Source organism: Nuphar pumila, chromosome 12, assembly GCF_984573655.1.
Source record: "Nuphar pumila chromosome 12, dmNupPumi1.hap1.1, whole genome shotgun sequence".
In the NCBI taxonomy this organism is placed as follows: Eukaryota; Viridiplantae; Streptophyta; class Magnoliopsida; order Nymphaeales; family Nymphaeaceae; genus Nuphar; species Nuphar pumila.
In genome coordinates this window covers 21,025,060-21,097,148 of record NC_143260.1, presented here as the reverse complement: position 1 = coordinate 21,097,148, position 72,089 = coordinate 21,025,060, and the positions used below count along the sequence as shown (strand labels likewise).

Here is a 72,089-nt window from a genome sequence, read left to right as displayed (position 1 = left end):
ATCCTGTTCACAAGGATCCGTGATTCAAACACACCCTAAGTTCTTCAGCATAAAACCCTATGTCTTCTTTGCCATCAAGAGTAAAACACATACGCTCGAAAATTCTGAACTTATGATGTCTTCTAAAAAGGATGTCTTATGAACTTCGCAAATCACCGGACCACCGAGGTGGTATCCCATGTGGTAAGCGGGGCCTTCTGCCAAGTTTAAGGCCCAGGTTCGAATCCCTCCCCCACATCGGGCTTAAGAGATATCGGGTATGGGTCTGCCTAACCCCAGCTTGCCTATCAAAAAAAAATGCGTGAAATTCACGGGGGGCTTTAATATATATTTTATAGATAAAAATACAAAAAAAAAGCCAAAGAAAACCTCACAAAATAAGAGAAAAAAAAGGTTATATATGACATGTTTTTTTTTACTTGGAACGTATTAGACACAAAACCCTTTAGACATTTTATATGAAAATAACAAAAAGAGTGGGAGACCTAACACAGGTCACAGGTGCCTTTTAACTGGTGGACTCCCAAAAGGCTTGTTTGTCCGTGATCTCACTAGGACTTACCTTACGTAGGTGCGGCCCATTAAGGGACTCGTTCTCCCTAAGGGTCCTCAACAAAAGAAAAGAAAAAATAAATAAAAAGAATGAGAGATTCATGTTTTTTTATTCATGACGTAAACTTGAAATTTCTTTTGTATGATTTTTGCTCACCCTAAAAAAAATGAGACCTATGTGAGAAGAAAAATATACCTAGTGATTTTTTTTTTATCTATAATCACAAATATTGCTGATATTTTGAAAAAGTACAAATTAAAATAAAAAATTAATCGTATTGGATAATGAAAATTATGTGTTTCCTAAAATGCTCCACAATTTATCAAATCCACTGGATGAATAATATCACAGGTTTTTAATTTTTTTTGTTGATTTTACCCTTCATATGTGCAAACTTTTAAATTTATGTGCACACCCACAAAACTCATCAACAAAATCACATATAAAGTTGCGAAATTCAAAACAAAAATGCAAAAATGTAAACAATTTGCGAAACTCATCATGAGTTTCACGCAAAAAAAACTGCGAAAATCATAAAATTTGTGAAAGTCTGATAATTGCAAAATTATTGACGAGTATCGTGTGAAGTATTGCAAAATTTTAAAATATTTGCGAAAGTTCGATATTGTAAAATCTCTTATTTGAATCACACTCGTATTGAGAAATTAATTTTTCTTACAAAATTTTATCTCATATAAATGACACTTCATTTTGCAACCCCTTTTTTTTATCCGGATCACTATTTTCGCAACACCTAGGGCACGTTTGGAAGCGAGAAAGATGTATGAGAAGTGATGTAGAATGAAAATTCTGTATAGATTTTTCGAACCTTCCAAACGAGAGACTTTTTCATTAAGATATTTTTTTAAAAAGTACACTTTTTTATAGAAAACATTCTTCCATATGGGAGATGGAGGAATGTTTTCTACTGGTGTGAGTTTTATGAAAATGATTTTTTTAAACATATATTTTTTATAAAACATTTTGTAAAAGCTAGACACCAAATAATAAAAATCAGATAACACTAGGGTGAGATTCAGGTCGAACTCAGGGAATGAAGCGAACAACTTTGTATTTAACAGAAATGCAATCTTTATTGCCAAAAAAATAAATAAATAAATAAAAGTAACTAACTAATTACAATGAGGTATCCTCTTGCGGAGGGCTCAAAAATAATAAATGGCCTTATTACAAACCCAAATTAAAATTAAATAAACCTAAAGCTAAAAGAAAATAAAAAGATAGGATCTTCTTGCTTGAACTCGAGTCCCTTGATCTTCACTGCTTCACTTTAATCTAAGTGCTATTGGTATTTCTTCTTGATTTGCCTTACATTCATTGCTTACATTTCTCACATATCTTCTGAAGGGCCTTCTTAAGGGCTCTTTTAGGGGCGTTTAGGGACGCTTTTAGAGACATTTGAGGGCTCTTCGTGGGCAATTTTGAGGGTTTATCGCGCACGCAAATGCTTCCCTGCAACATAAAAAGAACAAAAGAAATTATACTAAAATCTAATGTTAGTTAAATCCAAAACAAGAAACAAGATTCTAACAAACTAATCTAACAAACTTGTAACCAATAACTAACATGTAACAAACCAAGTAACAATTCGATAACAAACTATGCAACAAACTAAACGTTTAACTATAACATTAACTAATTTTCATGATCAAATGAACTCTAATTATTTATGAACTAAACTAAACTAATTCTAAATAAATGAAAACGTCAATGAACTAACAAGAAATCTTAATCTGACTAACTTGAAATAAAAGCACACTAACATGTAACCATTAATTTAACAAACTAACTAATCTTAAAACAAGGAAAGTTGTGAATCTAAATTGACTAATTTTAATACTCTAATCTAACTAATTTGCAAAACAATCTAAACTAATTCCAAACAAAGAAAAACGTTAATTCCAGTATAGCTACTAAAAATTTTATTAACAATGAAATCTAATCATTAATTTAGCAATACTACTTAATTAATGTTGGATTATTGCAAAGAAAAAAAATGTAATCTAAACTATAAGCTACTTACTTAGACAATTAAAAATCTAAAAGAACTGATTGAAAGTCCTAATAGCATACAAGTGAACTAACCGAATTTAGACTAGATTGACTAATATAAAACATGCAAAACCAAATTAAATAATTTGTTACAGCAGTCATGCTGGTGCCAAAAAAAAATATTCTACGCAAATCGGTTCTTATGAATACTACAGTGTGCACACGTAAGCAATAGTGCACCTCACAGATTTGCTATTACTAGGTCTATTTTGGTCTGATCGAAACCCGATCAGACCAGAACAACGTCTACAGAGAAGTGTCCGACCAGATCTGCCAATAATCAACATGCCTGGTATGAAAATCCAGCAGATCCGTACGTGACCGTGTTCTCCTCAACCAAAACAAAAGAAAAGAAGACTACAAAAAAATTTATCAACAAACTATCTATAGACTGCGTAATCTAAATTTCGCTAGAACAAAATCAAATTTTAAGAAACTAACTAAATGATGCAATGACTTCAGTATATACTTAACCTAAATGCAAAAACAAAAATCAAAAGTGAACTATGCTAAATGCTATACAAATACAGAAAATAACATATGATGTATGCATTGCTAAAAAATGTATAACATATGCATTAAATGGATAAAAATAAAGAATCAAATTTATGCATATAAATGTAAAGAAAAGAGGGAGGAGAAGCAAACCTCGAAGTTCGCCTTCGATGGAAGGGTTGAGAAGAAGAATAGCCTTTCTCCAGACTGCACGTGCCTCCAACGATGGGGATAAGAAGAACCCATGATAGCAAAGGTTAGAAGTAGGATGAAATGAAGAAGAAAAAGGAAGAACCAAGGGAGAAACCGACAAAGAACGAAACATGAGAAAAATAGAAGAGCGGGAGAAAGGCAGAGGGGAGCATGAATCCCTAGAGGAAAAGACACCTCCTCCTTCTTGAAAATTGGATTTTATACTAAAAAATAGGTTACACGATTTTTCTAAAAAACACCACTAAATTCAAAAAATCCAAATGAACACTCTTCTAAAATTGTGTTTTAGAAAAGGACAGTTCTAAATGAAATAAAATATTAGTTGACACTCCTAAACTACTTAAACTATAAATTTTAAAAATGATAAAGTAACTAAAATGCTGTACAAATGCAGAAAAGGTTTGAAATTGGTGATTTTATCTTTATTTTGATTTTAAAGCAGTTTCTCGAAAACATTGACAATAATGGGTTCTTTAATGCATTTTTTATGTGGATCAAGTATAAAAAGATGTATATAAAACATAGAAATTATGCATGATCAAATTCTCCCATGCTTATCGTTTACTAGTCCTCGAGCAAACTGACCCTGAATAGCAAAAAGCAAAAGCAAACTAAGCAAAAAAAAACTAACTCACTTTCGTAGGAATCACGATTGCATTTAGCATATGCAACAAGCTCTTTAAACCCTTGGGTTACCCGAGTAGACGAGTAAGGTCTCGTGAGGGTTTGCAGTGATGGTACCCATAAACATCTTTGTCATGTATACATAAAGATTTAACTTAAAAAGCATTAGGCAGCTAAGAAGTTCGGTTAAACAAATATTTTATGTCATTACACGTTCACAATATATGTAGAGTCTTTATATGCCACTATAGAATAAAACTTTTTCCTTTACTTCTCTAAATATCGTAATCATTTATGTTTTATTCTCAGAAAATCAAATATATACATGTCATTGTTTATTTATCCTCACTTATATGTTTTTGGCACAGGTTTCTCAAAATTATTCCTAAGAAGTGAATTTTGTCATTATGCTCTTGATTTTTTTCTTTCTTTCTTTTTTCTATTTTTTCTATTTTTTTCTTTTAATTGAGTACTATATCAAATTTTTAGTTTTCGTGACCTGTGTAACGAGCTTTGGGTCAGTGGCTCACAGGCGAGACGACCTTAGAGCACCAGATATAAAGTATCCCTAAGGCTTAATTGCTCGAGTCACTAGACTTCTTATTTTTATAGTTTTACGTATAGCTTTCTTTTTGTCATGTGCAATGTCAACATCTCTTAGGCTATCTATAAAGTTTATGTAATGGGTTTTTGAGCCTGTTGCTCCCAAACAAGATGGCTTTAGGGCACCAGGTGTAAACACCCCTCAGGCTCTACTTGTTCAAACCAAATAGGTCACATATATCAACTTAGATAAAGAAGTAATTTCCTTCGTTATTCTTTTCGATATGGGAATCAAACACTTCAACTTGTGTCTGAGCTCTGCTACTATGGAATACGAAGACATCAAACAACTAAACATATGCTCTTTTTGGCTTTTTGAGCTCTTATTTTCAATATTTTTCATTTGCTTAGTTTTTCAAAAATAAACTATGCATGATTCAAAATAAAACTCAAACATGTATCTATTATCATTCCTTTGAAATCCACATAAATGACCACATTTTTCTATATTAGTGCCAGAAAAAAAATTCCGTGGGGCTTAAAAAATCCTCTAAAATGTTAGATTATATAAAGCATTCATATAGGTTAATTCATTCCTTAAAAGCCTAATTTTTATGAGTTTTTATCAGTACAATACATGAATAGAAAAAAAAATGGTGTGCAAACTACACTCTTCCCTATGCTTGAATGACACTGTCATCAGTGACACTCCCTCATGCTTACATGAAACTAGATAAATGCACACTATGAAACAAAAAACATGCAAGAGAAGGAGTAGAAGTCACCTGATATATGCTATGGAATATGTCATATTATCTATAACTCATAAATTATATAAAAAAAGAATGAAATGTATACATGAATTATCATACATGCTCAGAAAACAAAAAGAAGTAAAAACTATTGGATTACTAAAATTATAACAATAGTATGGGCTGCCTCCCATAAAGTGTTAAATTTTACATTTTCTGCCAGACGGATCTCTGGTTACCCTTCATCGTCCATGAGATTAATGGCCGAAGGTCATGCTCAATCAGGAGGTCTGAGGTATATAGTCTCATCTTTCGTCCTGTCCACTACATTTCCTAAAAGTCTACTCCTTAGGACCTTGAAATGACTCTTTTCTCTGCTAGGAATGAGATTAGCCCTCACACATATTTGAAAATCTTTTTGACACTTATGGGGACACTTCTCATATAATGAGCCATGAACCAAAATATCATCCATCCAACTATCTAACTGTGATGGATCATATTGCTTCCATTGAGGATGAGTGTCCTCCACATGGTAGCATTCGTCATTTCTTGTCGCTCTCATGGCAGTATCAAATATGTTTATCAGCACTCGCTTGTTGCCAAAAGACACATCCATCTCCCTAGTATGACACTTAATACATGCGTTGACAGGAACCAAGAATCGTCTGCCAAGAATAATAGGGGTCTGGTGAGCGACATTAGTGCCATCCATATCCAGAACAACAAAATTAACAGAAAAATAAAAGTTTTCGACCTTGACTAACACATCTTCTAAGATTCTTCTAGGAAGCTTGGAAGACCTGCCAACCAACTATAAGATGGTCATGGTGGGTTTCAAATCCTTAATCTCAAAAATGTCATAAAGGGAACCCAACAATATATTCACACTGACCTCAAGATCGAGCAAAGCACGCTTGATGGTCATGTTCTTGATGACATAAGAGATTATCGGTGTCCCTGAATCCTTAAGTTTAGGGGGGGCTTGGTGTTGAAACACCAAACTCACCTCCTTAGTCAGAAAGATCTTCTTGGGCAACAATCCTAATTTTCTTTTCTAGGTACAAAGTTCTTTAAGGAACTTTGCATAGGCAGTCACTTGTTGGATGGCGTCGAACAGGGGAAGGTTTATGTAAACATGCTTAAATATCTCAAGCATTTCTTGCATTTTTGCTCCCTACTTTCCAAAAAAAATTGGTCTCTCTAAAGCCCCAAGAAAGGGGGCCTTTGGTATATATGATCTGGAAGGCTCAAGTGGAGGAGTTCTCCCATTTTCCTTGGATGTCTCAATAGGGACTAACTGCCCAACAAACTGTCTCTCTATTTCTTCTGCAGTCTCCCTGGTTCTATGAAATTTCTTCCCACTCTTAAGGGTAATAATAAACTAGACCTGCAGTCAGTTATGTGCATACCAGAATGCATGAGTTCCTTGCATTTCAGGTTGACGACAGGCTGATTAAAAAGGCTCCCTTCATGATGCCTGCTCAAGGCATCAGCTAACTGTCTCATCTGAGTCCCTAGCTTGGCTATTGACTGAGTATGAGAATTGAGGTTGTCTTTTATGTCAGAAAAAGCCTTGAGGAGCTTTTTCTGAAAGGATTGACTCAATATAGGTTCTTGAGAAGGAGGAGACAAGCTAAGCTGGGAAGGGGCTTGTAGGAATATAGGCCTTGGGTAACTTTGTGGAAAGTTACTCGGTCTAACCTATGTCTAGGAAGAAATAAAGGATGGGTTGTGTGGATTTCTCCATGCAAAATTGGGGTAGTTTCGTCATCCCGGGTTATAGGTGGGTGCATATGGATCATGCACTGGTCTGCCGAAACTTTGGGCAGCATTCACCTGCTCTTGAATGAATTCAGGATAGAGCGGTGTTGTCGGACAATCAGAAACATAGCGTGCAGGGCTAGCGCATAGCTCACACACTTTACTCACTTGATTTATTAAAGTTGGGTTGGCTAGCAGTTGGTCAACTCTTCTAGTCAACTGATCCACTTTGATTTGCAATTATTGGTTTGACCCAACTAAAAAAATCTCTCCCTTTTTGGGGACACTAGGAGCAGATGTGGTCCTATCAAATCTCGAGGACAAGGCATGGTATATAGAGTTTTCACTCAACGTTTTGAATAGAGCTCATGCCTCATCCTTGCACTTGAGCATAAATGTACTCCCACATGAAGAATCAACTATTTGCATGTCTTCCTTAGTCAGGTCATCGTAGAAGTACTATACCAACTGCCATCGAGGCACCTGGTGGTGGGGCACTTCCTGAGTAGATATTTCAACTTATCCCAGGTCTCATGAAACTGTTATCCCTCAATCTGAGAGAAATCACTGATAGCCTTTCGAAACTGGTTCATCTTACCAATTGAAAAATACTTCTTGATAAACGATTTCTAAATATGTTCCCAAGCGGTAATCTGAATCGTATATAAAGACTTAAGTCAGTGCTTGGCTTTATCCTTGAGGGAGAACATAAACAAAGTTAACCTCAATGCATCATCTCTGAAATTATTGATCTGCACCATAGAATAGATCTCAAGAAACTCATTGAGAAAATGGTAGGGGTTCTCGTTACTAAGGCCATAAAATAAGGGTTTCATCTATATAACACTGGCCTTGATTTTGAACTAATTTGCTCCTACATCAAGTCTCGCGATATAGGCGGCGGGAGTATAAGCATTGAGAATGAAATACTTCCTCAGGGGACGGGTCAACTGTTGATCCTCAACCATGGGGTCGGATGTACGGGCTCTCCTAATGATGGACTTGGGGTCCTCTACTGACTCTATAAACTCAAGGTCAAGCGAGCGTCACCCTTGCATACACTTGAAGTAAAGATCGGTATAGCAACCATCCTAGGGATGGTTTTCTACCTACCTAGCATGCAATTGTGATCAAACCACACTACAAAAGCAAACAAAAATAAAATAAAGATTGAAAGCAGGAAATAAACAACTACACACTTGCACTCAAGCAGTTATTTTGCAGAAATCAAACTATGTGTAAGGTACCGATCATGCACAATCACCTATGAAAGGGTAACCTACTAGGTGGGTCATACAAGAAAAGTAAACTTGGCTCTAGGGATATCAAGCATCATGGTTCTATAAATTCTAAATACAAAGGCAAACTATCAATCCTAATTAATAAGCAAAAAGAATAAACTAGCAATCCTAAATACTTTATAGAAAAGAAACTAACAGTCCTAAATAAAACATGAACAACCAAGAGGCAATAAAGTGAATACTCATTTTTCAATCACTGTTCCTCAATAATGGCGCTAAAAAATTGATGCAAGTTTTATGAAATAGATTTTTTAAAGATATATTTTTGATAAAATGTTTTGTAAAAGCCAGACCCTAAATAATAAAAATTGGCTCACACTAGGGTGAGATCCGGGTCAAACTCAGGAAACGAAGCGAACAACTTTGTATTCCATAGAAATACATTCTTTATTGCCAAAAAAATAAATAAATAAATAAAAATAACTAACTAATTACAATGAGGTATCCTCTTCCAGAGGGCTCAAAAATAACAAATGACCTTATTACAAACCCAAATTAAAATTAAATAAACCTAAAGCTAAATGAAAATAAAAAGAGGTCTTCTTACTTGAGCTCTAGTCCCTTGATCTTCACTGCTTCGCTTGAATCCAAGTGCTATTGGTATTTCTTCTTGATTTGCCTTGCATTCATTGCTTACATTTCTCACACATCTTCTGAAGGGCCTTCTTAGAGGCCTTAGAGGACCTTTTAGGGACCATTGAGAGCTCTTCGTGGGCACTTTTGAGGGCTTATTGCACACGCAAACGCTTCCCTGCAACACAAAAAGACAAAAAAATAAAAAAGAAAAAAATTTATACTAAAATCTAATGTTAGTCAAATCCAAAACAAGAAACAAGATTCTAACAAACTAATCTAACAAACTTGTAACCAATAACTAACATGTAACAAACCAAGTAACAACTTGATAACAAACTATGCAACAAACTAAACGTTTAACTATAACATTAACTAATTTTCACGATCTAATGAACTCTAATTATTTATGAACTAAACTAAACTAATTCTAAATAAACGAAAACGTTAATGAACTAAAAAGAAATCTTAATCTGACTAACTTGAAATATAAATAAACTACCATGTAACCATTAATTTAACAAACTAACTAGTCTTAAAACAAGGAAAGTTGTGAATTTAAACTGACTAATTTTAATACTCTAATCTAACTAATTTGCAAAAAAAGCTAAACTAATTCCAAACAAAGAAAAATGTTAATTCCAGTATAGCTAATAAAAAAATTATTAACAACGAAATCTAATCTAAGCAATCTAATTATTAATTTAGCAATACTACTTAATTAATGCTGGATTATTGCAAAGAAAGAAAATGTAATCTAAACTATAAGCTACTTACTTAGACAGTTAAAAATCTAAAACAACTGATTGAAAGACCTAACAACATACAAATGAACTAACTAAATTTATACTAGATTGACTAATATAAAACATGCAAAATCAAATTAAATAATCTGTTACAGCAGTCATGCTGGTGCCAAAAAAAATATTTTGTGTAAATCGATTCTCATGATCCAATATGTGAATCGAGCTATGAAGACCCACTTGCGCTCAGGTACTACAATGTGCACATGTCAGCAATAGTGCACCTCACAAATTTGCTATTACTGGGCCTGTTATGGTTTGATCGAAACTCGATCAGGCTAGAACAATGTCTGCCGAGAAGTGTCCAACCAAATCTGCCAATAATCAAAAGGTCTGGTATGAAAATCTAGCAGATTTGTACGTGATCGTATTGTCCTCAACCAAAACAAAGCACACAAAAACAAAAGAAAAGAAGACTACAAAAAAATTGTCAACAAACTATCTATAGACTGCGTAGTCTAAAATTTGCTAGAACAAAACCGAATTTCAAGAAACTAACTAAATGATGCAATGACTTCAGTATATACTTAACCTAAATGCAGAAACAAAAATCAAAAGTGAACTATCCTAAATGCTATGCAACTGAAGAAAATAACATATGACGTGTGCATTGCTAAAAAAATTTATAATATATGCATTCAATGAATAAAAACAAAGAATCTAATCTATGCACATAAACGTAAAGAGAAGAAGGAAAAGAAGCAAACCTCGTAGTTTGCCTCTGATAGAGGGGTTGAGAAGAAGAACGGCCTTTCTTTTGGTTGCATGTGCCTTTGACATTGGGGATAGGAAGAAGCCGACGATAGCAAAGGTTAGAAGTAGGATGAAACAGAGAACAAGAAGGAAGAACCGAGGGAGAAACCGGCTAAGAACAAAACAAGGGAAGAAGAGAAGAGTGGGAGGAAGGCAGAGTGGGGCATGAATCTCTATAGGAAAAGATGCCCCCTCCTTCTTGAAAATTGAATTTTATACTAAAAAATTAGTTTACATGATTTTTCTAAAAACCACCACTAAATTTTAAAAAATTCTAAATGAACACTCTTCTAAAAATGTGTTTCAGAAAAGAACAGTTCTAAACAAAATAAAATATTAGTTGGCACTCCTAAACTACTCAAACCACAAATTAAAAAAATTCTATACTAACTAAAACACGTTTTTTTGCATATATATTATCTAGTTTATTATTGTTATCATTTCTTAGTATGAGTTGCCATCAAAGATTGTTTAAAGGTATTAACAGTTTTTGCTTGTATATTATTCAGTTTATTGTTGTTTTAGTTTTTTCATGTATATTATCCAATTTATTGTTGTTATTGTAGAAATTATGTTTTCTATTATGAGATGGCACTAAAGAAGAGAAAAAACACACAAGTTACACATTCTAGCATAAAGAACAATAGTAGGCAAAATCAACCTAACAGGAAGAATCAACTTAAAGGACCCATAGTATTTGATGGTTATGTGGTGTTTCACAATACATATCTTGACATGTACAATAAGCTTGCTACTCCGATAGAGAGGGATCCTGCTCTAACAAAAAAAATCTAACTATCAGATCCTGTCCACAAAAAATACAGCCTCAACGATATGCAATTCGTTGTATGCAGTTCTAACAAATGAGTTGCTAAAATTTTCAAACTGGTCCAAAACTGTTGTTGAATCAACAAAAAAAGTTGATGATATTGTGGCCAAATATTTGTCTCCCATTCTGAAAGCATCGAATGAGGGGAAGGGGGATTTATTTGGTGAAGCGGTTTAAGCCATTGGCTCAAGGCGAGGTTGCTGCCAACTTTGATACCTGGCTTGAACAAGATGGAGACATGTCCACTTTTAGTGGTAGTGGGGAGATGAAGATGGAGACTTTTCTTTAAGATATCTCTAAATTAAAGGAGAGTAGTCATCCAGATGTGGAGGAGAGTGAGGTTGGGGTTGGGGCAATTATAGGGGGTCCTCAGGCAGAGGAGCAAAGCAATACTATATAGTGTACATGAGGTTCTTTCTTCCCCTCCTTCGGCGAGAGTACATGCTTCAAGTAGGAGGTCACAATAGCAAACAATATTTGGTGTCAAGGGACATGCACTTTTCTACATTTATTTTGTATATAATTGTCACTTGATGTTTATAAGAATTGAGAAACCACTTGATGTTTTTATGTGTGTAAGCTTAATTCATGAACATATGGTTTAAACATCTTTGAGTCATCTTTCAAAAACAAAAAAAATGTGTTTATATAGATGCAACCATTTGATTATTGGTGTGTTTGTGTACCTACATTTCAATCAACGCAAATGTTATAACTACTAAATATGTGCATGTGTACTTGCAGCCACATTCGCCTTTACCAATCTATGTGCACCAATTCTTCTGGCACAAAGCACACTCATGGTTTCTAGCACTGATAGAGTATCATAAGGTTTTGTTGGATCAAATGCATTTTAAAAAATTCTTAGAGATCACTTTATGAAACATCAACCACAATCTCATAGATTTTATTGTGCAATTTTTGAGTCTGTCTTCAAACATATTCATCTTCGGAGACATTGAGATAACAATTATGTTGGAGGATATGGCAGAAATCACTGGATTAAGGTGCCATGGGAAGTTAGTGATTGGACATCGCTGGGAGTCTTTCAAGGATTTGGGTCATGTCCTCATAGATGCAGACAATGAGGCATGAGATGGTGTTGGGGTCAAGTTATAATGATTGAGGAACTACTATGACCACACATTAACAAAGAGTTCTGGTGGAAAGTTGGTGCCAACTTTTTGTGATAATAGTGAAAAGAATCTACAGAACAACATCAGTGCATTCTTGTTCTACTTTTTTTATGTATGCTTATTCATCAACTCGGGTGAAAAGATGATCCATGTATCATACTTGAAATCATTGCAACTATTAACTTCTAACGATGAATATGCATGGGGAGTTGTCATTCTTGCACACATGTATTCGGGTTTGTCTGAGTGCAAGACCATCCTAAAAACTATTGTAGGCATTTTAGTTGTGTTAGAGGTATTCATTCTTTCATGTTATCTATTTAATATATATTTGCATTCATTATCTATAAATTGTTGATGTGGTATTAAACATTGTATTGATCCTTACAAGTTTGGATATGAAAGCACAAGACTCAAACAATCTCATTCATAAACAACATTAATTAATTAATTAATATGCATAACATACACATTATGCAACACATTATCATCATAACATACTATACATGATCATTACGGTGCATAAATATGGTCTCTTACACATTTAAAACTTTCACATTCATGCAAATCAACATATCATATGTAATTAAGTCAAAACAATTTACATGCAAAATTATAAAAAACAGATTTTTTGTCTATCAATGAAAATTTTGTCATGCCTCACATCGAGTGAAATAAATTCTCAATTTTTTACGGTGGATGTACATATGTGTTGGCTGTCTACAAGCAAAAACCTTAGGCCAAACTCATTTCAAATTAAGGAATAATAAATTTTTTACTGAAACCAGTTTTTTGTTTGTAGAACTGACCTATCTGGTTTCACTGTACCCAAAAATAGTCAACCAAAAAATTTATAAAATGAAATAAAATTTATAATTTTTACTATAGTCGATTGGATTGGATGTGTCTGTCAGAATATTTAAAAGAAATTGGGTTTAAACTCTATGTAGCTTGTATATGTTGTATGAGGTGAATGCTTGCTTGAATGCATGAAATAGCTCAAGAGATAGATCCGATTATATTGTGGCTTATGAGTAAGGCCTGTTGATGGTTGTAATAATCATGTACATGCATTATTTATGTTGTATTTTAATGCATATGATTAATAGTACTTGTTAGAACACAATGATACCCTTTTTTAATGCATGGTGAGGTGCATGTTATGGATATTGTGAATCCAATTTGGTTTTTGTGGAAAGAACATATGATATTCTAAAAAAAAGGTAAAATAGTCCTGAACAGTGTACTTGAGTACTTGGTTGTCTTGCGTGTGTCACAAAATCTTTGGATTTTTAGTCACGGGAGAATGTGAGATACCAAATACAGTGGGCATTGTACTCTCCGAGAACCCGATATGAAGGTTCGTATTCCCAGCCACGGTTGTAGAGAACCTTTCCACCATTTTTCTTGGGGGTTGGTGATCTTTGGCTTATCTGTAGCATATGGTATACCGAGAAAAGTGGTGGTAAGCTGTGTGTGCCCCTTTTTGTCCCGACATTTAGGTAATTTGTTCCTGTATGTTTTAGCCCTGGGTGATGTATACCCGAACGTCGATTGAGGAACATGTGTAATGCTCAGTTAATAATAAGATACAATTATGTGTGATGTTGAGTACTACCTTAAACTTTGAGATTTGGTTGGTCTAGTATCTGTCAGTTTTTGTCAAGATGAGAACTTAAATATGTTTAGCATTAATCATGTGCATGCATTCAAAAGAAAGTGTCAATAAGGCCATATAGTTGGCCAGGTGAGCCAAATACATTGGCAGTTATATAACACAACCATTAGTGGCTCACAGGAACTTGATTCATTTTTAGGCACAACGTACGTGATTCATGTGTGTGAAACTCAAAACTTGCCAACTTTTACCTATGTTCTCCACTACTGCGATAGATTTTTGGACCCTTTGCAGATTTTTAGTACCTATATAAGGTTGAATCATTTGGAAAATTTTAGCGCGGTTCATTTGGAATGGTACAATGCATTCAGGAGTTGCTTGAGTTACACCCTGACATTGATGAATGATCACAGGTCTCAAGGGGATCATACCAGAGCTATTTCTTATACAAATGCATTCTCCAGATCAAATCTCCCCAAAGAGTTGATTGGCTGTATCAGTAATGCAGCTGGTATTGATAAATCAACTGCCTCGGATATATCAACCCCTCTCCTCAGTGAGTCCACTTGCTTCTATATTTGTTTTCCATTGTTTCTTTTTTTGTTCAAGGTTTGACCTTAATGGCAATATGTGATGTGGTTAGAATGGGTTTTCAATCTGGGAGATAAAGGTTTGAGAGAATTTGTAGATAACGCGTCGAAACATGGGATTAGAACAGCGATGGAGGAGCCAAAGTCAGGCCCTGTGCATCAGATTCACGAACGGGGGAACCAGAGCATGACGCTGATCTTTTTCTATATTAATGTTGAGAAAGAAGAAAAATCTGGTGATCAGGATATACAGACTGCTTCCATTCAATTTATGGCTGCTGCTCGTGAAACGAACTTCACCAAAAACACCGGTAGAAAAAGAAAAGATCTAATGGCCGGTGGGAAAACCAAAGTGAAATTTCAGAAGCATGGTGTTGATGACAGCCCTGTGAAGGATGATTCTTCTGTTCACATGGATGATGATTCTGAAGATGGTAGTGAGGTAGAGAATCCATCTTCTGATGAAGATGAAAAGGAAATGGAGGAATAAACAGACACAAACAATTCTTCTTCAATGATTTAAAGTGAGTGCTAGCTCCGATAGTGGCATTCACCTCCAACTTTACTTTGGACCAATGTCAAAATATGTAATTCTCGCAAAAATCTTGGACTAAATTATTTTTCTGGAAGTTCTTGAAAAAATATCAGTAAATATATAAATAATATATTATTATAGTTTGCAAAGAAAAATGTAAAATATTGAAATTGACCTAACATTGGGATGAAACACTAATTTCAACATAAGCGATATTTTTTAAGATGGTGTATGTGTTTTTTCTTAAATGTTTCGGCATTTAGGATATATCACTATAAAATTGCAATATTTTCAAAATATATCCAATATTTGTCATAGAGGCTTGGACCCTGTTTTGAAGGAATTGCTGGTAAGCTAATTATGAATGAAAGCTGGCCCTTGTGTTCTGGCTTTGAGGATGGTGGTAGAGAAGAAAAACAAGATGCATTAGTGTGTGTGTGTGTTTATTTAGACAGAAACCGCCCCTAGGACCTATGGGGATCTGAGAACCGGCAGATGAAAACTAGACTAGTTGAGAGGTATATCTCATAACAGGGCTTCTTCAGAAGAGTCTTCTCTCACTTTCTCTTGTATGTCTTTCTGAGTAAGAACCTCTCCTTTATAAGGAAGAGATTGTTAGTTGTTTTCACCCTCCTGGGTAGTCGTTACCCAACTGTTGGGACTTATCAATTTTCTCTCTAAAGAGAGAAAATCACTAACTGGTTTCACCTCGTGCTTATCTAAATGAAGTATGTTCAAATATGCTTCATTTGGATAAGGCCCACTATTGGGTGGTTTCATGCATTGGAGAGAGAGTGGGTCCACCTCTCTCCTCAACGCATGAACCCATGCGTGAAACATAACCAACTTTGGTCATGTATGACCAACATCTCTCACTTGGCCATGTGAAAATAATCATGATGCAGGATTTTACCTCCTACTATTAGAGTATTTCACTTGCATTAATGTTCCTAGAATTAGTTATATACTTTAGTTACTCACCCACATATAAGATACATGTTTCGAGAACATTTTCTCTGATATGTCATTTGTTAAGGGATTAACAATCATATATGTAGGTAAGTAACTAACTTTGATTTTATTCTTTTCAATCATGTCACGAATATAGTAATATTTTATCATTATATGTTTACTTTTAGAATTATTCGTTCCACTCTTCATAAGAGAGATGGCAACTTGGTTATCACAATAAATTTGAATTGCCCTATTGGTTATATCCTGTTTCAAATCATTAATGAAGCGGCTTATCCAAATAGCAAATGTGATAGTTGTATTGCATGTAATATATTCTGCTTTATGAGTATGTTGAACTACACAACCTTGTTTCTTACAAGACCAGAAAATTGCTCCACCACCAAGGAGAAAAACATATCTAGAAGTGAATTTACTATCATCTCTATTGCTTGCAAAATCAGCATCAGAATATCCAGTTAATTCTAAAGCATCATCTTGAAAACATAATTTTAAGTTTATAATCCCTTTTAAATATCAAAAAAAATCTTTTTACTGCTTGTGAGTGGGTCTAACCAGGATTTTTTTGTAGCGACTAATGAGGTAAATAACAACGCTGATATCAGGCCTTGTGCATAGCATACATAAAGCTTTCAACAACTTGTACATAAGAGACATTCTGTTTTTCTTGTCTATCACCAGGACTATCATTCTTACTCAATTTGACACCTTTTACCACATGCATTCTAACAAACTTACAATCACTCATTTTAAATTTATTGAATATATGATTTATATACTTTTCTTGACTCAAGCTTAAAAGTTTAGAATTTCTATCTCGAGTGATTTTAATTCCAAAAATATAAGATGCCCCTTCCATGTCTTTCATCTTGAACTGAGAATTTAACCATGATTTGGTTTTGACAATTATATCATTGTTGTTTCCAATCAAAAGAATGATATCCACATATAGTGAGAGAATAACAAATTTACTCTCACTTTTCGAGGCATAAACACAGTGGTCAAATTTATTTGTCACAAACCCTAATGACGTAATTGGTTTATGAAACTTTAAGTACCACTGACGTGGTGATTGCTTAAGTTCGTATAAGGATTTTTTCAGCCTATATACTTTATCTTTTTTGCCTTTTATTATATACCCTTTAGGTTGTTCCATGAAAATAGTTTCCTTGAGCACACCTGTGATCGTTGCAAAAATTTTCCTTTCTTTTTAGGAAGAGAAAACTCTCTCAAGGTCCACTTGACCTTTTGAAAAGATTTTGAAAAATAATTCGCCTCCATTTTTAAAAAATACAGGAAAATGGAGAGACGGAGCTCACTCGTAGGTACGTACTTCAATCGTTCTTGGCGCCTTTACCAAAGGTAATTGAACAAATGATTGAATGATATGCCTTTACTTTGCCTAAAATTGTCTAAGAATTTATTTTAAGTCCTAGAAATGCACATAGAATCATGCTTGTGCTACGATTTTGACCTTGAAAATATGTATGCTTTTGGAAGGATTTCAGAAATCTGAATTTTTCAAGTGCTTTTGAAATGGATTTGCAAGTATCCTTTAGAAAATAGAAGAGTTGAACTTGAATTGAAAAAAAAATCATTGAAACTGAGTTTGAATTTAAAAACTTAAAGTTGAATTGAAAACTTGAAGTTCAAATTAAAAACTTGAAATTGAATTGAAAACTTGAAGTTGAAATTGAAATTTGAGTTTGGAAATTGAACTCGTTTTTGAAATTGAATTTGAAATTGAATTGGAAATTAGAGTTTGAAAATGGCAAAATGAAATTAAAGGTTTGAAATTGAATTTAAAATTAAGTTTCGAAATTTAAAATCTAAATTGATTGAAATATAAAATCAAAATTGGAATTAATTTTTGAATTTAGAACTCAAATTTGGATTTTTGAAATTGTATTTGGAATTTTAGAATTTAAATTGAGAATCCGAATCAAAATTAGATTTGAAATTGGAAATTGAAATTGAACTTTGATTTGAAATTGAAGAATTGAAATATGAAATCGAGAATGTAATTAAATTTGAAAGTTAAATTAAAAACTAAAAATCAAAATCAAAATTTAAAAAATGAAATTGGAATTTAGAATTAGGAATTCAAACGAAATTTGAAATTTAATTTGGAATTGAAATGAAATTCAAATTTAAGAATTGGAATCTGAAAATGGAAAATTTAAAATTGATATTTGAATTTGAAATGAAAATAAAATTGGAAATTTGGAATTTACAAGAAATAGAAAATTGAATTTGATATTTTAAATTGAAATGAAATTCAAAGTTGAAATTTGAAAACGAAAAGTTAAAAATAAAATAAAAATAAAAATTTGAAATTTGAATAAGAAATTGGAATTAATATTTGGAATTGAAATAGAATTTTAAGAATTGAGATTTACCTTTTTTTTTGGGGAAAATGTTTTGAAAAGTAAATTAGAAAATATTTAAAAATACTTGGAACTTGAGAATCATTTTGAAAATACTTTGAATTTGTAAATGATTTTGAATTTCGAAAATGAATTTGGAAAATAACTTTGAAAATTGAGAATAGAAATCGAAAATGAATTTGAATTTTGAAATGAAATTTGTTTTTGAAAATCATTTCGAAAATCACTTGAAAATTTAAAAATAACTTGAATAATTAAAAAATTGATGCAATTCTATCTTAAATGATGAATATACTATTTTTAAAAAATTATTGAATTTTAAGAGAGAGAGAGAGAGAGACCAAATCGTGTCCTTAGTTTAAGCATTTCAAAATCTTTAAAAAAAAAACTAGAAACCATCCCCCATTCATGTCTTTTCTTTTTTTCTAAGCTATAAACCAAATGTACGATATTGCCCCTCTTCCTTCATGTACATTTGGTCTTTCAAAGCTGTTTTCCCCCTTTTTGGTGTGCACTTCCTATACTTGTGGTGCAAGCTCTTCCTAAAATCGTGGAAGATGGGAGATATTCTTGCTAATGCTTTTGGAGTGGATAAAAACGTGGGGTGCTAGGGTTTTGACCCTTTTTTTTCTTTTTCAAAAAGGTAAAAATGCTAGTAAACCATGCAAAAAGCCAAGTGCACAGGGGGGTTTCAAACTGAGGACTAATCCCAAAGGGGCAACAAGCCCCACCACTGTGCTATGTTCAATTTCGTTGTTTGTTTTGGCAGAATTAATTTATATAAACTTATGCTTGATGTTTCCCTATTCGGCGGATTTTCTCATTTCCATATGGACTTTCCCGGTTCTTCTTATCTTCACATCAACTTCTATTTAATATACTTCGGATATCACACCAGAGTCTTAGAGTGTTAGAATTTCTCGAGATACCTTCGCGAATCGGGTCGGATCTTCGGATCTCCCTGGAGTCCAAATTTGAGCTTTCTTTATTGAATTCGTGTGAACCACCCCGGATTCAGTGGAATTGCATTGAATTTGACAAAGTCATATTATTTCATATTTTTTCATATTTTTATTTTACTGAACATTCATTAAAATTTCTTGGGTTTTACATTCATTGTTGTTTGATACCTGATTCGGATCTGACACTGCGACATGTACGTGGGCAAATAACATATTTTTATATTTTTATTTATTTTTTATATCAAAATAATCCCCAAAATTATATATTTCAATTGCATTTTCATTTTAGGGTTATTAGAAGTGTCCATGTCATTTTTTATAAATTTTGGAATTCATTTGATGCATTATTTAGTTAATTCATACAAAGCAGGATGCCCGCGGAGTCCTGATTCAACTGAAATATGGGCAAAAATTAAAAATTTTCTAATATTTTGATTTTTTCATAAAAAGTTTAATATTTTTAGGGTTTGATCATGTTCATAATCATATTAGGGTGCTCTCAACCTAATTTTGCATTGTCTTGAATTCGTTTGATCCCCGGAGTAAGCGTTTTACAAAATATTTTTTGAGAAACTCTGATTTTAGCCCTCTTTTGCAATAAAGGTCAATTTTAAGAGTATTTTAGCCATTCTTCTCAAATTTTGAATTTCAAAGTTGTTTATTTTTATTATTTATTTAATTCTACATCATCTTTTATTATGTTTATTTTAGGAAAGCATGAAAAAAAGCTTATATCTATTTTCATATATTGTTGGATAAATCCAAAAAAGGTAACATTTGTCCACTAACAAGTTTGCTAATTTTGTAGGGGACACTCAAGATTGTGTTTTTCTTTATTTTTATTTTCCTTTCTTCAATTTATTATTGATGTAAATTGTAAATTTGAAATAATAATTTACTTTTCTACTTAGATTATGGTTGCATTGCACATAATTTATTTTCAATCAATATTAATTATGTGATGGATGATAATTCATGCATATTCAAATTCATAATGGTATATACGAATGACACATGCACTCGCTTCTAAGGAGTTAATAAACTCGATTGAGTTCGTATTTGTGACAATAGTCAGAATATGAACAATATCCAGATTTATCATCTTTTTTTAAGCAACAAACAACCTACACTCTTACGCTATTTTTAAAAATTATTGCATATTCTCATAACTTTTCTAAGTATTTTCCCCTTTTAGAATCAAACGAACTATATTCAATATGTATTTGTGGCCATAGTCAGAGATATATAACGAATTTATTTCATCTAAATTCTATAAGGCATAAAAAATTCTTTTATCAATGATTTTCATCAAAATTCTTCAAAAAATATTTTCTCAAATTGCATTCATGCATCATCTAGGTTAGATTGCATCGTGAAAAGTATTTCTTAGGGCCACACGCCCATCTCTGTTGAGTTATTTCACAAATTCACTTAAGAAAAATCATTTTTCTAAAAAATTATCCAAGTTTCCTTCAAAAATCAATTTTCTCAAAACATTAAGATTTCTTCAGAAATCTATTTTCTTTTTCTTCAAAATACTTTTCAGATGTGGTTCACGATTTTTAAAGTGTCATCTTTTTCAAGTATTTTCCAATATTTGAAGCATAGATCATGCTTTCAGTCATTTTTTTTTAAGTCATAGCACATGCTTGATTATTTGTGCATTTAAAAATAAAACATCAATTTAGACAATTAAGCAAAGCAAAACATAAAATTGATCCTTAGTTTGATTACCCCTGGTTATGGCACCAAGAACGGTTGAACCTCGTACCGATAGGCGAGTCCTATTCTTCAGAATTCTCCTGCATTTTAAAATGGAGGTGAGTTATTTTCAAAATCTTTTTTAAAGGTTAGTTTGCCTTGCAAAAGTAAAATTTTGCGATGATAACACATGATAATCGACTTTTTTCGAACTTGCATTCTCTCTTACATTACAGATAGACTTTTTTAGTTTTACAATTGAGAATGATTTTTTATCCTGCTCTTATTCTATTTTGATTATGGAAGCAAGGTTTGTCAGACTCAACAAATTGATGATTGTCTCTTTCGACATGAAAGAATTCACATGAGTCAATTTTTTTTTATCAACTCAAAGACCAGATAAACATATGAGGCTAATAATTTCTGCTTAGTATTTCATGCCCAATGACTTGCCTTATTAAGTGTCACTGACTATTACTTTATTAGATATAATCACATGGCTCAGATGTAAAGTGATTTATTAAATTTTTATCCAAAGCATATATGATAAAGATAATCATGCTTTACGTGATCCACACACAACCTTTGCCCCCAACTAGTTCTTGATTAGGGATGACAGTGGACCAGGGTGGGTGGGTGTGGGGGACAAGCTCTCCACGCTGCTCCATCTTAAACTTTTGCCCTTCATCCACGGTTCATCCCCGTGTCGGGTTTTGACTTTTACCTCCATCCTTGATTTATTTTTTGTTTATTGACCTCTATCCCCACCTCAAATGGGGTGTGTTCTGACAAATTCCTATTTTCCCTTGTACAAGATTTAAATGGTCCTTCTTTAGAGCCATTAGGGGGTGTTGGGATGTTGGGTGTTCAAAACCCCATGTTAGGGGTTTGCTTAACCTCAGCTTCCGTTAAAAAGAAAAAAAAAGAGAACGAAACAGAGAGCAAATGGTGTCACATTGTAGAAACAAGATTTTCATAAGAGAGAGAGAGAGAGAGAGAGAGAGAGAGAGACGCTGTAAAACAACATGCATCAAATGGTTTAATAGCTAACACTGTAGAAACACGTGGATTTTCATAATAGAGAGAGAGGGAAAGGGAGAGCCATAAAAACACGTGGATTTTTGATATGAGTGAGAGAGTGGTTTAGAAGGTGACACTGTATGAAAACCATTTTTTCGTATGAGAGAAAGAGCAAATGGTTTAAGAGGCAGATTTTTATATTTTATGAATTTAAATTCATAAAACCAAGGGCTCCCCTAAGATGGAAAGGGGAACGTTGGCCAAACAAAACCGTGGGTATCGTGTCTCCGTACATAAATTAAGCGAATCCGAACGTCTGCATTTTTTCGGATCCGAACCCGAAGCCACGAGAAGTCGGCTCTGTGTGTGCGGCTTCTTACGTTACATGCGATAAGGTAGGGGGAACGGGGGAAGAGGAGTTTGGGTATGGAATGGGGCGGGCATCAGCATGGTTGAGAACCCGTTGGAGTTGATCCTGCGGGCGTACGACTCCCTGAATCAGTCTCTCCACTCCACCGCCTCCCACCTCACCCATGGGTTTCAATTTCAGAAACTCCACAACAACAGCAATCGATTGCAGGCAGCACACCCGAACAAGAAGATGGGCCTCCCACCCTTCCTCTCTTTCTTCTCCGCCTCTTCTCTTCAAAAAGAGGGTGACAACGCCGCCGTTTCAGCTGTTGGTGGTGGCTCCTCCGATGGCGTCGCTGATGCGTTTGTCGCAAGTAAGGTGTGCCCATCTCCTTCTCTCTCTCTCTCTCTGTCTGAGTGTGTCTGTGGTTGTGAGTTGGGGACTGTTTTCTTTGGCAACGTTGGTTGGTTAGTCGATTTAAGAGGGAATTCGTACGTGCCTTTTCTCTCTCCAAAAAAAAGGGAATTCGTACTTCCCACTCCCTCTTTCTTTCTCATTTTAGGAGATTTGAATCATCTCTCTCTCTGTGTGTGTCTGAGAGAGAGAGAGAGAGAGAGAGAGAGAGAGAGAGAGAGAGAGAGAGAGAGAGAGAGAGAGAGAGAGAGAGAGGTTATTAAATTGGGATTGTTGCTTACATTCTTTTATTTGATGACTTTGGCTGTTTGGTCGGTTTTAAAGGGAATTCGGACTCCCCACTTCCTATTTCTTCTCATTTTTGAAGATTGAGCCCTCTCTCTCTCTCTCACGCACACGCACGCAAACGGAGTTTATAGTGGTTATGGTCCTGAATGTACTGACAATTGGTTGCTTGGTCAGTGATGTTTTTCTATCGATATCACACGATTCTGGTTCTGTGTTCTTTCACATGCCAGTTCGTGGGGGTGATGGCTGTGTTGTTTACAGGAGCTTGGGTTCTGTGTTATTTTCTTTATGTAATTTCTTATTTTTGTTTAATGAATTGGGACAGCCTCCAAGACCCACAACGAAGGAAGAGCTTGGGAGGTGTACTTGGACTCTGCTTCATGCAATTGGAGCTCTGGTATTTGGCTTGCACTCGTTCATTCCTTCTTTTGCTAGTTCCTCTGTCTTGCTTCTTCGTAGTGTTTGGTTTATGCATTTACATTTTCAAATTCGTGTATATGAGTATTTTTATCAAAAATGGATATTTTTATAATATTCATCAGTTCGACATGTTCACAGACTCCATGGTTTCGTGTGAATATGCTATCCAAGTTGTATGGAGTGTGTTTACATAATAGAGATCCAAGGGAATCAGTAGATTATGAGTGGATCAGAACTCACCAAAGAAGGGAATTTTGCACACAAAGATGCAGGATATGCTGCATTTTTTTTATTTAAAGAAATAGTCCATCTAAGTTGTTCAGCCTATTTTGCAGTTTTAGCTAACAAATTTTAGGAAAAAAAGAATGCAAGTGGATATAAATAAGCATTCAAGATCATAAAAGACAATAAATAAAGTTAAGGACTGTGTGTCCATGATGTGTCATGTAGAGTTCAAGTCATGTCGTGTCAACATGGGATCCTAAGTGAAGTGTCTGTGTGACATAGATTGTTATTTAACAGTGTTGAAGGATTGAATGCAATAGTTAAGAAGGAAAGGAGTTTGGGCATTACAGATGGGATTCAACTACTATATGTACTGCCTCTAGCATGCCTATCAATTCATAGATGACATATTGCCATTTGATGTAGGCAATATACACAGGTTGATGCCGGTGTCTTTTACCAAAGTTCTTGACTTAATACTGGTTTGCTTAAAGATAAATGAGAAAGAGCGGGAACTAGTTGCTTTCAATATTGGTGAGCAGGTCTAGACACTTGCAACTTTTGGCTCTCGGATAGAGGTATTGTATTGCCCATGTGATTTGTGGATTTGTTGCATTCATCTAATTCAGAATGGAAGCATTTGGCAATAATAGGGGATAAAATTTTTACAATCTGATCTTGATCTGCAAGGTGCTTAACTTTAGCTATACGAATAGTTTTTATCAGATATGTATGATATATAGACCTTCATACCTCCTCTCCATTTTGAGGAGGTTTTGAGAAGGTAGAGAAAAGATTGGTGAAGGTGCCTCTCTTACAATCTCATAGGTGAGTAATGGTTACAAGGATCCAACAGATGAATGAAGTAAATGGTGGTGGCTGATGAACAGGGGGGATAAATGTGGCCAAGTTTGATCAAAAGGAAATATGTTTTGGAAGGGCTTCTTTGGAATTGAGTAAAAACGGTTAAGTTGGAAAACTGGATCAGGTGTATACAGGATTTGGGCGAGCATATTGGACGAAATTGGCGAGATCAGTATTCAGTTAGGCGAGGGATCACTGGTTAGTCTTTGAAAGGAAAATTCGACTTGTCCAGAACATTTGTCCATTAGTTATCCTGCTGTTCTCTTGCTGGCCAGGAATAAGGATGTGTCAGTTGCTGAATGCTATGTGGATAATGATGAATGGGACTTGAATATGAAAGGGAACTCCGAATTGGCTAAGACTTGTGATTTAGGAGAATCTGATGATTATGCTGGCTGACAAACATACCTCTATAGGAGGATGGCCTCTTTTGGGAGTGTGGAGAGAATGGGATGTTTAGGGTGAATCTTGCCGCACATCCCTCTTAGAAGTGAGAATCTCAATGTTCCCAAAGGATTATATTTGTGGCAAAGGACCGCCTGGGAGGAACATTGTTTAGTCTCTCTAGAAAGATCACTATCAAAGCTAAAACCTGATGTGAAGGTCCAATTTGCCAATTGTTGTGTCCTTTGTGGAAGGGCAGAAGAATCTGCCATTCATATTTCTGGTTATGGCCATCTTTAACAGAATCTGTGTGCTTTCCTGGCTAGACTAGGAGGTTGATCATAGCTGAATTGTGGAGATTAGACATATAATTTGGTGGTATGCGTAAGAGATAGATATGGAAGATCTAGATTAGCTTACAGAGCTGGTAGCATTCACCTTCATGGTCATACACTTGGGTGGAAGGACCAACAAATGTTGAGGAAAGGCTGCTAATACATATTGCATTCACCTCAGGACTCAGAAGATATATTTATTTACTTGCTAGAGGCACCTGGAGGGACTTAATTTGGGATTGGATAGACACGTCCAGGATGGGCTTAAATTCAGTTTCATATCATCTCATTATTATTTTCTTGTTTATTTTTCATTTAGCATCCTCATACTGATAACATGTGATACCTTGTAGTGCGTGTTCTCTTTATTAAGGGTGTCAACGGGTCGGGGTTGGTTTGGACCCAGGTGGAACCAGACCTGGCCCCAAATTTCGGGTATGGTATCGGGTCCGGATCCGAGTCTAATCAGACTCACCATAAGAGAAACCATACCTGGACCCAATAAGAACTACATTAACCAGACCCGGATCATACCCGGTAAAACAATATTTTTTTATCATTTTTACATTAAAAAATTGTGGGTCTTAATTGGAACTCGAGCCGACCCCCAAGTCTGGTATAAAATTTCACAAACTATTCCCAGTTCCATGTATTAATCGGACCCGGGTCTTAATCGGGTCTTCTTATTTATCACCATACCTGGACCCTATAGGGTTTGGTTCGGGTCAGGTCCAGGTAAACCCGACCCGATGACACCCTACTCTTTAATAGTGAAATTCTTCTTTCATCTAAAAAAAAAATATTGATCCTAATCCTGAAAGCTTGTCGATGTGCCGAAGAATCAGAAATGGAGTGTTATCTTGGAGACCTTAAGAAGGAAGTCAATATTACATCACAATTGTAACTTGTATCTTAAAGGAGAAGATATTTGCTTGCCATATAAGCATGGTAGGCCCTCCAATATATTATCAATGACACCAAAACTGAACTAGGGATTCTCAAACAGCAAAGCGGATGTTGATAATAACTTTAATAAAGATCCTATCTTTGATGAGTATCTTGATGACAGAGAAAAAAAGTCCTGGATAAGTCTACTAAAAATCAAGATATACATACAGCCACAGGGCTTGTTCTCCATGATATTAGTAGTATCACCAACTGTGGTGAGTTTTTTAGTGTTCAGTGTGAATGATGGTGCCAATCAATTCAATGTAATGTTGGGCGTAATCAGATAATTGAGTTACTATGGTTGTTTCCTTCATTAGAAACCAAATGAACTCATGTTTAGTTGGTCCTACTGAGTCCACTTGAACATGCCTAAACATGGATGTCCCCTCCTTGGCTCTGTCCAATCCAAGTTGTAATGGCTTGGGTGGCTCCCTGCAAAGGATGGAGCCTGGAATTGCATGGAATCAGGTTGGAATGACCTGGTGTGCTAGGTTTAGATGGACCTGTTTGAGGAAACCATGTGGGTAACAGACATCCTAGTGATTTGCAGACCAGTCACAGCAGTGTAGTGGACCAACCACCCCCAGCTTAATGCAACTATAGTGAACTTGGTAATGTCCACTAGAAGAGGTGGATCTTAACAGCTACCTGCGGTATGTGTTGTATGTTTTTCAAAGTTATTCTTGTTCCTGAAAAACACAAGGAAAAAGAATCTCATAATTTTCAACATGAGTTTCATTCATCATTGTTCTTTTGGAGGATTGTTTGTTGTCCAATTTGATATTGTTACCGAGGAAAATAATAAAACAAAACAGCCAAACAAATTAATATTTATTTCCATTTGCATGTGGTTATTTTGTGTGATATTTCACTTGAATTTCTGTGTGATGTTTTCAGTATCCTGATCATCCAACTAAGCAACAGAAACGAGATGTGAAAGAGCTGGTAAGTTATGATGTCTTGTTTTTCCATAGCTATTCTATTCCACCTGAATACTTGTTATTGCATCTGGCATGTACAATCAGCTGACACCTGGTCCATTTAAGCATGACCAACATACTTGCATATGATTCATTCCTGGAACCAATTACACATCAAAAAATATCTCCAAATATAGCTCGGAAACTTAGTGTTATAATGTGTACTAATTGAAGAATTTTCTTGTGTAACCCTTGAAGTATACATTTTTGCATGAAAACAGCTTGTGAAATCCAAATTCCTGAAGCCATTTCAGTGAATTTTTTGGCAAGGTAACTGCCTACTTTGCTATCTCTGCATTAATGGTAGAATCAATACTAAAACTGTAGCTTCGGTTATACCCATAAATATGCCTAGGCAGGGACCCACACTTACTGTGTTTTATGATGGATGAGACGTTGATGCTTGCTCTTCTCAATCTTCCCTTGCTGTGTATTCCTTATTAATTCCTTCTAAATGTTTAATTCATCGCGATGTAGACACCTCTCTCTCTCATCATATGTCACATGGACATGTTTATAAACAGATGTCCGAAGTGACATGACAACAAAAAATATGGTGAGAAACACACACCAACGCGATGAAGGTATAGTCAAAGCCATATCCGATTTGGTCAATAACTCGAAGACAACTTTGCCTGTCTTCAAGTTTAACATGTCCTTTATTGTACATTAAAATGATGTTTTTTTCTCTTGTATTTGGTCAAATGGCTCATCATTAATGCTTTCGTCAGCTTTTTTTAAGAATGCCATCTCTCTCTCTCTCTCTCTACAAAGCACAATCTCGAATGTCATTAATTTCCCCCTTTAACATGTCACATATCAGTATTTTAACACATTTATAAAATTTCAACCACCCCTCCCCCACCCTCCTCTCTCCCAAAATAAACCTAAACTTTTTGCTTCAAAGAAATACTTAAGGTTAAATAAAATTGCATTTAACTTGAGGTTTTAATATTTAGTATGTGTAGCTTGAGCGTTTTGGTGTTGTGCTTCTTTTTCACATGAACACAAGCACGGTACACTCCCTTACACACATGCTATGTCCTTGTGATATGGCTTTTATCCATTCAGCCACCAACACATCAATTTACTAACATTAGATCCATCAGACACCATGATATGAGAGCATTAAAGAGTCCTTATCATACCACTGTCAACAACTTATCTGCCTACTATGTAGTTAAAAGTGCTAGGTGGTGCCTAGTCAGTAGACCCCTAAAAAGACTAGTCGAGGACTAGTCAGTACCCCCAATTAAAAAATAAAAAAGTATACAAAATATACATAAAAATATGTTAAATTCTTTTGGTAATAAGATGTTTTAATCATACAAGTACACAATTACACATGCTTTCACTAAATATATATTACTAGAATATAATAAAAAATATATAATATATAATATACATATATATATATATATTCAATTATTCATAACATATTCAATATAATCAATAAAATATGCTTTCAATCTTTCACAAAAATTGACTAAGACACACACACACACAAACATATATTATATATATTAATATATAATACTTCCCGCCTTTCACGGGAAAACATAGAAGCACAGTAACACATATATAAATAATGCATCATATTCCTATCGAAAAAAATAATGTATTAAATAATCAGTAATACTAAACATGATTTCAGGATTTTATAGAAAAATTTACAAAAACTCACACATATACAAACAAAAATCACACATACACATCTCAGTTTCAGCCTTTAATAGAAAAATTCATCAGAAACAAATTAACAAACACATTTAAAATTAACTAGGGATGCAAACAGTTCAGATTCTGAACAGCTAAATACATTGGGGAGTCCGATCTGGTTGGATCCAGAATAGCCAAAACTTGCAAAACCTCCATCCTAATCTGACCCATTTGCATCCTTAAAATTAACCCCCTCCCTTCATATATCTAATAATAAAATGACTAAATTTCCCTTGTGCTTAAGCGAGGTCAGCTTAGTTACTGACTAGGCATCCTAGTCAATGCCTAGTTGGCAAAATTGGTACCTTTTAAGGTACTCACCTAGGAATTGCAAAGCCCTAAGCCGACTAGGTAGACTAGTCAGTGCTTTTGACTACATAGGATGCCTAGACACACAAGAGCTCCATTCTTTGCTGGGTATGGTTGCAAGGAATTTAGGGTGATCTTTTGGATTTTTTTTTAGAACATTTGATGGGTAGAAAGTGAGAAAGGTGAAATATAAAAACAAAGGGAAGATTTTTCATTGGCTAGTGTGTGGCCTACTGGTTGCTTGATGCTGGTAGTTGTATGAAGTTGGATCCTCATAAGGAGAGGGATGTTATTAACAAGGAGGTGACACTAGTGACCACTGTGGGAATCACGGTGAAGTGCTTCTATGGGTGTAATTGTTGAAAATATAGGGAATAGATCAAAATGGCTGCACCTAAAGAGAAAACATTGGTGATGAATCATCAAAACCCTTAATTGGAACTTGGAACTTCTCTAAAAAGACAGTCAGAGCTTTCAAATATTCGATATTAGGTTTAACAAAATCATCATGAGGGATGCTTTCGATCCATAAAAATTTTTATTTGAAAGAACGAATTTGGGATAAATTAATGGAGAAATAGAAAAGCCTAAAACCACTTTCTTTGGGTTGATGTAGGCGAAGATTTCCTTATCTTGGCTTGACTTCAATAAATTGAGCCATTAGTTGAAAAAATATTTATGAATTTTGAGGCCTCCAAGGAAGTTTCGGGTGCCATTGTCAGTGCATACCTCCAAAAGAAGAATGTAGCAAAAAATGTGGCACTGTGGAGAATATTCAAGGGTGCAATCAAGGGGATTATACCTTGTGCGACTACTGCAGTGATCTTATGAAGCTGTCTATACCACCTTAAGTTATATAAACAAGAGTTGGTAAAAAGGCAAGTGATCTCCTGTTGGAACTTGATAATGAGTGTGAACATGTGAATCTAGCATTATGAGTCATGAATCAAAAACTTTCTTTTTAAAAAAAAAAAAACTCAGAAAAATCTTGGTTAAAGATTTCATGTCAAAAAATTATCAAAATAAAATTACAAAAAGACAAAACAAAACAAAACTAAACTTTGTGGTTGTGTGGTGAAACTATAATATTAATAACGTAAAAAACAACTTGATTCTCATGGTTCTTCATTTTCTTTTGATTTGATAAAATTTAAGTATGGATGATGTAAAAGCTTAACTTTGACCGTGGTATTCCTTTCAAAGAATCCTAATCAATGCTCTTCCTCTTCTTAAAAGCGTGACACTTTTGAAAGGAATGTCTTGGTCAAAGAGTCATGTCTAAAAGACCCTCATATCGGATAAACAAGCCCCCTCTCATCTATGGTATTAAGCCCATATTAATTGCAAGGAGGGGAGGTCCTTCATTCCTTATAGAGGGCCTTCCTCCTCCAAGTTCTATATACTTGGTAAAGTCCACGTGGACTTTACATTTTTCATATATTGTGTTGAAACTTTTAGTTTATGTTAGTTAAAAAGTTTAAAGTGGGTGTGATGAAATGGTAGGCTCCACGAATGCACTTGAATCTACTCAAAAGGAAGTATCTAAAAGATACTTTAGACAAGACCCATAAAAGGGTATAAATGAAAAAGCATAAAAATAAATAACACTTTATTTATGAGAGCAAAATGCTTAAAAAGCATTTAGAGGAATAATTTACACAAGGGGATGCACCCCTATTTATACAAGAGTATTAAGGAGAGCTCATAAGGAGCTCTCCCTTTCTAGCTGTTGGAGCTTCCAACAACTATAATTCTAGCCGTTGGACTAGTTCCAATAGCTAGAAAGTTGGTCAAGTTCCAACCGGAACTTGACCAAACTAGATGTACCAAAAACAAAAAAATTAAAAAGTATAAATACAAAAATATATAATAATATTATTATTATTATATATATGTTGTTTACATTTTAACACTCCCTCTCAAACTTATGGTACAATGAGCAAAAGTTTGTCTAAGAGGAAGTGAAATCTGGGAGCCGCGAGAGGCTTGGTGAAGAAGTCTGCTAATTGGTATTCTGACGTCACATATGGCAGATCAATGATTCCATGCAAGTACTCCTCTCTGACATAGTGACAATCCATCTCAATGTGTTTGGTGCGCTCATGGAAAGTCCGGTTGCTTGCGATGTAGATTGCAGTCTTGTTGTCACAACATATTCGTGATGCCTGCGTTGCTTCAACTCCCATATCAGCGAGCAGTCGCCTGAGCCAAACAACTTCTATTGTGGTGGTTGCTATGACTCTATATTCAACTTCAGTGGAGGAAAGAGAAACCTTCTGCTGCTTCTTGCACCTCCATGATATTAGAGATTCACCTAAAAATTCATAGAAACCAGTGGTTGAGTGCCTATTATTAGGATCACTTTCGCAATCAGCATCAATATAAGCAATTAAATCTAATGGTGACGATGCAGACAAGAGTCCTTTTGAGAGATAACTCTTTAAATATCTAATAATACGTAAAACCGTTCCTATGTGAACAAAAGTGGGAGCATATTGAAACTGGCTAGTTGTGTGTACAATATGTGCTATGTCTGGCCGAGTGATGAAGAGATAGGAAAGTGCTCCGACAAGTTGTCTGAACGGAGTGGGATCATCAAGATGCTCTCCATCATCAATTTTCATTTTAACATTAACCACTTCTGGTGTGTCCACCTTGTTATCATCTGTAATGCCAGACCTGGAAGCAATATCAAAAGCAAATTTAGATTGAGATATCAAATACCCACGAGGGGAATAATCAACTTCTATTCCTAAAAAGTATCTCAATAATCCTAAACCAGACATTTCAAAATGAGTTTTAAGAAGAGTTTTGATATTGATAACTCCCTATTTGTCGCCTCCAATGATGATCATATCATCCATATAAGGAAGAAGGATGATGATACCTGCATCAGATTGCTTAATAAACAAGGCAGTGTCAGTCAAACAAGAATGAAATCCAATATCAGGCATAACATGACTAAATCTGTCATACCAGGCTTTTGGTGTCTGTTTGAGGCCATAAAGGGCCTTCTCAAGACGAAGTGTTTTACCTTTAGGAATAGTAATACCAGGCAGAGCTTCCATGTAGACTTTTTCAACAAGACTCCCATTTAAGAAAACATTTTTGACATCCATTTGAAATATAAGACATTTTTTGATAGAAGCCAAAGCAATTAAAGTTCTAACAGTGGTCATACGAGCCACAAGGGCAAAGGTTTCTTAATAGTCAATGCCATACTCTTGAGCATAACCTTTGGCTACGAGTCGTGCCTTATATCTTTCTAGGGTCCCATCACTTTTGGTTTTGATTTTATAGACCCATCTACAACCTATAGGTTTCTTTCCGAGAGGAAGGTCTTGAATGGACCAAGTGTTGGCCTTCTCTAATGCATCCAATTCTGTTTTCATAGCTTAAACCCATTCTTCATGGTTTTTGGCTTCAGAATAGGAGGAAGGTTCAACATAGGATTGGATTAATGCAAGGACTACCTTATACGAGGGTGAAAAAGATTCGTAAGAGACAAATTTTTTGGGAGGTCGAGAAATTCTAGAAGTCCTACGAGGGCAAACTTCAGAAAACCTTTCTAATGCACATGGTGGGTGTTGCTCTCCAACTCTTTGTCTTGAATATTGCAGACCAACATCCCTACTGGTTTGGCCCTCGCTATCATTTTAAAAAATAATAGGACTTCGATCATTGTCAAAGTTATATTCAAAATTCTCTTCATTGAATTTTGAAGTTAAATAGATTAAAAAGGAATATTCAGTAATATCTTTGGATTTTTCACTTTCAAAAGAACTTTCTTTTTCTAGAAAAGACACATTTCTTGATACGTATAATTTGTCATTTTGAAGATCATAGCACCTTTAGCCTTTTTTATTTTAAGCATATCTTAAAAAGGCACATGAAATTGCACGAGTGGAGAATTTATCATTTTTGTTTGTAAATACAAAACATTTGCAACCAAAAACTCTTAATATAGAGTAGTCTGGAGCTAAATCATAAAGTTTTTCAATTGAAGATATATTTTTTAATGAAGAAGATGACATTCTATTGATGAGATAGGTGGCAGTTAGAGCAACTTCAACCCAAAAACCTTTTGGAACTTGACTTGCAATTAGCAAAGTTCGAGTGGTTTCCATAATGTGGCGATGCTTGCGTTCCGTAAGACCATTTTGTTGAGGGGTGTGTGGGCATGATCGTTGATGAGTAATGCCATATAGATTAAGATAGTTTTTAAATTCTCCAGACATAAATTCTTCCCCTGAATCGGTGTGAAAAATAGAAATATTACTTTGAAATTTGTTTGTGACCATTTTATGAAATATTTGAAAGTGAGCAAAAACTTCAGATTTATGTTTAAGAAAATAAATTTAAGTGTGTCTAGAAAAGTCATCAACAAAGATGACATAATACGCATAACCACCTTTAGAGATAACTGGTGCGGGTCCCCAAACGTCCGAATGTATTGACTCTAGAGGTTTTTTTAGAGACAAAGGTTCTACTAGAAAAAGGTAATCTTTTTATTTTACCAAGAATGCAACTTTACAAACAAAATTTTCAGATTTACAAAATTTTCCCAAACTTGGGAAGTATTGGATTTTTGACATATGAGGATGGCCAAGTCTTTTGTGCCATAATTCTGTTTTTAATTTCTGAACATTTAAACAAAATACATTCTTTGGTAGTTCCAAAAAGTTTATATAACATAGTCTTTCTTTTCTATGGCCTTCCCCAATCAGCTTCCCTGACTGACGATCCTGTATCCAGCAACCATCAGATGAGAATGATATATTACATCTATAATCAGAAATTTATGAAACAGATAAAAGGTTTAAATTTAATTTTGGGATATATCTAACTTCTGGAATACAAAAAGTTTTGGATTTTTGAAAACTTTCAAAACATCTTATTTCTTTTATTTCAACAGATGTTCCATCTGCTTTAAAGACTTTTGATATACTTGAGTTATTTTTAAGATATTCGGATAAACATTTAGCATTTGGGGTCATATGAAATAAAGCACCAGAATCTAAAAGCCAAGGGAAGTTACCTGGACCGGATACAGATGCAACTGCCGCTCTAATTGAGGCTTCAGTCGAAGAGCATACCCCTTTGAGAAGAGGTTGAAGAATCTCCATCAGTTGAGCCATGAAAACATGTGCATCTTGATCTTTTGGCTCAGTTTCAATAGATGCAACCCTCTTTTCGTCTCTCCTTTTTAGCTTCGGACATTGAGGCCTTTAGTGCCCCGATTCATGACAGTGGTGACAAATAACTTTTTTTTTGTCAAACTCACCACTCTATCTCCCAAAATGAGGCGGCCTATAAGTGCGAGTATGATTCCTTGGTCTAGACACAGCTAGAACTAAATCATCATCAACTTTTGGAGTACTCTTTCTAAGACGATTTTTCTCCATAGTTAGTTCTTCAATAGTATCCACAATAGTAGGGATTTTACCACGATGAAGTAGAGCCGATTTTGGTGGATTCAAATTCCGGCCTTAATCCATTCACAAATTGGTAAAGTGTTCCATATCGAGTTGTTTTTGACAAAGCTCGATATCTTCGGCGCAATGCCATTTTGGCTCTAGAATAGTCAACTCTTCCCAAAGTTCGGATAACTCATTATAATATTCACGAATAGTTTTGTCATTTTGAGTTAATGCCCAAACTTTTTCTTGAATATTACACACATGGGCAATATCTTTAAGGGAATACATATTTCTGAGGTATTCCCATGCCTTATCTGCATGTTCAAATTTAGCGAGGCTAGAACATTTTTTAATGTCTACGCTATTAATAAGCCATGATATTATCTTTGCATGCCCCATCCTCCACTCTTTCCATTTATTTTCATAAGAGGCTAGAGCCTTAGTCTTCTTTTCTTCCGTTAGAGAGACTTCCTTATCACCCTCTTTTTTGGTGAGAGATAGTTTAGGTTCCGAATCAGAACCATCCACTATTTCCCATAAACCTTTTCTCCATATGTGGTGCTTCATAATTGAAGCCCACATCACATAATTAATATCATTCAACTTCATGGGTATGATGGTGACCTTATCATGGTTGTGAAGAAGATAGTAAGGAGAAGAAGAAAAAAAAGGAAAATAGAGAAAAAGGGAGAAAGGGATACAATACAATGTTGTTGCTCAAGTCTTTTTCTTCAAATGGATCCTCTTGTAGTCGATAGAAGAGTGATAAAACACTCTTTTGGCAAGTGATGAAACACTCCTTTGCAAGTGACGAAACACTTTTTGTAAGAACAAGATAATCACACCTTTACACAAAAGGCACGGAAATTGAGGCAGAAGTTTTTCAAGATCTAAGAGTTTCGTAGCTTTGATACCATGCAATGAAATGGTAGGCTCCACGAATGCACTTGAATCTACTCAAAAGGAAGTATCTAAAAGATACTTTAGACAAGACCCATAAAAGGGTATAAATGGAAAAGCATAAAAATAAATAACACTTTGTTTATGAGAGCAAAATGCTTAAAAAGCATTTAGAGGAATAATTTACACAAGGGGATTCACCTCTATTTATACAAGAGTACTAAGGAGAGCTCATAAGGAGCTCTCCCTTTCTAGCTGTTGGAACTTCCAACAGCTAGAATTCTAGCCGTTGGACTAGTTCCAACAGCTAGAAAGTTGGTCAAGTTCCAACCGGAACTTGACCAAACTAGATGTATCTAGTTCTAATAGAACTAGATACCAAAAACAAAAAGAAAAATTACAAAAAAATAAAAAAGTATAAATGCAAAAATATATAATAATAATATTATTATATGTGTTGTTTACATTTTAACAGGGTGCCCTTAAAAAGAGTTCTCTGATTGTATCAAAAAATTGTGCTGCATAAAATCATGATGATAAAACTTATTGCATCTTTATCATTTATTATTTTATGTATTAGTAGTTGACAAAAACACAATAAATTCAATTTGTTCTTGATATTTGTGAAATAGTTAATATTGCTCAAGTTGTGTATCATGTTCCATCTGTAATGAAATAGCAGAAAATACAAAAACAATGTCACTAAGGGCTTTACAAGATTACGATCACAAGAGTGCATAAGCACAAACCAATGCCATTAAGGGCTTACATGACCGCAACACAATGTGCTGACCAATGTTGTGAAAAGCGTTGAGGCGTAGCGAGACGCTCTACCAAAATTTGAGGAGAGGTGTAAGCCTAGAGGCGCAAAGCGTAAGCCTCAATTTTTTTTTTAAAACTTAAAAAAACTATAAAAATTATCTAAAATTATAAATAAATAAAAAATGCTTTATTGATGAAGCAACAACCAACAAAAAATAAAAAATCTCAAATAAATACGGAAAAAATATCCAAAATGGTAAAATGGCCACAACCATCTAAAATGGTTTTCATGTTGTGCTGGATATAAAAGAATAGTCTTTGAGGCACCCACAAGAAGCACCAGCCTTTTTTAGGTGGTGATTTGGGATTTCATTAGCACCTCCTTTTTACTTCACTTTTTGAAAAGAAGAATCTAATTCTCATGAAGATACAATTCCGGAACCGAACTATCCATATCACTCTAGCCAAACATTCCCCATTTGCAGTTATTTGGGACGTTGCAAGTTCGAATCTAAATGGTATGGTTGTTTTAACTGGTAGGGGTCTCCCTAATCCCAACTTTCTCTGTCGAAAAAAAGTAAGCAGGGTTTATCACCTTGTAAGACAATCACTTCATTAAAAAGCAGTTGACAGTCCTGTTTACTCAAATAGAACACACAAGATCTTATGTCACATGGATACACCCAAAAGGACACGAACATGTCATTATTGTGCAGTTTTCCATATAAGAGGCAGATATGGTTTGTTCTTTTTTTTTGAAAGAATGTGTATAGTCAGTAACTCGTTATATTGAAAAAGAAAATTCAGATAGACAAAAGGCAATTTGAATTATAAGTGATTTATACAGCTACTGAGTTTTGTAAACATTGAACCCATAATAACAATGCCCTTAATAACTTTGAAGAAAGGGGTGTCTACTTGGTCCCCAGGAGAAAATACTTAAGGATTTGATTTTATCACTCCATTTAGTTTTATTCCGTTAGCTAAAACCATATCTGATTATAATCAGATGCAATTATACTTTTTGACTTTTGTTACTGAATCTCATTACATGTAAAAAAATCACATTTGGTACGAGCTTTTCACCATCAGAATCCAAATCCACTTAGCCAGTATCTAATCAGACGTCTTCCACCTAAACCAGTGGTTTCTTCCTTAAATATCAACAACAACAACGAAAACTTTCGGTGATTAAGGGAACCGAACAGTGAAATCATGAAGAACTAAGTTCAAGATCCAATCGGAACTGGATCCATTTCCAATTGCAGATCCATCCCGAGTCTTTATAGTAGCACCTTACTGTCTTATCTTTTATTTTTGAGAAGGATCACTTGGTAACTTCAAAATGCTGAGGGACATGGGTACCAATGATTAAGGACAAGCAGGAGAGCAACAAAACAACCTTTGCCCCTTCCCTCCTACCGAACCCCGTTTCGTTAAAAACAAACAAACATCACAAATCCTGGAGGAAGTGTAACACATGAAAGGCTTGTCCGGGTCAAAATCGTTGAATCCACATAACCCTTTCTCCCTCCTCATGCACTCCCTGCACCTACTGAACCTATCGTCCGTCTCATTCTACCCCACCTTGTTCTCATTCTTGATGAGGTCGTTGAGGTCCGCAAAGATGTCTCCCAACTCCAGGAACTGCGCGATCAGAAAGCAGGGATGGAAGGGGAGCCAACCGAGAGAGAGGGGCTGCGAGAGAGAGGGAGACTGTGAGAGACGAGAGAGAGGGGTTGGGAGAGACGAGAGATAAATTAGGCCCCCCGACCTTCATTAGGGTCGGTGGTTACTTTTTTAGTTTGGTCAAATGAGGGCTTTGCCCTCATTTGACCAACAACATGAGGCATGCATGCCTCACTGTGAGGCGCGCCTCGCCTCGCCTCGAAGCGTACACCTCAAAGCGTATGAGGCATACGCCTCGTACGCTTTTACGTTTCATGCCTGTGCCTCAAGGCACAAAGGCCCTCGCCTTGAGGCGAGACGTGCTTTTTGAGCCTTAAGGCGCGTTTTTAATAACACTGGCTGAGACACAAGTCCACTATAGGACAAAACAATAACAATCAAGGAGAAACAACACAAGCACTAAGTGCATGTAAAACATTAAGAAACTAAATAGAAAAATACAAAATGTAAAAATATTCATCTTTATTGAGCATAAATGCTTAAGAGAAGCATTAGTTACAATAGAGGGGTTCAACCCCTATATATACACAAAGGGAGAGCATGAGGCTCTATTAGGGAGCTCCCAATAGAGTCGTTGGGGGACCGTTGGGGAGCCCCCAACGACTCTATGGTCTTTTGACCATAGAGCCCTGTTAAAATGTAGCTCTCATTATTGTAAATATAAATATATATATTTATATACATAGAGATATGTTTACATATAATATATTATATGTACATATATCTCTATATATAAATATATATATTTATATGTTTTTACCCGAAAGGGTATTTTTGTCATTTCCTATTTTGCGCATATTCACCTTTAGAATATGTTGTAAATTCCTTTTTGTTTTTTATTCTTTTTTTTTCTTTTTTTATTTTGGATATTTTTAATGTGCATTGGGGGTCCCCCAATAGAGTCGTTGGGGGACCGTTGGGGGCTCCCAACGACTCCTTTGGGAGCCCCCCCTTTGCACCTCCTTGCATTTGTATAAATAGGGGTGTTCCCCCCTTGTATTTCCTAAGCTTGAGAGTCTCAAGCATTTCCTCCTTCTTTATGAAACACATGCATTATTGCATGTTTATTATTTTTACGCTTTTTGCGTATTGTGTTCAAGTGTTGTGAAAGTGCCTTCGTGCACTTCTTCTCTAAGTATTTATGCTTGTATGCGTATTGTCTCTTCGTAGACAATTTCACATGGTATCAGAGCTCGGTTGGTGATTAAGGATCGTGGGATTCTTCTTTTTTCGAGTGCCTCGAAAACCGTGCCTTCGGATTCTTGGAAGTTGAAGTGGTGGATATTGCTTCTCAAATATTTTAGAAGGAGCTTGTGCAAGCTAGAAGTTGAAACATTGTGTTGGTACGCCTCCTTCTCTTTTTCTTTACTCCTTAATGGGTGAAAAAGAGTCTCACTTCGCCCTTGGCTTCAAGTTGAATGGGTCCAACTACCATATTTGGGCCGGGAACATGGAGGCTCACATAAAAGGTAAAGGATTATGGGGTTATGTGCAAGGCACTATTCCGGAACCGGAACCCAAAATAACCGTGATGGACGGAAATGAAATCAAGGTTCTTGAGGGAGAGGAAAGGATCAAAGCTCTTGAAGAATACTCCAAGAAGCACGACGAATGGGAAATGAAGAACTTCAAGATTCTTTCTTGGTTCTTCGCATCCGTCGAAACAAAGATTAATGCCAACATTATCAAGTTCAAGAAAGCATCAGAAGCTTGACATTATCTCGAGAAAATGTATACATCAAGAGATCTATCCCATAAGTATTACCTTCAAAAGAAGGCCCTCTCCCTTACTCAAGGTGAAATGTCCATTAGGGAATATTATGCCGACCTCTCCTCCATTTGGGATGAGCTTTCCATGCTTGAACCAAAATGGAGTGGAGAGACAATTGAACTCCGCCACAAGCAACTTGAAGAAGATCGGTTCTTCAATTTTTTGAATGGGTTAAGACCGGAATTTGAGCAAATAAGGTCATCCCTTCTATCCTCATTTACTCCATCTCTTGAAGATGTTCTCACCAAATTAAGTGGTGAGGAAACGCGTATGAGTTTATGTAAACAAGGATCAAATGTTCTTGTGGTTCCTTGTAATCATGAAGAAAACAATGAGGTCAATGCCGTATCAAGACCCAGAAATAATGTAAAAGCCTATCGTCCTCCTTATTTCAAATTCCAAAATCAAGGAGGAGATGGTGGACAAAGAGGAAAGAGAGACTATAGCAAGACTATTTGTCACTTTTGTAAGGAACCGGGGCATATCAAGCCCGTATGTCCCAAATGGAAGAGGCTTCTCGCTATGGCCACCACCGGTGTACCACAAAAGGAAGAGGCATCATCAAGTGGGTCACTCTCGTTGAATCAAATAGTGGAAGCCCTTCAACCTCTTCTCAAGGGAGCTACATCTGGTGCCGCCGTGTCTACCTCTTCCATTCCAGGTAAAGTCTCTTGGCTTTTGGACTCAGGTGCATCTTTTCATATGTCCCCAAACATGTTTTCACTTTCCGATTTTTCAAAAAATGTTTTCCCATCCTTTGTTTCCACTGCGGATGAAACCTCCCTTGAAATTAAAGGAATAGGTAATTTTGAAACTCAAGGTTTTTTCATTCCAAAAATTAGATTTATACCTAAACTTAACTTAAACCTTCTCTCTGTTTCTCAACTCTCGGACCATGGATGCGATATTAAATTTTCATATGACAAATGTTTAATACAGGATCGCCGGTCCGGGAAATTGATTGGGGAAGGCCTTAGAAAAGGAGACTTATACTATATGGAATCTCTCCAAGTTCCAAAATTATTTTGTAATGTTGCCCGGAACAAAGATATAAACATATGGCACAAAAGACTTGGTCATCCTAATGCCACCAAGTTATCGTATTTACATTTTGCAAAGGATCTATGTAAAAGTTCATTTTCCTGTAATGATTGTATTCTCGGAAAAATGCAAAGTTTACCGTTTAAGCAAAGAACTATGCTCTCATCTAAAACCTTCGAAATTGTTCATTCCGATGTTTGGGGACCCGCACCTGTTGTTTCAAAAGGAGGCTTTTCTTACTATGTTATTTTTGTGGATGATTACTCCCGGTATTCATGGATCTATTTCCTAAAGTACAAACATGAAGTTTTTACATGTTTTAAAACCTTCCACTCAATGATCAAGAATCAATTCAATAGTAATATAAAGATTTTTAGAAGTGATTCTGGAGGAGAATATCTCTCCAACCAATTTAAAACATACCTTGAGGATCACAGAATTATTCATCAAAGGTCTTGTCCTAAAACCCCTCAACAGAATGGATTGGCCGAAAGGAAACATAGGCATATCATTGAGACCACTAGGACCCTGCTTATTTCTCAAAATATTCCTAAGAACTTTTGGGCTAAAGCAGCCCTCACTTCTGTTTATCTGATAAACCGCTTACCATCTAGGATATTAGAAAAAATATCCCCTTTTGAGATCTTATATAAACTTGAACCTGATTATAATAGGTTACGTGTTTTTGGGTGTAAATGTTTTATACTCACGGATAAAAATGACAAGCTCTCTCCCAAAGCTATCCCCTGCGCCTTTCTTGGGTATTCCGAAACTCAAAAAGGGTTTCGTTGCTATGATCTTCGAGATGATAAGTTATATGTTTCTAGAAATGTAACATTTTTAGAAAATGAGAGTGGATTTGAAAAAAATGTTTCTCAACAAGAAATTTTTGATTACTCATTCCTTTTTGACTTATTGGCTAGTAATGATGATATATCTAGTGATGATGATGTATCATCAAATCACAAGGAGGAAAATGATGGTGATGTCGAAGAACATAACCCTCTCAATGACCAAGAAAACAGGATTTCAAGTGATCCGATAACCTACTCCCGTAGAAACCAAGACACTTTTAGAAGTGCCATTGACCAATATAGTGAGCTTGTACCTACTCTTGATCACCGGAGATCTGAGAGGAATAGGAGACCACCAACTCGTTTTGTCTCTTTTGATTCATTTTCACCCCGGTATAGGGCTTGTCTTAGTGCCATTCACTCTTATTTTGAGCCAAGGAATTTTGAAGAAGCTAAAAAATGTATAGAATGGCAAGAAGCCATGCAAAAAGAACTTAGTGCTCTCAAAAGGGCTGAAACTTGGGATTTCCAAACTCTACTCATAGGAAAGAAAACTATAGGTTGTCGATGGGTTTTTAAAGTTAAAACTAAAAGCGACGGATCCCTAGAAAGGTATAAAGTTCGCTTAGTTGCAAAAGGGTATGGACAAGTGTATGTAATTGATTATGAAGAAACCTTTGCTCCTGTAGCCCGAATTGTTACAGTTAGATGTCTCATTACTATTGCATCTATTAAAAATTGGAATATTTTTCAAATGGATGTGAAAAATGCTTTTTTAAATGGTGACCTTAACGAAGAGGTGTATATGGAAGCCCCACCAGGCATGAAGATTCCTAAAGATAAAGTTCGTCTTCGAAAGGCTTTTTATGGTTTGAAACAGGCCCCCAAAGCCTGGTATGACAGATTTACCAGTGTAATGCTGGAAAATGGTTTCTCCTCATGTTATACTGATACTGCTTTATTTACTAGAAAATCTAAAGCAGGGATTGTAATATTGTTACTATATGTTGATGACATGTTAATTACAGGTGATGATGTTCAAGGAGTCAAGGGTATTAAGTCCGTCTTGACTTCAAAATTTGAGATGTCAGACTTAGGTTTTCTGACATATTTTCTTGGAATTGAGGTTGCCTATTCGCAACGTGGTTATTTTCTATCTTAGTCTAAACTTGCTTGTGAGATTATTGACATACCAGGGATTTCTGATGACAAAGTATGCGAAACTCCTGAAGTTGTGGGAGCCAAAATGAAGATTGACGATGGTGTTCCTCTAACCGATCCTACTCCCTACAGGCAGTTGGTAGTTTCTTTAATGTATCTTAGCATTACTCGACCTGATTTGTCACATGCTATACACATCGCCAGTCAGTTTCAGCATGCTCCTACAACCGTTCATATGAGTGTTGTGCTTCGCATCATCAGATACTTGAAGGGAACGGTAAATAAGGGAGTATTCCTGTCCTCTTCTTCTGAATTAAAATTGCTTGCTTATACTGACTCAGATTGGGGAGGTGACCCTAGTAACCGTCACTCCACCACTGGCTTTTGTATTTTCTTAGGAGAATCTTTGATCTCGTGGCGATGTAAAAAGCAACAGAAGGTCTCCTTATCATCCACTGAAGCCGAATACAGAGCCATGACATCTACCACCATGAAAATAGTATGGATTCGACGCCTTTTAGAAGATATGGGAGTAGTTGTCAAAGAACCAACAAAGCTATGCTGTGACAATAAAAGTGCAATCTACATTGCCAAGAACCACACCTTTCACGAGCGAACAAAGCATATAGAGATGGATTGTCATTATGTCCGAGAGGAATACTTGAAGAAGGTCATTGATCTACCATATGTGACATCTGAGTATCAACTTGCCAACTTCTTCACAAAAGCTCTATGTTCGCCCAGATTTCATTTCCTTCTTGACAAACTTGCGGTTATCACACCGTAAGTTTGAGGGGGGGTGTTAAAATGTAGCTCTCATTATTGTAAATATAAATATATATATTTATATACATAGAGATATGTTTACATATAATATATTATATGTACATATATCTCTCTATATATAAATATATATATTTATATATTTTTACCCGAAAGGGTATTTTTGTCATTTCCTGTTTTGCGCATATTCACCTTTAGAATATGTTGTAAATTTCTTTTTGTTTTATTCTTTTTTTTTCTTTTTTTATTTTGGATATTTTTAATGTGCATTGGGGGTCCCCCAATAGAGTCGTTGGGGCCCCCCAACGGTCACAAATGTGACTGTTGGGGGCTCCCAACGACTCCTTTGGGAGCCCCCCCTTTGCACCTCCTTGCATTTGTATAAATAGGGGTGTTCCCCCCTTGTATTTCCTAAGCTTGAGAGTCTCAAGCATTTCCTCCTTCTTTATGAAACACATGCATTATTGCATGTTTATTATTTTTACGCTTTTTGCGTATTGTGTTCAAGTGTTGTGAAAGTGCCTTCGTGCACTTCTTCTCTAAGTATTTATGCTTGTATGCGTATTGTCTCTTCGTAGACAATTTCACAAGCCCATGCTCTTTACAAAAAGGACACAAAAATAAAAAGATAAAAATAAATAAGAGAAAAACTATTCTTAATGAACAATACTATTACATGAGTAAAATGCTGGAAATACTCTTAGAGGATATTTACCTATTACATTAATACATACATGTATATGAATACTTATATATATAACGATAAAGAAAATAAGTGTTTTCTCATGCATAGTGCATGGAATAGATAATACAAGAAATACTTAAAAATATAATATATATACCGGGTCTATATTTCCTTTGAATCCAAGCCCCACAATGAGCATGAATCCTTTACGAAGTGCGAACTTGAACCAAAGAATCCCATGACCCAAAAGAGGCAAAATGCCAAGAAGAATAACCTGGCTGTGATACCGTATAATGAAATAGCGGAAAATAAAAAAACAATGCCACTAAGGGCTTTACAAGATTACAATCATAAGAGTGCATAAGCACAAACCAATGCCATTAAGGGCTTACACGATCGCAACACAATGTGCACAATTGTTAAAATGTAAAACTGTACATATATGTATATATAATAATATTATATTATTATATATATATAAATACATTTTTAATTTCTTTCTTTTCTGTATTTTTTTTCCTTTATTTTTATTTTTTGTCTTTATGTCATCTAGTTCAGTTTGAACTAGAATGACTGTTGCTAGTCAAGTCCTGTCCAGACTTGACTAGCAATAGAGCTGTTGGACTGACACATTCCAACAGCTCTAAATAGAGCTGTTGGACTGTGCCCAACAGCTCTATTGAGTCCTCTTTCAGCTGTGTATATAAAGGGGTGCAGCCCCTCTTGTATTTTACTCCAATGCTTCTTAAGCAATTGGTTTTTCATATCAATAAAGAATACATTTTTATTTTTATTTTGTTTCCAGTTATACCCTTTTTAAGGGTTATGCTTTAGTGTCATTCTTGACACTTGCTCTTGTTAATCAAAGCTCGTGTTTCAAAGATCCCCATTTCATTTCATGGTATCAGAGCCGCGGAAGTACTAAATCTTGAGGAAAAGCTGCCTCGGTTTCCGTGCCCGTTTGCAAAAGTGTTCGCCACTTGAAGAGAAGTGTTTTATCACTTCATTGGAGAAGATTTCACATCTTGTTGTATTGTTTTTTTTTTTCTTTCTTTCTCATTTTCCTTCTTGTTTCTCTTCTATCCCTATTCTTTCTCTCCTTGTAATCGATGGATGACAATGATAAAGTCACCATCATGCCTATGAAACTAAGCGATACGAACTATGTAACATGGGCTTCAATCATGAAGCACCATATATGGGGAAAAGGCTTATGGGGGATTGTGGATGGTTCCGATTCGGAACCTAAGCTATCTCTTACTAAAAAGGAGGGAGATAAAGACGTCCCTCTATCGGAAGAAGAGAAAATCAAGGCTATTGCCTCATACGAGAAGAAATGGAAAGAATGGAGAATATCTCATGCGAAGATAATGTCATGGCTTATCAATAGCGTTGACATTAAAAAATGCTCAAGTCTTGCCAAATTTGATCATGCCGATAAGGCATGGGAATACCTTAAGAATATGTATTCCCTTAAAGATATTGCACACGTGTGCAACCTCCAAGAAAAAGTTCGAATGATGACACAAGGAGACAAAACTATTCGTGAATATTACAATGGGTTGTCCGAACTTTGGGAAGAACTTTCCCTTTTAGAACCAAAGTGGCATTGTGCCGAAGACATCGAGCTTCGTCAGAAACAACTCGATGTTGAACATTTTTACCAGTTTATCACTGAATTAAGGCCGGAATTTGAAACCACTAAATCGGCCCTACTTCACCGGGGAAAAATTTCTTCTATTGTTGAAACTATTGAAGAGTTAACAATGGAAGAAAATCGTCTCCGGAAAGGTTCTTTAAAAATTGAAGATGATTCCGTTTTAGCCGTGTCTAGACCAGGGAATCATGTTCGATCATATAGGCCTCCTCACTTTAACCGACAAAATGGTGACTATGATAAGAAGAAAGTTATTTGTCATCACTGTCATGAACCGGGACACTACAGGCCACAATGTCCCAAACTTAAGGAGCTGAGAGAAAAAAGAGCTGCAATTGCTGGATCGGAGCCTAAAGATCAGGATGCACCAGTTTCCCTGGCCCAACTAATGGAGATCCTTCAGCCTCTCATCAAAGGTGCCTCTTCCTCATCTGAAGCTTCAACCGGCGCAGCAGCCTCATCTTTTTCTGATTTAGGTAAAATTTCTTGGCTTCTTGACTCTGGTGCATCTTTTCATATGACCCCAAATAATCAAAGTCTATCCAAATGTGTTAAAAATAAAACAAGTGTGTCAAAGGTCTTTACTGCTGATGGGACTTCTCTTGAAATAGAAGGAATAGGAGATTTTGAAAAAATTTATAAAACAAAAAATTTTTTTATTCCAGAAATTAGACATGTTCCCAAATTAAATTTAAATCTTTTATCTGTATCTCAAATTTCTGATTATGGGTGTAATATTTCTTTTTCTTCTCATGGTTGTTGGGTACAGGATCGCCAGTCAGGCAAGCTGATTGGGGAAGGCCATAGAGAAGGAGGACTCTATTACATGGATTTTTTGGAAATGCCGAAGAAAGCTTTTTGTTATAATATTCAAAAAATAGAGTTGGAACTGTGGCATAAGAGACTTGGTCACCCACATATAGCCAAAATCCAACATTTTCCAAATCTAGGGAAATTTTGTAACTCTGAATCATTTGATTGTAAAGATTGTATTCTCGGCAAAATGAAAAGATTACCATTTCAGAACAGAACCTTTTTCTCTTCAAGACCACTTGAATTAATACACTCGGATGTTTGGGGTCCTGCACCAGTAATTTCTAAAGGAGGATTTGTTTACTATGTTATTTTTGTCGATGATTTCTCCCGACATACGTGGATGTACTTTCTCAAACATAAGTCTGAAGTATTTTCATACTTTCAAACTTTTCATAATATGGTTAAAAACAAATTTCAAAATGATATTACTATTTTTCGCACAGATTCAGGGGGAGAGTTTTTATCCACAGATTTTCAAAATTATCTTAAATTGCATGGCATCACACATCAAAGATCTTGTCCTTATACACCTCAACAAAATGGACTGGCAGAACGAAAACATCGCCATATTATAGAAACCACTAGAACTTTATTAATAGCAAATCAAGTCCCTAAAGACTTTTGGGCAGAAGCTGCCTTAACTGCCACCTATCTCATTAATAGGATGCCATCTTCTTCGTTACAAAATATCACTCCCATTGAAAAACTTATGAACATTTCTCCAGACTACTCTAGATTAAGAATATTTGGGTGCAAATGTTTCATATTTACTGACAAAAATGATAAACTTTCCCCTCGTGCGATTCCCTGTGCCTTTTTAGGATATGCTGAAAACCAGAAAGGTTATAGATGTTTTGACTTCAAAAATAATAAACTATATGTGTCTAGAAATGTTTCCTTTCTTGAAAAGGAGAGCTTCTGTGATTTTAAAAAATTAAAAGACGTCACTGAGTACTCCTTTTTGCTAGATCTAACATCAACATCTGATGAATATGACCTTGATTGTAACTTTGATGATGATCCAAGAATTATTGATCTTAATGTTGAAAATGAAGAAGTTCATAGAGATACTAGTATTCAATATTCCAGGCGACAAGAGTCTAATACTCCATGTGCACTTGAGAAATATTCTAACATTCCAACTAGACAATCATCCCGAATCTCGAGGCCTCCAGAAAAGTTTGTATCATACGAGTCTTTCTCACCCACATATAAGGCAGTTATTGCATTAATTCACTCATATGAAGAACCATCCACATATTTTCAAGCAAAAAATGATATCAAATGGATAGAAGCCATGAAAGTTGAATTAGATGCACTTGAAAAGGCTTCTACATGGAATATTCAAGATCTTCCTCCAGGGAAGAAAACTATAGGATGTCGATGGGTTTATAAAATTAAAACCAAGAGTGATGGTACTCTTGAAAGATATAAAGCCCGTTTAGTAGCCAAAGGTTATGCCCAAGAATATGGGATTGATTATGAAGAAACCTTTGCTCCGGTGGCTCGTATGACTACTGTCCGAACCTTAATTGCCTTAGCTTCTATCAAAAAATGGTCTATTTTTCAAATGGATGTCAAAAATGCTTTTTTAAATGGAAAGCTAGTTGAAGAAGTATATATGGAACCCCCTCCTGGTCTAAGTATTCCTAAGGGTAAAGTCCTTCGCTTAGAAAAAGCTCTTTATGGACTTAAACAAGCACCAAAAGCTTGGTATGATAGGTTTAGTCGTGTTATGATTGATATTGGTTTTCAATTCTGTTTAACTGACACTGCTTTGTTTATTAAGAATTCTGATGCAGGGATCATTGTGCTTCTTCTCTATGTGGATGATATGATCATCACCGGAAGCGATAAACAGGGAGTTGAAACAATCAAAACACTTCTTAAATCTCATTTTGAAATGACTGATTTGGGCTTGTTGAGATATTTTTTAGGCATTGAAGTTGCTTATTCTCCTAGAGGATATTTATTATCTCAGACTAAATTTGCTTTTGATATTGTTTTCAGGTCTGGTATTACTGATGATAAGAAAGTTGACACTCCAGAAGTTGTTAATGTTAAAATGAAGATTGATGATGGAGAACTTCTTGCAGACCCTACTCCTTACAGACAGCTTGTCGGGGCACTTTCCTATCTATCCATTACCAGACCAGATATAGCACATGCTGTTCATACAGCAAGTCAATTTCAACATGCTCCTACTTCTGTTCATATGGGAGCAGTCATGCGTATTATCAGATACATCAAGTCCTCTCTTTCACGAGGACTTTTCTTATCTTCCTCCTCTTCTCTTGATTTAATTGCATATACTGATGCTGATTGGGGAGGTGATCCCAATAACAGACACTCAACCACTGGCTTTTGTGTCTTTTTAGGGGAATCATTAATCTCGTGGAGGTGTAAAAAGCAGCAGAAGGTATCTCTCTCATCCACCGAAGCTGAATACAGAGCCATGGCAACCACGACTATGGAAGTAGTTTGGCTCCGACGACTGCTTGCTGACATGGGAGTTGAAGCAACAAAGGCTTCACAAATGTGTTGTGACAACAAAAGTGCGATCTACATTGCCAGTAACAGAACATTCCACGAACGCACCAAACACATCGAAATGGATTGTCACTACGTCAGAGAGGAATATCTACACGGGATAATTGATCTGCCATATGTTACTTCAGAATATCAGTTAGCAGACCTCTTTACAAAGCCTCTCGCTGCTCCCCGATTTCACTTTCTCTTAGACAAACTTTCGCTCATTGTACCGTAAGTTTGAGGGGGAGTGTTAAAATGTAAAACTGTACATATATGTATATATAATAATATTATATTATTATATATATATAAATACATTTTTAATTTCTTTCTTTTCTGTATTTTTTTTCCTTTATTTTTATTTTTTGTCTTTATGTCATCTAGTTCAGTTTGAACTAGAATGACTGTTGCTAGTCAAGTCCTGTCCAGACTTGACTAGCAATAGAGCTGTTGGACTGACACATTCCAACAGCTCTAAATAGAGCTGTTGGACTGTGCCCAACAGCTCTATTGAGTCCTCTTTCAGCTGTGTATATAAAGGGGTGCAGCCCCTCTTGTATTTTACTCCAATGCTTCTTAAGCAATTGGTTTTTCATATCAATAAAGAATACATTTTTATTTTTATTTTGTTTCCAGTTATACCCTTTTTAAGGGTTATGCTTTAGTGTCATTCTTGACACTTGCTCTTGTTAATCAAAGCTCGTGTTTCGAAGATCCCCATTTCATTTCAACAATCACATGTCCACTATAGGACAAAACAATAGCCATCAAGGGGAAACAACACAAGCACTAAGTGCATATAAAACATTAAGGAACTAAATAAAAAACACAAAATGTAAAAGTATTCATCTTTATTGAGCATAAATGCTTAAGAGGTGCATTAGTTACAAGAGAGGGGTTCAACCCCTATATATACACAAGGGAGAGCATGAGGCTTTATTGGGGAGCTCCCAATAGAGTTGTTAGGGGCTCCCCAATGGTTACATGGGTTTTTGACCATAGAGCCCATGCTCTTTACAAAAAAGACACAAAACTAAAAAGATAAAAATAAATAAATAAGAGAAAAACTGTTCCTAATGAACAATACTATTACATGAGTAAAAATAATGAAAATACCCCTAGAGGATATTTACCTATTACATCAATTCATATATATATATATATATATAACTTAACACCATCATGTACGACTTGTTCTTCAAGAACTACAGAGTACCTGTGGATGACCATTTTATAAATGTGATTTGATGTTTTGTACCCCAAAACTTTGTCTTTAGCTCTTCTACGTTGTCTTTTTCTCAAAAGAAACAATGATTAATGTGTATATGTCATGAACAAGATTTGCTACAAGCTTTGAAAACACCTTTTAATGGTAGATTATTTGATCTCCAAGGTATAGCTTACTAGAGTTTTTGAGTCCACATGTTTCTGAATTGTACCTTTGGATGACCATTTTATAAATGTGATTTGATGTTTTGTACCCAAAAACTTTGTCTTTAGCTCTTCTACGTTGTCTTTTTCTCAAAAGAAACAATGATTAATGTGTATACGTCATGAACAAGATTTGCTACAAGCTTTGAAAACACCTTTTAATGGTAGATTATTTGATCTCCAAGGTATAACTTACAAGAGATTTTGAGTCCACATGTTTCTGAATTGTTCCAGTCAAACCACTATCTGCAGCATTACAATTTTGGCCTAGCAACACTTTCTGTTCCTACCTTTATAAGCATATTACTGCTTCTTTTTGAGATATATACCATCCAGGCACTGATCTTTTCAATTTAGGTGTTTAGTGCAGTTAGCATTGAAGAAATTAAACATCGAATTTATTCACATATCATGTAGACTAATCTTATGATAAAATAACCCATGAAATAAAGAACCTTATGCTTATTATTTTAATAAATTTTCCATGTGAACTATATGGGAAAATGCTAAACTGTCAACCTATGATATGTCTAACCTAGTAATTGTCAAGCTATCTGACCGTGACATGTCAGTTCAGCTGCCGTGACCCCGTTGTTAATGTATACACATATAATGTAAACATATATATGTTTATATATGTATGTCTATACATATATTGTTCAGGGGCATTTTGTATTTTCATTTTTATTCTTTACTTTTTTGTATTTATTCCCAGCCTTGAAGGGCTTTTTGGGAAGTGGTTAGGGAGTTGTTGGACCCTACTCAACAGCTAGAATTCTAGTTGTTGGGTAGGTCCTAACGGCTCCCTAGAGCTTGTCTTTTGTGTATAAAGGGGTGCGACTCCTCTCTTGTTATGCATTCTAAAAGGGATTATTTTCCAATAATATCCATTATTTCATGTGTGTTCTAAGCCCACTAATGTATTGACCCATAAGAGTGAAAATATCTTCAAGAATATCAAGTTCAGACTTGATTAACCCATAATATTCATAAAGAAAATAAGTGCACAAAGGCACAAGATAACACTCACAAATGAGCACAAAAATGCACAAAGGCATAAAAAAGTAATATTTTATTGAGAGAGCATTAATAAGCTTGAGAATTACATCGGAGAAGCCCCTTATTTATAGACCACAAGGGACCCAAGGAGGGGCTCCCATATGGCCGTTGGAGCCCCTCCAACGGTCATATTTATGATCGTTGGAGGGGTCCAATGCAGTGTTGTGAGAGGCGTACGCCTCAGTACCTGAAGCGTACACCTCAGAGGTGAAGCGCACAATCAAGGTACTGAGGCGTTCTCAGTTTTATCCTGTTGTTTACTTAATTTATGAAGCCGATACACAAGAAGCTAGCAGCCGGCAAGGGTTATCAGCACCTGAAAGCAAACCATCGCCTGTAGGGCCAGTTCCTGTCAGCCTTTTTTCTCTCGTTTCTGTGCTTGCTAACGCTTTTTTGACTCTTCTTCTGCAACTTGGATTCTGGGCCTTCAACGCATCCATGGAGTTCTGCTCCTTGCTTTGCACTTCCTTGGTTGGACGGCTGGGAAAATGATGGGTTATGCTTCTCGTGTGTTGCTTGTCGTAGCCATCCGATCTCATCTGCGGGCTTCATTGAATTGGAGCTTGTCCTATTTCCTCTGTCCAATTCACAGCTCAACTGATTAAAAAGGAAAAAAAGAAGTCAATAATGGGCAAGATGAAAAATTAATTTCTTGGAAATTTTATGCACCGGTCGGTTTTGGGTTATGCATCTGCATGGGGTTTATCATAATGTCTTTGCCTGATAACTAATGAGGTTTGCCTTAATTTTTATTCATTATGACTGAGCCATTAAACATCAGTTGGTTGCTTGAAATCCAGACTTACCTATATGCTTAATCCTGTATTGTATTTCCAAGGACGGTTATCAATTAATCTGGAAGGATAAAGCTCCAGATTGGCATGGCCTGAGGTAGCACCACCACCCTTCCTCCCCTGTTTGCTCATCTCCTTTCTTTATTTCTTCATTCTTAGATGGATTCCGATGAGTTTCCGGCATGATGGTCGATTTGATTCAATAGTTTCTTCTTAATTTTTGCGATTTCGGGTAAAAATGGCGTTAAAGCTCTAGTTTAGACCAATGTAGAGGGAAGCTCTAGGTTCAAACTCTGGTTTCTCAAAGTTTCACTATGAGGATTTGGAACTTAATTGATCTTGTGAGGACACAATTTTTTTATACTGTCATTTATTAATAGTTTTTATTTAAAATTTTTATTATTTTATTAATATTATATATTTTATTATTTTGATCATGAAGCTTACGCTTCAACGCCTCAAGGCTTAAGCCTCGCTTCATAACAGGCTCAACGCCTCGCTTCGCCTCATCGCATTTAACAACCTTGGTCGAATGTCTCTATGGCGGACCCCTCCATAATATAAAAAACAAAAAAAGTGAAAAGAAAAAGAAAAAGAAAAAGAAAAAAGAAGAAAAGAAGAAAAGAAAAGAAGCATATTCAAGTGAATATGCATGTTACATGTGAAAAGACAAATTTACCCCTAAAAGCTATTACAAATAAAAGAATATATATATATATATATATATATATATATATATATATATATGATTTAACACCCCATTCTCAAACTTGTGGTGTAATGATCGAAAGTTTGCCAAAGAGAAAATTGAATCTAGGAGAATAGAGCGCCTTAGTAAAAAAGTCAGCCAGTTGAGATATTCTGACCTTACATAAGGTAGATATATAACTTTCTTCAGATATTCTTCTCTAACATAGTGGCAGGCCATCTCGATATGCTTCATGCGCTCATGAAAAGTGTGATTCTTGGTAATATAGATTGTACTCTTGTTATCACAATACAACTTCGTGGGTCCTTGAACATAAACCCCCATGTCTTACAATAGTTGACAAACTCAAACAATCTCCATGGTTGTAGTTGTCATGGCTCGGTATTTGGCTTCAGTAGATGACAGTGACACCTTTTGTTGCTTCTTGCATCTCCAAGAAATTAATGATTCACCTAAGAACACGCAAAAACCAGTGTCGGAGTGACGATTATTTGGATCACCTCCCCAATCAAAGTCAGTATAAGCAATTAAACTTAACTTAGAAGATGAAGATAGAAATACTCCCTTATTTATGGATCCTTTTATATATCAGATACGAAAGCTTGGCACCGTGTACCGAGAACCTCTTATTCTTCATTGGATGGTTTAGATTGGCTTCGTCGAGAATTGACTCATATGAACTGATGTAGGAGCATGTTGAAATTGACTTGCAACATGGACGACATGCGAAATATCAGGTCTAGTGATGCTAAGATACATCAAAGATCCAACAAGTTGCCTGTATAGAGTGAGATTTTTTAGAAGAATCCCATCATCAATTTTTAACTTTGTTCCTACCACTTCAGGGGTTTAACAAATTTTATCGTCTGTAATTTTTGACCTTTCAATAATCTCAAATGCAAGTTTAGTTTGAGATAAAAAATAACCTCTGTGAGATTAGGCAACTTCTATGCCTAAAAAGTATGTCAAAAATCCTAAGTCGGACATTTCAATTTTTTTTTTTAGTATAGTCTTTATACTTTTAATCCCTTTAGCATCGTCTCCTGTAATTAGCATATCATCAACATATAATAATAAAATCACAATTCCTGCATTGGATTTCTTGACAAACAAGGCAGTGTTCGTATAACATGAAGTAAAACCATTTTCTATCATTAAGTTATTAAACCGATTATACCAAGCCTTAGAAGCTTGTTTCAAACCATAAAGAGCTTTCCGTAGGCGAAAAACTTTACCTTTAGGAACATCCATACCTGGAGGAGCATCCATATAGACTTCTTCATTTATGTCACCATTTAAAACGACATTTTTAACATCCATTTGATATATGTTTTATTTTTTAATTGAGGCAATAGTAATAAGATACCAAACAATAACCATACGCTCAACGGGGGGCAAAGGTTTTATCATAGTCTATTTCATATTTTTGACTATTATACCCTTTGGCAACTAGATGAGCTTTATACCTTTAAAGAGACCCATCACTCTTGGTCTTGACCTTAAAAACCCACCTACATCTTATTGCCTTCTTTGCATTAGGTAGTTATTGAAATTCTCAAGTTTTAGCCTTTCTAAGATCTCTAAGTTCATTATTCATGGCTTCATTCCATTCTACAAATTTTTTGGCTTTTTCAAAGTTTTTAGGTTCCACATATGAATAAATAACACTAAGGCATGCTCTATATTTAGGTGCAAATGATTCATAGGATATAAATCTAGAAGGAATTCTTCTAGTTCTTTCGGTTCTACGAAGATTTAGATTATTTATGGAGGTAGGCTCACTAGCTTCACTATATTTCTCAATTGCACTTCTAAAAGTGTTTCTATCTCTATGTGTATAGGTGATAGGATCACTAGATGTTCCTACTTCGGTAGATTGATCAAGAGATTGATAAGGAGAGTTGTTATTCTCTTCTATATTGTCATCATCACTAAGGGCATTATATAAGAGTTCATCATCACTAGAAACATCATCTTTTTTAGATAACAATTGTAATCCACATTATCTCTATAAGGTTCACATTCTTCAAAACCACTAACATTTTCTAAAAAGATTATATTCTTAGAAATATATAATTTTTCATTTTTAATATCTTAGCATCTAAAACCTTTTTGTGTTTCGAAATATTCAAGAAATTCACAAGGGATGACTTTTGGTGAGAGAGTGCCATTTTTGTCAATAAGAACAAAACATTTGCATCCAAAGACTCTCAATCTTTTGTAGTTGGGTTTTTTTTTTATATAGAATTTCAAAAGGTGATATTTTATTTAAAATTTTTGAAGGAAGATGATTTATAAGATAAACGGATGCAAGAGTTGCCTCGGCCCAAAATCTTTTAGGAATATTTTGATAAATAAGCAAAGTTCTAGTGGTTTTAATAATATGCCTATGTTTTCTTTCGGCTAGACTATTTTGTTGAGGTTTTTTGGGACAAGATTTTTGATGAATAATTCTATTGTTTTCAATATAATTTTTAAATTCATTTGAAAGATATTCACCTTCGGAATCGGTTCTAAGAATTTTTAAGTTACCATTAAATTGATTTTTAATCAACATATGATATGTCTTAAATGATGCAAAAACCTCATGTTTATGCTTAAGAAAATATATCCAACAATATTTAGAATAATCATCAACAAAAATAACGTAATATGCAAATCCTTCTTTAGATATGACGGGTGCCGGTCCCCATATATCCGAATGCACAAATTTAAATGATTTGGTTGTGAACATAGATTTTTGTTCAAAAGTCTAACTTGTCATTTTTCTAAGAATACAATCATTACAAGTCACTTTTACAAAGATCTTTAACAAAATGTAAATAGGAAAGCTTGATGACATTAGGATGCCCAAGTCTTTTATGCCAAACATTTATATCTTTATGTTGGGCAAGATTACAAAAAGAATATTTGAGAATTTGTAGAAACTCCATGTAGTATATATTCCATTTTCTAGAGCCTTCCCTAATCAACACAGACAGGGTATCCTTCCACAAGGTTACTCGCGTCCCACATTGCCACCGGCCCACCCTGCGCTTAGCTTGCCTTCTCTTCAGGAGCCCACATCAAGCTCATCTTTTCAAGGGAAGTTGTTAGAGACCTTTTCTGACATTAAGGCCACCCTCTGTTTTCACACGCAGTCAATAGCGAAGCTAAAGACGCATATGAGACATTTGGCTAAGGCCTTGAGCAGGCGAAGCGAGGGAAGCCTCCCGAGTCAGTCTGTCGTCAACTCGAAGGGTAAGAAACCCATATATCACGGCCTGCACTCCACAAAGTCCCATCATGAACAGGTCAACTCTGTTATGTTCCTTCGGAGTGGGAAAACATTCCACCCTACTCAGGAATCGATTGACGATCCCACTGTCATACCCATTGACCAGTCGATCTCCTCCACCAGGCCCAAGGAGAACGGACAGGGCCCATAACCTGTGCCTTCTTTGTATATTTCCCAAGCCCCTATTCCGCAGGCCTTAGAAAAACCGAGTGATTTCAGCAAGCAAGGGGCACACATGCACGAAATGCCTGACATAGTCAAGCAGGTTCACAACAACCCTCCCTTGCTTGATGCTGCCTATATTGATAGTAGATCGGTTCTTGGCTCTTCATCATTCGAGAATAGTCTCCACGTTGCGACTAAACTCCTTCTGTCCAGTCTCTCGAGTCATCGTAGGGTCCATAAGAGTAGAGTTGGAGGAAATATAGTGCGCAGTGTCACAGATGACCCTATTTTTCTCAGAACCCTTGATTGAGCGTGACTTCACGTCCATTGATCTCATAGACGATGAAGGGTTTCCAGAGATCCGTCTGGCTGAGGACGTATAACTTAGCACTTTATGAGAGACGACCCATGTTTGTGATGTACCATTAGTAGCTTTAGTAGTTTTTCTTCATGAGCGTCAAGCCTAGATCATGTATGCATTGCATTCTTTTGTATATCAAGGTTGTTAAATGCGATGAGGTGAAGCGAGGCATTGAGCCTGCGCTTCGCCTCTGAGGCGTACGCCTCTCACAACGTGAGACTCTCAAGTATCCGTGGTATATCTAAAATATCGTAAAAATATGTGGCATTTTTGTAGGGATGTTAATGGATTGAATTTAATGCGTATTCGACTGCATCAAAAGTTCAGAACTGTGAGAAATCAGATGTGAGAGTCACCTTACTATCGTAGCAAGAGATAGAGAGAGAGGTAAGAGGGAAGAGAGAAAAAATTTTGGGTTGCAATGGGATCTTCTCCCCTTTCCATTGATATTTATATGCTGTACAAGTGGTACAATACAGTACAGTGGTACAATACAGTACAGTATGCTGTACAAGTGGTACAGTACATACAGTACAGTGGTACAATACAGTACAGTATGCTGTACAAGTGATACAGTACATACAGTACAATATACAATACAGTACAGTATGTTGTACAAGTGGTACAGTACATACAGTACAATACAGTACAGTATGTTGTACAAGTGGTACAATGTACAAGTGGTACAGTACAGTGGAATATATCCATTTACATATTTAACAGCCTCCCTCAAGTTGAGGATGATCTTCAATCATACTCAACTTGCCCTTAAGTAACCAAAATTGATGACTAACCAATCCTTTGGTGAAGATGTCTGCCACTTGGTCTTCTGATCTGACATACGAAGCCTCAATTTCTTCTGTTTCAATCTTTTGTCTAACAAAATGCTGATCAATCTCAATGTGCTTCGTGCGACAATGATGAATAGGGTTAAAAGAAATATTAATGGCACTTTGATTATCACATAAAAGCAGAGAGGAAGAGATGGGTTCATTCAACTCTTGAAGAAGATGCCGTACCCAAGTGACATCAGCTGTCCCTGCTGCCATTGCCCTGTACTCTGCCTCAGTGCTGGATTTAGCAATGGCCTTTTGTTTCTTACTACTCCAAGTGACAATATTTGGGCCAATGAAAACACAATATCCTGAAACCGACCTACGCTCATCAGGGTCCCCACCCCAATCTGCATCACAATATGTAAGTAAACGGTGTCCTGTAGTGAAGCTTTCATCTTTGTGATAGAGCAATCCATCTCCAATAGTCCCTTTCAGATATCTGAGAATACGCTTAATACATTCCATATGGCAATCAGTGGGAGCATGCATAAACTGAGATGCTTGATTTACAGCATAAGCAATGTCAGGTCTTGTAAATGTAAGATATTGCAACATACCAACAATGCGGCGATATAAAGTGGAATCATGATATAATTGGCCTTCTTTTGCACTAAACTTATGATTTAAGACAGATGGGGTGCTGAGAGGTTTACAATTAATCATACCAGTGGTGTGAAGAATGTCAAGAGTATACTTGTGTTGACTTAGAGTGAGTCGATCATCTTGCCTATCAACTTCAACTCCCAAGAAGTATCGCAATGGGCCTAAGTCCTTCATCTTAAATTTGGCCATGAGTAAAGACTTGACCAAGGCAATATGTGCATCATCACTCCCAGTGATAATGATGTCATCAACATATATAAGAACCCAAGTAGTAACATGATCATTCTTATACATAAATAAAGAATGATCAAGTATACTCTTAGAAAAGCCATGCTGCTGAATTTCCATGGAGAAACTCTCAAACCAAGACCGAGATGCCTGTTTTAAACCATAAAGAGACCTTCTCAATTTACAAACCCATGTAGCCGCATCATGTTCACTATATCCAGGAGGTTGCTCCATATACACCTCTTCCTTCAAGTCCCCATGTAGGAACGCATTCTTGACATCCAACTGGCTAAGAGACCAACCATGCTGAAGAGCCAAAGTGAGGATCACACGAATGGTGCCAATTTTGACAACAGGGCTAAAAGTTTCCTCATAATCTTGCCCATATTGTTGTGTGAATCCGCGTGCAACAAGGCGAGCTTTATATCTTTCAATGCTACCATCTGGTTTACGCTTGATCTTGTAAACCCATTTGGAACCAACAACATTTCTATCAACAGGTCGAGGAACAATATCCCATGTATGACATTCATGAAGTGCTGCCATTTCTTCGTTCATAGCTTCAACCCAAGCTCGAGAATGGGCTGCCTGATGGAAAGTGGACGGCTCTTTCTCTTTGGCCACATTGGTTAGAAACAACTGAAAGTCAAGAGAAAAATTGTTGTAACTAACCCAACGATGGATAGGATGCCTTTCACGTGTGGATCGTCGAAGAGGGGGAGCCTCGTGAGATGAAGTTGGAGGGGCTCCTCGACGGGCATAAACCAAACCTGAAAACCGTGAAGGTGCATCCTGGATGATGGAGTTGTCTGCTTCAAACTGAATTGGTTCATCAACAACAGGATCTCTGATAGAGTCATATAGCAAAGTATCACAAAGCCATGGATCATAAGTAGTTTGCTCATATACCTGAGAAGTATCACAAGTGCTGAAATGGTCATCATCAAAAACAACATTTCTAGACACCTTAATCTTACCCAAAATAGGATCATAACATCTATATCCTTTATACCCATCGGCATATCCCAGAAATCTGCACTGAACTGCTCTATCTTGAAACTTGTTACGTAAAGAATGATCCACATGGACATAACAAATGCATCCGAAAGCATGCAAATCATCATACGAAGGGTGAGAACCGTGAAGCAAATAATAAGGAGACTGATCTCCTAATAATTCCATAGGCAACCTGTTAATGATATGCACTGCAGTGTGAAAGGCCTCAGTCCAAAGAGAGAAAGAAATATCAATATTGTGCATCATACTTAACGCGGTTTCAACAATATGCCGATGCTTACGTTCTGCTACTCCATTCTGTTGTGGAGTGTAAGGACAAGAGGAGTTACGTGTGATGCCATGGTCCTTTAAATATTCACTAAAATCATGAGATATGTATTCTCCACCACCATCACACTGGAAATAAGTGATATTTGAATTGAAAAGGTTCTGAACAAGAGCATGGAATTGTTTGAAAAGTTTGAACACTTCAGATTTAGATTTCATAAAGTAAATCCAAGTGTAACGAGTGAATGAGTCAAGAAATAACACATAATAACGAGAGCCAGATAGAGATGAAACAGGAGCTGGGCCCCAAACATCAGAGTGAATAATTTCAAATGGCTTGGAAGCTCTTTTATTGATACTTTGAAAGGGAAGTACATGACTCTTGCAGACATTACAACTAGGACACTTATGATCTAATTTGACTTTGGGAATAAAACCCTGAGAAGACAATTTGTCAAGGAACCCTTGACTACAATGACCTAACCGACGATGCCAAGAAACTGGCTTATTACATTGCATAACAGAAGAAGACTGACTCAAATAAGCAGGAAAAGATGGAGTCACGGTAGATGACGTCTTCAAAGTCCCGGGGGCTGCTTTGAAGACGTACATGTTTCCGCGTCGTTCACCCTTAGCGAGCATCTTCTTGGTTCGAAGGTCCTTAAGACAAACAGAAGACGGAGTAAATTCCATGGATGAATTTGTTTCATCAACCAATTTAGAAACAGATAAAATGTTTTTCTCAATGGCAGGAGTGAGTAAGACATTTTTCAATGGTAGTGTAGATTGTGACAAAGAGAGAGATGCATTTCCAGTATGAGAAATAGGGTGGTGGGAACCATCTCCCGTGACAATAGTGCCAGTGCCAATATAAGGAACCATGTTGGAAAGTTTACCTGCATCAGAAGTAACATGTGCGGCTGCTCCAGAATCAATATACCAAACTCCATCATCATTCTGACGCAAATTCATGTTGTTAAATGCAGTCATCAGAATTTGTTGCACATCATGTGGCAACCCTGCACTCTGTCCCTGATCAGTACCCTGATGTGCTCGAAAATTTCCCTGCGGCTGCCCCTGAAACTGTCTAACATTCATCTGTCCAGCTCTTGGTCCTGACCTCCCTGCCTTGTTGCGATTCTGTGGGTTGTGCCAACAATCTGCTTTCACATGGCCACGCTTGTTGCAATGGAAGCAAGTAGGGACACGGGTACCTCTAGTGGCAGGTGGAGCAGTAGGAGTAGGAAGGAGTCCTCCACGGCCCATATGAGCAGCAGGTGGACGAAATGAGGTAGACCCTGATGTAAACATGACAGGATGAGGATCATCAATAAGATGATCTTGAGTCAAACTAACTTCATACTGTAGGAGTTTGGCCTGTAAATCCTCAAAGCATGGAAGTGTAGAGGCAACCTGTAATGCAGTACAAAACATACGATATTGGGGCCCAAGGCTTCCCAATACCTGCTGAACAACATCTCTGTCAGAAACAGGATATCCAATAGCGGCCAACTGATCAATGATAATTTTGATATCCCCTAGAAATTCAGTAATGGTCTTAGTTCCCTTTCGCATAGATTGGAACTGCCATTTCAGTTGAAGTGCACGTGATTCAGAAACCTGTGAATAAGAGTGAGCAAGATGGCTCCATAGTTCTGCAGCAGTAAAATGGTCAGAGATAGTTTGTAATATACGATCAGATAACGTGGCAGTCAAATAGGCAACCACAGATTGGTCCTTCTGAAACCAAACATCATACGTAGGATTTGGAATAGCAATGCAACTCACCTTCCCATCATTACCAGTTACCTCTTGCGTAATAGTCATAGGTGGGGCGGGTGATCCCCCATCCAGATGCCCGGAAAGACCATGACTTCGGATAAACGACAGAATTTGGCGTTTCCAAAGTAAGTAGTTATCATGAGTTAATTTGTGAGAAACAAGTTGAGAAAGAAATCTGGGGCTGATTTTAGAATCCATAAGGAAGAAGATCAAGGATGAATCAAACAGCACGACAGAAATTCGTAGGTTGTACGGACAGAACCGTACGGACAGAAATTTTTGAGTTTTGGAAATCACGATTTTTCAGTTAATCGTGCAGAATGTACGATTTATCAACTATATTGCAAGAAATAGATAAGAAATCACAAGAAGTTTGAGAAAAGAGGCACTTTTGAGAAATGAGGGTTCCCAAATTTGGGGAAAACAGAAATTAGGGTTGATAAAATTGGGAATAACAGAATATGTAAGAAGAAAAAGATGCACGATATGAGGAAATGAAGAAACGACGTCGAAATATAGTGATTCAACGGAGAAACAACAGAGAAAACACTTTCCTTGAGAACGCCCAAAAACGCACGTCAAAGTCCTTAGGGGCCTTCCAGATGATCGTGATTACCACGCCCTTGGCTCTGATACCATGTGAGAAATCAGATGTGGGAGTCACCTTACTATCGTAGCAAGAGATAGAGAGAGAGGTAAGAGGGAAGAGAGAAAAAATTTTGGGTTGCAATGGGATCTTCTCCCCTTTCCATTGATATTTATATGCTGTACAAGTGGTACAATACAGTACAGTATGCTGTACAAGTGGTACAGTACATACAGTACAGTGGTACAATACAGTATAGTATGCTGTACAAGTGATACAGTACACACAGTACAATATACGATACAGTACAGTATGTTGTACAAGTGGTACAGTACATACAGTACAATACAGTACAGTATGTTGTACAAGTGGTACAATGTACAAGTGGTACAATACAGTGGAATATATCCATTTACATATTTAACAAGAACGACCTTTGTTTAATGCTCATAATCAGATTTCTTTTTTTATATTTACCTTAGGCGCATCACTGCAACGCCTCAGTACCTTGAGCGTGCGCTTTGCCTCTGAGGCGTACTCTTCAGGTACTGAGGCGTACGCCTCTCACAACACTGTTGTATATTTCTATGAGTTGTGAACTGTGAGACAAGTGGAACCTATGCAGAGCCATTCACATGTCGTATCAGGTAAGGTTCTATAGAGTGGATCAGGTGACTTCTACTCCTTTTCTTCTCATTTCTTTTGTTCTCGTGTGTATTCATATAGTTTCATACAAACAAAATGATGCAGTGCCACTGAGGACAGTGTCATTCAAGCATGGAGGAGGGTGTAGTTTGCACACCCAAATTTTTTCTGTCCTTCTACTTGCACTTTTAATAATAACTCATAAAAAATGGGCTTTTAAGGAATGAGTTTGATCTTATATGAATGCTTTGCAAAATCTAATGCTTTTAGAGAATTTTTAAGCCCCCAATTTTTTTTTTGACACTAATCTAGAAAAATGTGGTTGTTTACGTGGATTTCAAAGAAATGGTGATAGATGCATAGAGTTTATTTTGAATCATAAATATGAATATGCACAGTTTTATTTTTGAAAAACTAAGCAAATGAAGACAATTGAAATATGAGCTCAAAAAGTGAAAAGAGCATACGTTTAGTTGTTTGATATCTTCGTATTCCCCAGTAGCTGGGCTCAGACACAAGTTGAAGTGTTTGATTCCCATGTCGAAAAGGATAACGAATGAAGTCACTTCTATGTCTAGTTGATTTCTGTGGCCTATTTTGTTCAAGCAAGTAGAGCCTGAGGGGTGTTTACACCTGGTGTCCTAAAGCCATCTAGCTTGGGAGCCACTGACCCGAAAGCCCGTTACATGGACTTTATAGAGAGCCTAATAGATGTTGACATTTCACATGACAGAGAGGCAGACTATACGTAAACTATGAAAATGAAAGGTCTAGTGACTTGAGCGATTAAGCCTGAGGGGTACTTTGTATCTGGTGCCCTAAGGTCGTCTCACCTGGGAGTCACTGACCCAAAGCTCGTTACGTGGGTCATGAAAACTGGAAATTTGATATAGTGCTCAACAAAAGAAAGAAAAGAAAAAGTGTGAAAAATTGAAAATCAAGAAAAAGAAAAAGTTCACTGCTTAGAAGCAAATATTGAGAAAACCTGTGCAGAAAACATGAGTGAGGATTAGTAAATAATAACATTTATTTATTTGAATTTCTGAGAATAAAATATAAATGATTATGCTATTTAGAAAAGTGAAAGAAAATATTTTATTCTATGGTGGCAGGTAAAAGACTCTAATCATGTTTTGATAATGTAATGACATAAAATATTTGTGAAAACAAACTCCTCAATTGCCTAATGTTTTTTAAAGTTGATTTTTTATGCATACATGATAGAGATGTTTGTGGGTATTATCACTGCAAACCCTCATGAGACCTTACTCGTCCACTAGGGTAACCCAGGGGTTAAAAGTGCTTGTTGCATATGCTAAATGCAACCGCGATTCCTACGAAGGTGAGTTAGGTTTTGTTTTGATTAGTTAATTTAGTAGATTTGCTTTTTGCTTCAGTTTGCTCGAGGACTAGCAAACGATAAACATGGGGGTATTTGATCATGCATAATATTAACATTTTATTAATCATTATTTATGCATGATCCATGTTAAAATCGCTGTAAAAACACATTTTTATCGTTAATTTCGAGAAGCCGCTTTGAATTGAATTTTATCAAAAAATCAGGTTTTTCAAAGCTTTTCCTGCATTTTTAGTGTTTTTATTAGAATTTCTTAATTATAGTTTAGTTAGCTTAGGTTTGTATTAGCTAATTTTTAATTAGTTTAGTAAGTTTTGATTTTTAGAAAAATATGTTTTCACAAGAGACCTTGTTTTGAAAATTATCGAAAATATTCAAACTCTTTTGAAAACTTTGTTTTAACCTAATTAGGATTATAAATAGTAGTTTAGAGGGCTGAGAAAAACATTTTTCTGGCAACCTTTTTGCTTTCCCTCCTCTCTTTCTCTCCCTTGCTTCTTCACTCTTTTGCCGATTTCTTTCTCTCGTTCTCCTCTTCTTCTTTTTCTTTCTTTTTTTCTTCAAGCTTCAAACCCTTTCGTCATCAGCAACCTCTTCCTCTTCGTCGGGGCAGCGTGGATGCAGCTGGATTGACCACTTTCTCTTCTCAACCCCTCCATCGGAAGCAAATTACGGGAAGCGTCGGAATGTGCGATAGAGCTATTTTTGTGCCCTAAAAGTACCCTCTGAGGTACCCTCAAGTCCTCAAAAGTGCCCTCAGGGAGCCCTTAATCAAACCATACAAAAGTCTTCAACCTAAGTACCTAAAGGGTACACAAATAAGAAAAGCAGAGGGAGGGACAAAGGGAAGCAAATCAATTCAAAGGGACTACAAGCCTCAAGCATTGAAGACACTTTTGCTTTTATTTTTAGATTAGGCTTTTATTTTTAATTTAATTAAATTCATTCAGGTCTGTAATAAGGCATTTTATTATTTGTTTAAGCCCTCTGTGTAGAGCAACACTTCCTTGGTTAGTTAATTATTTAATTAATTTTTTTTATTTTGGCAATAAAGAGTAGTTTAGCTTGTGTGTTTGAATACAAGTATTTCCCGTTCCTTGAGATTGAATCGGACTCCACCACTCGTGCGAGCCAGTTTTTATTATTTGGTGTATGGCTTTCACTTAATTTTCATTAAAAATATTGTTTTAAAAATCATTTTTCTAAAACTCACACCATCAACGGAGGAGGTCGCCGGTGATTGAAAACAAGAGAGAGAGAGAGAGAGAGAGAGAGAGAGAGAGAGAGAGAGAGAGAGAGAGAGTCTGGTAAAAAAAACAAAAACCTTAAGTTTCGTTTTTTTTTTATTTTCACTTTTTTTTTAAAATGTCCATTTTGCCCTTATTCAAAAAATATTTTCTTTAAATTTTTTGTTTTTCACGTGTTAAAATTCTTTTTAAGAAGGGCAAACTGGACATTTTAAAAAATGCATCCCCCTTTAAAGGGGGATGCACTTCCTATATTATGCATGCACTTCCCCACTCGTTTCGGAAGCGTCACGTTTCGCGCTTCCGAAGTGCGTCTCGGGAAAGCGCGCTTGCTCTAGTGCATGCACGTTTCCGGTAACTCTGATCCTAATTAAATGAATTAACATATGGATCTTCCTAGATGAAGTTTTGATTTCTTGGAAAACTACATATAGCATAGTAAGGCTTGATTTCTTGGAGATCTACATATTTGTGACACTTATTAGTTGTGATATCTTTTGAATTTATTTTTTCAGAAATGCAAGAGATGATATATTGGGTCCTTTAAAGTATCTTTGTACATTTGTCCTATAATGCTACTCACCAACAAAATTACCCTGAGGGACTGGGACTGGTATTCTCTGTTCCATTGCAAATCTAGCAACATCGAGATCCCATTGTATGTTTTAATGCCTTTTTGCCTGGCCCACCTTAAGTGAAAGCTTCCAACCTTGTATTGTTATGTCTTAGTCCTTGATAAATGTACATTAATTGTATGATTGAGTCACGGTTTCTCTTAATGCATCCACCTCTTTGCTCTAAGATTTGCTGAAGAAAATGTTGAATATAATGCTGTTGCCGATTCAACTCATTCAGCACCATTGTTTGCCACTGTTCTTGATTAGAAAATCCAACTGTTGTTGGCATTTATGTTCCTGTTTCACTATTGCATTCTGTGAAGTTGCTCCTTTGGTGTTTTGTTCAGATCTTCGTGCATGAATGCCATTATTGATGGAACCAATCAAATTTGTTTTGTGTCTACAGATGGCGATATTATCACGACTACACCCTTGCCAGGAATGCGGGGATCACCTCAAGGAAGTTCTTAAGTAATCCTTCTTACCCTGTTTCTATCTTTTATGAGTCATAATATATTTAGAAATAATTATTATAATTGTACTCTATTTCTGAAATGAACAGATCAGTGGCATCCCGAGCATATTGGATTCAATTGACATGTTTTTTGTCAATTTCTTTTTTGCCTTACTGTAGAGGGGATATTGAAACTATTCCTCATTTTTCAAGTTAGATGACTGTACTGGAAAAGTCGAGGTTTGCATGTCATGGCTTGACTGAATCACATGTTGGTTCACCCTATTCAGTTCCATCTTCATATTGAAACAAATTATTGAGAAGTGAACCAAATGCCAATTTGTGAAAATGAGATTTTTTTTATTCATTCATTAGATTTGGAGTTGTTAAATTGGTGACTAATGCAGAACTGGTACAACTCTGCATATCGTTATTTCTAAGCTAATCTGTGTCCTCTATGTATACCACATTGCAGTAGCCTTGTCAGTTGTCAGATACGAGGGATATCATTATGGATACGTTTGGAAGTGAGAAAGGTGTTAGAAAAGTGATACGAGATGGAAAATCCGTAAGGTTTTTCCTGACAATTCCAAACTAGAGACTTTTTTTCTTCTAAAAAGTACACTTTTTGATAGGAAACATTCCTCCAAGGGAGAGGTGGAGGAATGTTTTCTAACAACAGAAAATGGTGAGGTCCACTCTCCACCACTCATCTCACATCGCACCACCATCTATCTCACCACCCCCACCACCATCCATCTCACCACTACCCACCATCGCCACCGCCTCCTCAAGTTCTCCGACTGCCACTGCAGCCCACCGGCAGGTGGCAGCGGCACAATCATCATTGGACCCCCCTCCCAACCGGGCCCAACCCGGCCTGCCCCTGCCTTCTCCTTCCTCCTCACCCTCCTCTTTTCTTCTCAGCCACGCCACTCTCTCTCCCCTCCTCATCCTCTTCGTGAAGTGAAAATTTTTATTTCAAAACTTTTCATAGGAAAAATTCTCTTTTTGTATGTTTCTCACTTCCAAATGTGCCAAACGTGCCCTATGTACACATTTTGATAAGCAAGAAGAGAAGGTTCCTGCATTTGCATTTCAACTTTGCGCTTTACTCATTTTGAAGGGGTGGAGTTAATGTCATCCTTCATCTCTATATCCAGTTCATCTTCACCCAGTTACTCACTTTGGTGTCCAATAATTGATGGAAATATGTTTTGGTTTCTTGCTTTTTGTTCATCAGGGAGACTCCTGTGCAGGCAGGATCACAAGCTGAATTCTCTCTGTGGCTGTGTCAGGTACACAACATTGTTAACAGAAGGTAAGAAAAGAACCTAGTGACGTACCTGGAGCATTTTGCTGTCATTCAGAATTATACTCTTCAAATGTTTATTCGTAACTTCGGTTCTGTTTTAACTTTATTGTTGTTGGCAGCCTTGGGAAGCCAGAGTTTCCGTGCAACAGGCTAGATGCGAGTGGGGGGAAGCTAGAATGTGAGGATCGTGCATGATCCAAACTTTAAGGATCGGTAGGTTAGGCTAGGACTTTCATATATGCAATGCTTAACTTGGGCATGATCCAGCAGTGCTTGATCGGCTGCCCTTTTTTGCAGTGTTATAGCTGAATATAACTTAAAATATTTATGAGATGTATGTGACTTCTTTACTTTGGGCAATCATGTGTATCAACCATTCAGTGACAATGCACTCTGCCATTCCATGCATTCATTTTGCAACCAGCGCTGTGAAAGGCTATAGGTGCAAAAGGGAGAATCTATGGACCAAACCTGTTCCAAAAGTGACCAGGTTGACAAGGCTACTTGATGAGCATACCAGACCAAGTTGATGTCCCTGGCTCAGCGCGGGTGCATGTACAATTCTCTCTCTCTCTCTCTCTCTCTCTCTCTCTCTCTCTCACACACACACACACACACACACACACACACACACACACACTTTTGTGATAGGCAAGCTGGGGTTAGGCAGACCCCCACCCGTTATACAACTCGGACCATTGGGTTTTGAACTTGCAAAGTCCCAACACAAGGTGACGTGCACTAACTGCGCTCCTACCAAACAGGCGGAGCCCCTGTTAGTACACACACACACATTCTTTGTGCTTTGGACTAGGCAGTGATAGTCCTAGTTAGACTTGAGCTGAGACTAGTATGGTCAAATTTTCCACTTGGACTAGGCAATGATAGTCCACCCCTGACGAGTATGGTCAAAATTAGACCTGGTCATGCATGAGTCCTAAACTGATAAAAAGGTGTGCGATTTGATCTGTTGGTAATCACAGCGATAATGCCAAAGCGATACTTTGAAATATTGTAAAAGTAAAAAATGATATTTTGGTTGTCGTTTTAAACAATTACACTATCATGATATTTTGGTTGTCGTTTTAAACAATTACACTATCATGATATTGTTTAAAAAAAAAGTGATTTTATCTATTGATGTTTATACGGGTTATACCTTGGGAAAAAGGGTCACTTTATATTTGGGTCATAAAAGAGGTGGGCGAGTTGGGTGGTGAAGTTTGGGCCTTTTGGGGAATCTTGATCTGTATGGTCTTTCTGTTCATGCTATTTAGCATTGGTTACCACTTTTTAAGGAAAGTCATGAGATCATTTCACCACTGCTAAAGAAGACCCTTCCAATGTGATTCAAATGATGAGTGAAAATGCACAGATGCGAGGCTTTAGTTGCCAGGTTTTTCCCAAAAAATAAAAAACCAGTATAAGCAGATTCTAAGGGGGCCAGCCGGGGTTTACCAACAAGCTGGCCCGAACTGGGCCTTTGGCCTGGCCCATCATTGATGGGCTGGAGCGTTGACCGGGCTTGCCCGGTAGCTGGCCGGCCCGGCCTGATGCCCACCCCTACCCCACAATACCACCACCTCCTCAAACCACCAACCTTAAGGAATCTCAAGAGTTTTACCAACCTAAAGCTTGCCAATGTGCGGTCAGAGAAGAAGGCTTTCTCTTGGCTCCACAGAAAACGAAAAAGAAAAGTAAAAAATCTTCTCAATTATAGAACAAGGAAAAAAGAAGGTGGACCATTGTATTTTGACACAACTATAGCTCATGAAAGAGAGCATCATGTTATGTAGCATGTTGTCAGCCAGTGACTGTCCTGCAAAACTTTATAATTCCTAAATAAATGAAATAATCTAAACATTCTGAACAATTACCTTGCAATTGTTGAAGAGTTGACAGTATTTGGAAAGGTTCCCAACTTATGCATGAGAATGGCTATTATGAGTGGGACATTTTTTCCCCTATTTCTGAAAATTATTAAGCTATATTGGCGTTTATGTCCTTGAGGAACATTGGGATAATCGGCCACATCTTAACCTTCCAATTTCAGATAAATGCTGGCAACATTCTTTTTATTTTTATTTTTATTTTTTCCTGGGGGGAAGGTCTCCTCACCCAACAATTTTCCCAATTCCCTACCACACATTGGCACATGTTTTTATTGATAAAACCCTTGAGGTTCCCTCTGCCCATGGGAGCTTTATCTTCGCGGTAGAGGGACGCCACCCGTGGGTTTCAAACCATGATCATCCTATGTCAAGTGACAAATCAAGTTTGCCACTTACCAGGAGGACAAGGCCCCTGTGGGCTGCTGGTAGAATTCTTGCGAGTAATAGAAATTTAAAAAAGAAAGTTATAAACATAGTGAGCATGAGCACTGCACCCTTGTTCATACCTAACAAGTGTTCTTATGGGACATTAAGAGAATGTTTCCATTTGAAGAGAACTTGGTGTGATCATTAAAAAGATGTGTTTCTTATTGGATGTATTAGAATTTGTTCTTGTTACTAAAATCCGGTTGATTATCCAAGTCTATATACACTATTAACCCACTTTCAAGGTAAGACTTATAAAAAGTCATTATATTGTCAAAAAACTAAAAGGATTCAAACGTCATATCATGTGAAATGAATCTCTATCATTAATTTTATGATCATTTCACAGTAAAATGAATCCCTCATATTTTAAAAAAGATTACCCGGTAAGAAAGATTCAAAACATTAATATATATATATATATATAATCATTTTTTTTATTTACACGGATAAACCACCACCAGGACCAGAGACTGGCTTTGCCTGCCGTACTTACGGTGGCTGTCCCAACAGTAGTGAGGTTACCCCTTGCCCCCGGAGAGTCATCAGGCTTAGGCTTGAGTGCCTATGGGATTTGAACCTAGACTTTCTGCTTAGCGGCCTAGGTCCCACAGCACTAATTTTGCATAATTTATAAAAAAAAATGAGAGGATACAGAATTAGTTTTGGGTATGTAATCGGTTCAGACTCGGTTCAAATCTCTGAATCCGAGTCCGAGCAGCTAATTTTATATGCTTTATATAAAATCGGGTCAAACTCATTCAAATATCCAAATCTGGCTAATTGGATACGCTGTATATCTAATTGGGAAAAATTATCCGTTGGATTAGGATTCTGTTAAGATTTAGGATTCAGATGCAAAACCTGCACACTGAATCTGAACCTGATTATTAATCGGATGGTATTTGTGACTAATCAGAATCAAATCCAGTTGGATATTCAACCGAAACCCAATCGTTGGCATCCCTGATTAGTATGTGTCCAGAGGAACTGAGCAGATCCAGTGATCAGGCCTGAGTATTTTACAAAGCACTCCGAACACACAAAACACAGAAAATTGCTGCGGGTGTAGCGATTTTTTGTGTTATGTTTTACAAAGAAAATAACTGCATGCGTATTGATTTTCCGCAGAAAATCGCTGCACGCCTTAGCAATTTTGTGTGTGTTGTGAGCCGATCACCTAACCACGCCTCCCAGAGGAATCCAAAGTGTTCTTTTCTTCTTGAAAAAGACCCCACAATTGCAATGAAGACAAGTATTAGTCCAAGTTGAAGTCTCTGATAAGGAAAGCTAATTTGTTATTAGGCAAAATGTACCAAACAGAATATACAAAAAGAAAGAAGAAAGAGACCCTTTCATCAAACGTTTACATCACTTTCTGCTTTGTCATTTACTAGATTTTTTTTTTTTGAAATGCAGGGGTTAGGCAGACCCCTACCAGTTATACAACTATTGGGTTTTATGTTAAGGAACAACAACTCAATCAACAACTCTAACAGCATCCGAGTCCCTGCTCCCTTTATCTCACCACCTCTGTATTGTGTTAGTTTTTTCTTTTTTCATAATATAAGG

The 72,089-nt window shown here is 36.3% G+C and overlaps 1 protein-coding gene across 3 annotated transcripts; it reads left to right on the top strand.

Annotated features, from left to right (window-relative positions):
- The first annotated feature begins 22,625 nt into the window (after positions 1 to 22,625).
- Positions 22,626 to 68,619, top strand: LOC149820250 (FAD-linked sulfhydryl oxidase ERV1-like). 3 transcript variants are annotated; one of them, XM_089982694.1, is made up of 6 exons: positions 22,626 to 22,922; positions 23,577 to 23,648; positions 27,325 to 27,372; positions 66,837 to 66,901; positions 68,128 to 68,205; positions 68,319 to 68,619. In XM_089982694.1, the coding sequence occupies exons 1-6, from the start codon at positions 22,731 to 22,733 to the stop codon at positions 68,392 to 68,394; spliced, it is 531 nt and encodes a 176-aa protein (XP_089838820.1). In that variant the 5' UTR covers positions 22,626 to 22,730; the 3' UTR covers positions 68,395 to 68,619. The 3 variants fall into 3 exon arrangements, with proteins under 3 accessions (XP_089838820.1, XP_089838818.1, XP_089838819.1); XM_089982692.1 differs by having other exon boundaries at positions 22,626 to 22,927; XM_089982693.1 differs by lacking the exon at positions 27,325 to 27,372 and having other exon boundaries at positions 22,626 to 22,927.
- Positions 68,620 to 72,089: the final 3,470 nt, after the last annotated feature.

Coding starts and splice junctions, on each gene's coding strand:
- LOC149820250 (XM_089982692.1), top strand. CDS start 22,646: ATGGTTGAGAACCCGTTGGAGTTGATCCTGCGGGCGTACGACTCCCTG. Junction 22,928..23,576: donor ATGCGTTTGTCGCAAGTAAG/GTGTGCCCATCT, acceptor GAATTGGGACAG/CCTCCAAGACCCACAACGAA. Junction 66,902..68,127: donor CACCTCAAGGAAGTTCTTAA/GTAATCCTTCTT, acceptor TTTGTTCATCAG/GGAGACTCCTGTGCAGGCAG.